At 40.8% G+C, this 72,089-nt stretch overlaps 2 protein-coding genes across 2 annotated transcripts; both read left to right on the forward strand.

Annotated features, from left to right (window-relative positions):
• Positions 1-2,480: 2,480 nt before the first annotated feature.
• Papst2 (adenosine 3'-phospho 5'-phosphosulfate transporter 2) lies at positions 2,481-9,873 on the forward strand (the record flags this gene model as incomplete). The annotated part of the gene is given in 2 exon segments (XM_076182183.1): positions 2,481-2,662; positions 8,007-9,873. Coding segments are annotated over 2 exon segments (369 nt in total), but the record flags the coding sequence as incomplete, so codon positions are not given.
• A 1,737-nt stretch (positions 9,874-11,610) lies between these two features.
• Positions 11,611-44,206, forward strand: LOC143023599 (uncharacterized). The gene is made up of 9 exons (XM_076182186.1): positions 11,611-12,034; positions 21,430-22,242; positions 22,439-22,584; positions 23,186-23,285; positions 31,936-32,077; positions 37,733-37,971; positions 42,146-42,300; positions 42,881-43,010; positions 43,805-44,206. The coding sequence occupies exons 1-9, from the start codon at positions 11,780-11,782 to the stop codon at positions 43,991-43,993; spliced, it is 2,169 nt and encodes a 722-aa protein (XP_076038301.1). The 5' UTR covers positions 11,611-11,779; the 3' UTR covers positions 43,994-44,206.
• The last annotated feature ends 27,883 nt before the right edge of the window (positions 44,207-72,089 follow it).

Raw genomic sequence — 72,089 nt, forward strand, 5'->3', positions numbered from 1 at the left:
CATTTCTAATCCTAACAGAAGCTCTACTACTCTCATAAAAAGTCTTGACTGCTCTTAACAGTTTTCCTCCTATCACATATATTTGCAATACTTACCACAGTGCCTTTCTGTCAACCCTGTCATAAGCCTTTTCCAAATCCATAGAAAAAAAAAAAAACATCCTTACCTTTTCCTATAGCTTTCTCACATATCTGTCTTACCACAAAAATCTGATCTACACAACCCCTACCTGTCCTAAAACCACACTGTTACACACCAATTACTCCCTCTGTTCCTCTCCTAATCCTTTCAGTGAAGACCCTCCCATAAGCCTTCCCAACTACACTCAACAAGCTGATCCCTCTGAAACTACTACACTCACACTTGTCCCCCTTTCCCTTGTAAAGTGGAACTATACAGGCACTCCTCCAGTCCTCCAGCACTCTACCCTCTCTTAAACAAACATTAAATAAATTAACCAGCCAGTCCACCGTAACTGTACCTCCTTTTTTCAGACATTCTTCATGGCATCCATCCAACCCAGCTGCCTTACCTGCTCTCATCATCTTAACAACTGTTTTCATTTCATCTTTCCTTATTTCTCCTCTATTTTCCTAACTCATCACCCTCATTTTCTTAGTGCTTCCCACTGCAACTACCTTTCCCTCCCTATCCTCCTTCACATTTAGCAACTTCCTAAGATACTCTGCCCACCTTCCCCTCACTGCCCTCTCTTTCATTATCATCTTTTCATCTGCACCTTTTACCTTTTCTTCTCTACTTGATTCGCCTCCTCTTCATCTTTTAATTTCTTTCCAAATCATCTTTTTATTACTTTCAAAATTTTCTGTCATACTCTTACCCCATTTCACATCTGCTCTCTTCTTTGCCTCCTTTATCTTATACTGTATTTCTCTTCTCTTTACTCTGTACTTCTCATACGATTCCCTCATCCTAATTTGTAACCAATCTATGAAAGCCTTCTTCTTCTCTTCTACACCCTTCTTGCTTCCTCATCCCACCACTCACTACCCTTCCTTCTATTTTCTCCCGTCCTCCTTGTTCCACACACCATCTTTGCACACCTTATGACTCCCTCCTTGAACCATCCCCATTCCTCCTCCACTCCTAGTTCTACTCTATCCTTTACTCTCTCCCACTCTCTTAACTTCTTCTTATACTCATTCTCGTTTTTTTCCTCATTTAAGCAGTTCACTCTAAGAACCTCCATACCTTCTGCCCTTTTCCTCTTTTTCCACCTATTGTCCACTCTCAATTTACCTTCCACCAGGAAATGATCTGATATTCCCCCACTCTCTCCCCTTAGAACATGTACATCCTTAACTCTTCCTACCATACTCCTGGTCACCACTACATAGTCCATTAACGCTGTCTGCCACCCTTCCATCCACCACCCTCTCCCATGTGTACTTATGCTTGAATTTCTTCCTAAACACTGTATTTGCTATCATCAACTCTTTTTCGAGACACATCTCCACCATCAACTCTCCACTATGATTCTTTCCTGGAACTCCATACTTCCCAGTCACTCCATCTTTTGGTTTATTTCCTACCCTAGCATTAAGGTCTCCCAATACAACTACATTGACATTTCTTCCTAATCCCTCTATGCACTCATTTAAATCTATCCAAAAAGCCTCCCTTTCCTCTATGCTCTTCTCACTACCAGGCCCATACGCACTTACAAAGACCCACATCTCCCTTCCCAGCTTCACCTTCATCCACATCAACCTTGAAGAAACCCCCTTCCACTCCACTACATGCTTTCCTATCTCTTCACTTACTAGTATAGCCATCCCTTCTCTCCCTTGTCCCTTCCTCACTCCTGAAAACCTCCCAACTACACTCCCAAACTCATACTCACCCCTCCCTTTCAACTTAGTTTCACTCAATGCCAACACATCCATCTTTCTTCTCACAAACATACTGCCTATCTCTTCCCTTTTACTCTCATCTGTACCACATCCACGCACATTAAAAGACCCAAACCTTAAGGTACTGGTTGGAAAACTCCTAGATCCTCTTATGCCTTTACTTTTTTTAGGAATGTCCCCTTTGGGGCTATAGGTAAAAGGATTCCTAGTCCTATCCCCTGTCCCATTTTTTGTCGCCTCTTACAACTCAAGTGGAAAGACTTGGTGGTAGCATTCTTTTCCCCCACCACAGGGTAGGCAAAAAAAAGGAAATGAATATTCAAAGAAATGGTACAGGACAGTAACAAGGGGTTGGGGGACAGCATAATGGAGGGACAGTTGCAGTATAATAAAAGTGTCATCATTTCTCTATGAACAGAGTCTTCCTCTATCACAGACAAAATGATGTGTGGCTCTGGTCCATAGGGGTGTCCCATATAGACCCTAAAGTATCAACTGCATGTTACTTTGCCACAATAACATGCAGCCAGTACACAGACGGGACCAATACCCTAGATGGGCATATATATGTATAATTGTGACAAAATACCTCCTTATTCCTGACAGCATCCATGGGAAGTGTATGGAAGAGCATCCCTTTTCTCTTTAGCTGGTTTCTGTGGAGTTCAAGTGGTGCTACAATTGGTCTCACAGTTTGGAGCTTTGGTTGCAGTGACAGTCACTACATGCCGGAAGGCAGTGACTATCTGCCTGTCCTTCTTTCTGTTTGCCAAACCATTTACACTGCAGTAAGTATTTTATTTTATATCATAGTTCATCAAATGAACAAACATATACCAAAAGACCTACAGTATTGCCTCAGACCCAAACAGTGTGACAAGGAACAAGGACCTTTCATCTTCAGGATGCTAAGATGGAAGTGACAGTGAATTTTTGGATGGGTGTATAGTGGGTGAATAATTTGTGTCAGCCATCTCTGTTATAGGGGGAGGGAAAGGCCTTTTGGTATTTGGAAGTTCATCATGAAATTATGTAAACCTTTACATGTGATGTTTGAATTTTATTGCTTTATTTATATATATTTGTATATATTGCAGATAGGACTGATGAAAGGCTATTGGGATGGTTTGGACACATGGAAAGAATGAGTGAAAAAAATTAAAAGATTAGTAAAAAGTGTGGAAGGCAGAGGTTGATGGAGTGAACTTGAGGGGACAACTGAGGATGAGATGGATGGATGGGGTGAGAGGGGCTGTTAGCAAGAGAGGAAAGTCTGTTGAGCAAGGAAGGGAGAAGGCAGGAGATAGGAGTGAGTGGAGAATGGCTGTATATATATGATACTGTGATGCAAAGAAGGGAGGGGATGAGGGGTGTGGTAGTGAGTGGTTATGTGTGAATGCTATTTTGATGCAACCCAAAGAGATATCTCCCTGTCTTTTCTATTTTCTGCATGAGGGACTAAGAGGGGGGGGGGTTCACCAATAGTGTGAAGTGCCCTTGCTGTGGGTGTGCAGTCTTGCTGGATTGCTTCTGACCCAGGGCAATGGGCAGGAGACAGGGATGACCCTTCATCCAGGAGGAGCTGAGATGAGAGGGAGGAAAGGGTGGTGGATGGGAGTGGTTACGTGACTGTTGACTTCGCTACCTCCTTTGTAAGGGGGAAAAGTCCTTGGTATATAGATAGATTTATATGTAAAAAATGAATTAGAGGGGCCAGGAATGAAAACAAGAAGACCAAGGAAAAAGTTTGTAAATAAATTGATAAGAGCTTATGGTGAGAATGTCAAGCAAGCAAAAATGTGCACACCATATAGAGTGATTTGGAGACAAATCAGTCAGTCAGCCCAATGCCTTAGATGTCTCTTCCAGGAGATTTTAAAAAAGAATGTAGAATGTATCAACTAAAGTGACAACCTGTTCATGAGAGGGGTACAGTAGGAATGAACTGGGCACATTACTTGGAAAATTTTCAGAGGGTATATGTAGGAAGGAACAAAGGGACATGTGTAGTGGGAAAGAAAGTGTTTGAAAATGCTTAGCTACCTTGCTTAACCCCTTCCATACGGTGCCGCACATGTAGGCGTCATGGACTTAGATCTCGGTGGCAGCAGCCAATGCCAGCCGTACGACGTGTCGTAATAATACTCGCATCATAAAATATAGTCACCGCTTATATCGATCGTTCTCTCTTCACCCGTGAATTTTGATAACCATAGAAAATGCGACTACAAAAGAATTAGAAAGAATGTCATTATGGAGGGGCGACTACAATAAATATAATCAAGACGCCGATATGGCAGCCTCGTGAATACACTCGCTCCCCATGACGCCTACGTGTGCGGCACCGTATGGAAGGGGTTAATAGGTAACAATATAAGTAGAAAAAATTATATATACATGCATGCATATATCAATGGGTTTTCCCGCTTACAAGGAAAGTAGCCAAAGTCAAAGGCATAAATCCACTCCACTCCCATTCAGCAACCCTCCCTTCCTCTTTCCTTGGCTCCTCATGGATGACAAGTCATCCCTGCATCTTGCCCATTGCCCTGGGTTAGAAGCAATATAACATGACACAGCAAGGTCACTTCATTTAATAAGTATATATATATTTTTTAACAATTTACATACATATACCAAGGCTTTTTCCCCCTTACAAGGGAGGTAGCCAAAAAGGAAAAGGCATAAAATCATTCCCACCCATTCCATCCCTGAATACACTCCACACCCCTCCACCCTCCCTCTTATCTTAGCACCTCCTGGATGACGGGTCATCCCTGCACCTTGTCCACTGCCCTGGGTCAGAAACAGTGTCGCAAGACGCAGCACATCCACAGCAAGGCCGCTTCATTAAATCGGCGACCCCCCCTCTCCATCCCCTCGTGCATAAAAGAAGAAGACAGGGAGAAATCCCTCCGGGCTGCGTCAAATTTTGCTCACACATACTACCTTACCCCCCATCCCCCCGTCCATTCCACCTGATGCATCACAACATCATCCATATACAACCATTCTCCATTCACCCCAGTCTTCTGTCCTCTCCCGTCCTTCCTCAACAGACATTCCCCTCTTCCCCAAAGCCCCCTTCACCCCATCCATCCACCTCATCCTAGGACGTCCCCTCATGTTCACTCCTTCCACATCTGCCTTCCATACCTCTTTTACTAGTCTTTCTTCACTCATTCTTTCCATGTGTCCAAACCATCCTAATACTCTTTCATCAACCCTATCTCCCAACTCCCTTTCCACCCCCGTTCTTCTCCTCACCTCCTCATTTCTCACTCTATCTAGCCTAGTAACCCCCATCATACTTCTCAGACACCTCATCTCAAACACATTCAAACTCCTCTCTTATGTAACATGTTTCTGCCCCATACAGTGCTGTTGGCACAATCACTCCTTCATACAGTCTCCTCTTAGCATCCATTCCCAAATGTCTATTCCTCATTATACTCTTCAATCCACCAAGGCATTTACTCGCTTCTCTCAATCTACATTCTACCTCCACCTTCACTCCACCTTTTCCTGCCACATTTGCACCCAAGTATCTAAAGCTATCCACTTCCTCCAGTCGCTCTCCCTTAATGCTCACTTCCAGTCTACTGCCACTTTCACCCCTTGTACATCTCATCACCTTATTTTTACCCACATTTATCTTTAGCTTTCTTCTATCACACACTCTCCCAAACTGTCACCAACTTCCTCGGTCCCTCCTCTGATCCTGCCACAAGCTTAGTGTCGTCAGCAAACAACAGCTGGCTCACCTCCCACTTTTCTCCATTTTCTTTAACCATCTCCAATCCCTGACTCACTACCCTTGCATTTACCTCTCGCACTACCCCATCCATGTATAAGTTGAACAGCCAGGGCAACATAACGCATCCTTGATGAAGTCCCACCTTTACCTCGAACCACTCACTCTCTCCATTTCTAATCCTGACACAAGCTCTACTACTCTCATAAAAACTCTTGACAGCTCCTAGAAGCTTTCCTCCTATCCCATATATCTGCATAACCTCCCACAGTGCCTTTCTGTCTACCCTATCATAAGCCTTATCCAGATCCATAAAAGCCCAAAAAACATCCTTCCCCTTTCCTATAGCTTTCTCACATATTTGTCTTACCACAAAGATCTGATCTACACAACCTCTACCCATCCTAAATCCACACTGTTCCTCACCAATTACTTCCTCTGTTCCTCTCGTAATCCTCTCAATCAAGATCCTCCCATAAGCCTTCCACACTACACTTAACAAGCTAATCCCTCTACTACATTCACACTTGTCCCCTTTTCCCTTGTAAAGTGGAACTATACAGGCACTCCTCCAGTCCTCCGGCACTCTACCCTCTCTCCAGCAAACATTAAATAACCTTACCAGCCAGTCCACCATCACTGTACCTCCTTTTTTTAGACATTCTGCATGGCATCCATCCAGACCAGGTGCCTTACCTGCTTTCATCATCTTAACAACTGCCTTCACTTTATCCTTCCTTATTTCTCCTCCATTTTCCTCACTCATCACTCTCATTTTCTTAGCATTTCCCACTGCAACTATCTTTCCCTCCCTATCCTCCTTCACATTTAGCAACTCCCTAAAATATTCTGACCATCCTCCCCTTACTGCCTTCTCTTCCATTATCATCTCTCCATCTGCATCTTTTACCTTTTCTTCTCTACTTGATTTGCCTCCTCTTCCTCTCTTAATTTCTTTCCAAAACATCTTTTTATAACTTTCAAAATTTTCTGCCATACTCATACCCCACTTCACATCTGCTCTCCTCTTTGCCTCCTTTACCTTTTACTTTACTTCTCTTTTCTTTTCTTTGTACCTCTCATATGACTCCCTCGTCCTATTTTGTAACCAATCTGTGAAAGCTCGCTTCTTCTCTTCTACAACCTTCTTTGTTTCCTTATCCCACCATTCACTACCCTTCCTTCTATTTCCTCCTGTCCTTCTTGTTCCACACACCATCTTTGCATACTTTGTGACTCCCTCCTTGAACCATCCCCATTCCTCCTCCACAGCTAGCTCTACTCGATCCTTCACTCCCTCCCACTCCTCCTTTAGCTTCTTCTTATACTCCTCCTTTTTATTTAAAGAGTTCACTCTAAGCACCTCCTTATCTTTTGTCCCTTTCCTCTTTCTCCATCTATCCTCCACTCTCAACTTACCTTCCACCAAAAAATGATCTGATATTCCCCCACCCTCTCCCCTTAGCACTTGTACATCCTTAACTCTTCCTATCATAGTCCTATTTACCACTACATAATCCATCAACGCTCTACCACCCTTCTATCAACCACCCTCTCCCATGTGTACTTATGCTTGACTTTCTTCCAAAACACTGTATTTGCTATCATCAACTCTCTTTCTAGACACATTTCCACCATCAACTCTCCACTACGATTCTTTCCTGGAACTCCACATTTCCCAACCACTCCATCAATTGAGCCATTTCCTACCCTAGCATTAAGGTCTCCCAGTTCTATTACATTGACATTTCTCCCTAAATCCTCTATGCACTCATTTAAATCTATCCAAAAGGCCTCCCTTTCATCTACACTCTTATCACTGCCAGGCCCATATGCACCTACAAAGACCCACATCGCCTTTCCCAGTTTCACCTTCATCCACATTATCCTTGAGGAAACCTCCTTCCACTCCACTACATGTTTACCTATCTCTTCACTTACTAGAATAGCCACCCCTTCCCTCCCTCGCCCTCTCTTCACTCCTGATAACCTCCCACTTACACTCACCCTTCCCTTTCAACTTAGTTTCACTCAAAGCCAACACATCCATCTTTCTTCTCACAAACATACTACCTATCTCTTCCCTTTTACTCTCATCTGTACCACATCCACGCACATTAAAAAACCCAAACCTTAGGGTGCTGGTCGGAAAACTCCCAGACCCTCTTATGCCTTTACTTTTTCTTTTAGGAATGTCCCCTGTGGGGCTACAAGGAGAAGGATGCCTAGTCCCACTCCCCGTCCCTTTCTTCTCGCCTCTTACGATCCAAGTGGAAATACTTGATGGCAGTATTCTTTTCCCCTACCACAGGGAAAACAATTTACAGTCTTTATTTATATACAAGATCTCAAATTAATTGTTATTTTTTCATTTCCAGGTACTTGTGGGGAGGTTTGCTTGTAGTCATAGGAATATACATAAGTATTTATGCTAAGAACTTCAAGGATAGACCTTTATCCTTTATAATTACTCTGCAGAAATTGTTCATATTTATACAAAGATACTTTAGTCCTAGAATAAGTCATTATGGCAAGAAAGACAGTATAGGTATTCTTCAGGTTTAATGGTTACATTTCATAATTCATAGTATTTATTTATTCACAACAATGCATTAATGTCATTATTCCATATACACATATTGTGTAATGAAACTTTCAAAGATATTAGTAGTGAGTTTTAATGCTTGAGATTAATGTATGAAATTAATAAAATACATGAAATTATAGAGAAACCAGTTATGATTAGTTCTTATATTTCATTTGATTAAGGAATTGTGCCTGAAAAGTTAGATTAATTTTTTTTTTTTTTTTTTTTTATAATTTTCATAATTTATGAAGATATCACTGTTATTCCATTTACTGAGTATTAGGTAAATTCTTTCCCAGTGCATTCCCTGTGTGGATAACAGTTGTTTTCTATGATATGGAAATGATTGCTGATGCTGTTTTGATAAGGTATTATGTAACAACAGTATTCAGTCCATGCTCACTTTTATGTAAACAAATAATTTCACATGTACAGTAAACTCTCAGAACGAACTCCACATTCCTTTTGAACCACCCACTGATATAGTGAACCGAGTGTGATATTAAAAATGGAAGTTTACAAACAATGATGCCGTCTGGCTTTAAGTAGGCCCCATGTGTGTTTATGTGCATTTGTCAATCAATTCAGTTAGTTGTTGCCTATTGTAACTACAGTTTTAACGCCTGGTATGGTTAGTAAAGAGCAGTACTTTAGAAATACCCTCTAGTGTATTATACTTTATTTTCATTATTGTATTTACAACTACAGCAACATATGCATCAGTTATGTTGGAATGCAAGTGACAACAAGATGAAAGTAGTGTCAGACCAAATGATTTATTATATTGTGAGTTTATATATCTTTTTATAATTGTGATGTTGTAACAGCAAGACTTTTTATATCTTGTATATGGTGTTGATGTGTAGAATGGATGTATGCTTTGACTATCACCTCCCTTTATAAGAGGGAAAAGACTTGTATGGGTGAATGTATGTATGTAGCTGCCTCCCTTATAAAGGGAAAAAAGGCTTTTGGTATAAAGAGAGATGTATGTATATATGTTGTTACAGTACCACTTAATTTTATTTTGGTTAATTCTGTTGAAGCACAAATGTATCAGTCGCTCAATCTGTTCCCCCAGGTCTCTCTTGCAGGAAACTGAGGCTTCCACTACAAATATATCTTGCACACAGTGGTCGTGTACGATGGACAATGGAGAGAATTATTTCTTTCAAATGGTATCAACACCCTCATTCTTGGAGCCAACACTTGGTCTCCAAACTAGGCCCAAGATCTTTTTTTTTTTTTTTCCAATTTCAGTTGTCTTTTCTTAACCGTTTTCACGTGCAGAAAATGTAGAGGAAAAGCTAATAACTGGTAACTGCTCTCCTTCTCTTAGATTGTCACATAGAAAGAGATCTTATTAATATAGATAACCTAAGGCAACAGTCCAAGGTTTCTTCTCGGAGAAACCTAAGGGTCCTTAATTGCTCTCTGCTATAGTGCAACAGGTCTCCAGTCAGTGAAATTCAAAGCAATAATTATTATAAGCACAAGTATTTTGGATGAATTGCTGTGCTTGTATTAAGTTTTAAACCATTTATGTGAAAAATTTGGTACTGAAAAATATCACATGTAATTAATGAGGAATTCTTTGGAAAGAGTCCAAAGAGTGATTAGAAATGGACCATTGTGCCAGATATTAAACAATATATACACGAGTTGTTTTTCTCTTCCTCTAAAATCCAGTCTTGTGTAACTACAACACTGTAGGATAAGAAAATACCCTTTCTATTTTCCTCCGTTTACTAAGAGCATATTGGACTTGAACAAAGGAAGAATAAGGAGAAATTCAAACAAGATGACATGCTAAAGTCCTATGTGCAGCATTGTGTTGGAACCTATTATGGATAGGATTTGGGAAAAGAGTGGAGCAGGCTTGGTAAAGGTGATTTCGTCACATGAGAGTAGATATTCTTAAATAATATATTGATTTGGTGCTGGGATTGACAGATGGGTATAGATCAAGGAAGAGATAAAAACTGAAACAAAACTACTCACAGAAGAAGGCCATGAAATTAGCACACAGACTGCTAAATGCCTGGGGCAACTGGGAGAAGACTGCACCTTTCACCACCACATAGCCGAAACTGTGAGAAGAGCAAGAGGGATGGCAGGCTGGGTACTCAAAACCTTCTATACCAGAGAACCCAAAATAATGTTGACCCTTTGGAACACCATGATACAGCCTCTCTTAGACTACTGTAGCCAACTGTGGTGCCCCCACAAAAGAGGTGAAATCCAGCAGTTAGAGGCTGTCCAATGCTCTTACACCAGGTAAATCAGAGGAATGAGGGATTTAAGCTACTGGGAGCATGTCAAAAAGTTGGGGCTCTACTCTCAACAACAAAGAAGAGAATGGTATCGTGCAATCTACAAATGGAAAATAATTGAAGGAAAAGTACCTAACCCAGCACCCCATTCCCTGCAGCCTTACAGTACTGAATGATCAGGGAGGAAAATAACAAGAAAAAAATACTAACTAGAGCTCCTGAAAGGATCAAGACCCTGCTAGTGAATAGACTGAGCCATAAGGATCCAAAGATCTTTAATGCCCTCCCGAGGGATACAAGAGATGTCACCGGCTGTACAGTGGACAGACTCAAGGCTGGACTGGATAAATTCCTATCATCAGTACCAGACGAACCACCTGTACTAGGCTACACTGCTGGATGCCGGTCAACAAACACCTTACCAGACCAGATGGCCTTAAAGAAATTGGACACCAGGAATGGTAACAGTGGCAGATCACCGTGGCTGTGAAGAGGCCTTCTAGACATATCCAAGTAAGTAAAGGTGGATGGGTGAAGTATATTAAGCTGTAAAGGTACATTTAGGAAATCAAGCAAAAATAAAATCGTGCAATTGACAGTGTAGATTAACCATTAAGGGGACAGCCTGTTCCATCAAAAGGTCATATTTGGAATGCACTTGTAGTATTGCCTGGGAAGTATTGTGTTGCAATTTTCTTATGGGTAACTCAGGGAGGACAAAAAATTTTTTTTTAGAGCGAGATGGAAACGAAAGGTAAGGATTTTTATCGCTCATGTCGAGCTTTGCAAAATTGTGTAAATGATAAAAAGGCAAGAATTTAGAAACTAGTTATTAGAAAATATAATCCAAAATATGCTCCATATGACTGTTTTGGAAAAAAAATTAAACAGTATACAGGAGTGGAAAGAAGATTTTTTTTTATAAAATTCTTAGTTTAAAGTCATACCCTAATCCTTTCAGAGAAAATATAGTTTTACCATCAAAGAGAATGATCTTAAATAATGCATACATCTTCATTCTAAATAAATGTAATATATAAACAAAAAATCCTTGTGTTAAAAAACATAAATTCTAAATAAAAATTTCAATTATTCTGTTCAATAACTGGAAATTCAAGTAAAATGAGAGAAATCATATATTTCTGTTTGGAAAAATTATTGGAACCTGAACAGTTTTCGATAGTGTTGTGTTTACATCTGAATCAGATGGTAAGGTAACTGAGAAAAGGCAGAAATACAGCCCTAGCGCTCTTATTCTGATGGAAATAACGGGCATTTCCTGTAAAATATAATGGACACAAGTCTACAAGACACCGAAACGGACACAAAATCCGCCCTGGAGGGCGTCACAGAGTTCCATGCCGTCGGATTAACTCGGCAACACTCGGGCACGATCGTCAACATCGTCGACCAAGCCGAGGAGCACCCGCTTGATGACGTCATAAGTCCGACATCTGACGTCACTATTGCAGCTGGTGACGTAGAAATACATGAAGATGTCAACATCCATTCAAATCCCCATACTGGGGATATCATTAGTATAACAGTAAGACCAAATTTATGCAAATTTTAAGCTTATGATATTCTTAATTCATATAAGCATATTTCTAGATGTGTTACAAGAGGTAATTTTTCAATATACGAGACGATAATATACCACATGGAGTGTTAAAACACGACTGGAAAGTCACATTTTATTCATAAGAATTTAATTCTATTTGTTTAGAATATATTACACATCATAAGTGTAAGTCCCCTTGTTATTATCTTGCCCATAAACTTGTTCAGCCATGAATTTTTACTAAACGCAATAATAATTAATTACACCAGGTGAACTATTCACTAATAAAATAGGAAGGCGAGAGTTGAATATGGATATTAGATATGATGTAGGCCCTAGTTGATTTTGTTTATTCACATTGATCGCAGATATATTGCGGGTATTTAATGTATCTCATTCTTCATGACTAGACACTACAGAAATTTGTTTTTCGTCAGCGATTATAAATGAATGAAATTCGAGTGCCTTGGCAGGCATTGTATGATTGTACGTAGAACCTCTCCATGTAGTGATGTGTTTAGTGGCCATTCTTTTAAATATCTCTTAACTGTCAAAATGAGTAAACTGCAGGTCCCATGCCTGGCAGTCTTATTCCAGACTTATCCTTATCCTTTTTATCACATGCCATTTTCCTCACATCTCCCTACTTTTCCTCCTCCTTTTCCTCTGCCTACCCCCTCCCTCTCCCCCTCCTCATACTCCTTTTCCATCTCAACCTCCTTCTTCCATACTCCTGTGGCACCTCTTACTTTCTTCCTTTTCCTCTTCCTCCTCTTTCTACAACACCCTAGTAATACAAAGAACAGCAGCCAACTTGATTCCTATCATTATGTTAAAAAAACAACCAACTTTGGGGTCAAAAGATTGTACAATGGAGTCCCCAAGGAGCAAGATTCTCACCTGCACTATTCAGCCTCTTTATATTTGAACTTCTGACACTAAATACAAATCATAACATCAAAGCACATACATGATGATGACCTAACAATGCTATCTCAGCAGAGGAATGAGAGACTAGCTGCTGAAAATAATAATAATTATAATAATAATAATAATAAAAAAGTTGGCAAAGACAAAATGGCATGAAACCCTCCCTTAAGAAATAATCATTGACTTTGCTCACCCAAGGCAATAATGAATCAAAGAAACATCCAACAGTAAAACTGAATGGCTAACTTCTATTGGACAAGACCCTTAAAATCATGGGCTTCTGCTTTGATACTCGGTGTCCTTCAGTGTACAAATCAATGACCTAACAATGAAAATCAGTGAGAAGATAAACATACCAAGATCAGTAGTAGCAAGCACAGGATTTGGTCAGCAGTAAGGAACTAATCACAGTCTGCAAACAGTTCTGAAGAACTGAAACATCTTACAAACTGCACTAAACAAAGCACTAAGAATAGTAACAGGGTACACTAAACCCATCTTAATAGAATATCCACACATTGAAACCAAAATCCATACATTCCATACATCCATCCCATTAACACAAGTTTAACCAGCTTACTTAAAGAATGTAGGAAGCAACTAGTGGACAAGATCCATAGTCTTATAACATGTTCATTGAAAGAAGGCATTGTGTCACTTGATTGGAAAAGGGCAAACATGGTTCCAACTCACAAAGGTAGAGACAGGGAAACTGCTACTTGATTATAGGCCAGTATCGCTAACCAGCACAACAGTGAAATTATGCAAAAGAATTATAAAAGATCTTGAAAAGATAAACACTGACAGTCAGTTTGGCTTCAGGTATGGAAGGTCATGTGAGTCGAACCATTTAAGCTTTTACTCAAGAATGATTGATAAGCTGCAAGAGAATGGACTGCATGTACCTGGACCTAGAGATAAAGTACCTCACGGTTGACATATATGGAAATTGGAGCATGTTGGAGGACTGAGAAGCAAACTATTAGAATGGAATAAAGACATTCTGAAGAAAAGATACAAGAGGACAGTAGTAAAGGACAAAATATCAAGCAGGAGAGCTGTAATGAGTGGAGTTCCACAAGGTTCAGTGTTTGCATCAATAATGTTTCTTGTCTATGTTAATGACGACATGATGAAAGGAACAGCAAGATATGCCAACAGATGCGGATGATGCAGAAATCATGAGGAGGACAGTAGAATATTGCAAAAAGACCTAGATATTTTTGCATGGCACCAAGAATGCGACATTGAGTTCAGTACCAAAAAATGCAAAGTACTGGAAATGGACAATAGCAGCAAAAGGCCATCTTTATAATATTCCTTGGGAAGCAAACACATTACAAAAGCAAAAGAGGAGAAAGACATGGGAGTGTTGATAAAAGACAACTTGTCACCTAACAAACATAACAGCAGGATTGTGGGAGAGACATATGCAAAAGATTAAAGTGATATCCCATTATATGGATGAAGGGATGATGAAGAAACTCACCAAAACCCTGATATGTCCAAGACTGGAATATGCATTAATAGTATGAAGGATATAAGCAAGATTGAGAGAATACAAAGGGCAGCAATCAAATTGGTCCCCAGCCTGGCAGGTAAATCATATGAGGAAAGACTAAAAGTATTGGATCTACCAACTTTGAAAAATTGAAGAGAAAGATGTGACTTGATTACAGTGTTCAGGTCACTAAAGGGGATTGCATTGATAGAAGAGATCTCCTGATTAAAGATGGGAGGTCTTTAAGAGGTCATGGAAATAAATTAAAAAACTCCAAAAGGATGTGTAGAAATACAGCTTTCCATATACATACATATACCAAAGGCTTTTTCCACCTTACAAGGGAGGTAGCCAAAAAACAAACGCATGAAAACCACTCCCACCCCCCCATTCCATCCCCACATGCTCCACCCCCATCCTTCCCTCATCTCACCCACTGCCCTGTGTCAGAAGCAGTGTCACAAGACACACAACATCCACAGCAAGGTCCCTTCATTAGATTGGCACCCCCCCCCCCCCACCTCCATCTCCTCATGCTGAAATGGAGAAGACAGGGAGAAATCCTTTTGAGCTGCATCAGTTTATTTTTCATGCATACTCACCCTCCACCAACTCCCTTTCATGCATCACAGAATCATCCATACACAACCATTTTCCATTCATCCCTATCTTCTGTCTTCTCCTGTCCTTCCTCAACAGACATTCCCCTCTTTCCCAATGCCCCTTTTACCCCATCCATCCATCTCATTCTTGGTCGCCCCCTCATGTTCACTGCTTCCACCTCTGCCTTCCACACCTTTTTTTTTTAATAATCTTTCTTCACTCATTCTTTTCATGTGTCCATACCATCCCAATACTCTTTCATCAACCCTATCTCCCAACTCCCTTTCCACCCCCACTTTTCTCCTCACCTCCTCATTTCTCACTCTATCCAGCCTCATAATCCCTATCATACTTCTCAGGCATCTCATTTCAAGCACATTCAAACTCCTCTCTTATGTTCCATGTTTCTGCCCCATACAGTGCTGTTGGTACAATCACACCTTCATACAATCTCCTCTTAGCATCCAATCTCAAATGTCTATGTCTCATTAGACTTTTTATTCCCCCAAGGCATTTACTTTCTTCTCTTAGTCTACATTCTACCTCCACCTCCACTCCTCTCTTTCCTTCCACATTCGTACCCAAGTATCTAAAACTATCCACTTCCTCCAGTCTACTGCCACTTTCTCCTCTTGTACATCTCATCACCTTACTTTTACCCACATTTATCTTCAACTTCCTTCTTTTACACACCTTCCCATTTTTTAATCCATTTCCAGATCTGGTCCAAGTCTTGTTGTAATGAGTTGCAATCCTCCTCAGTTTTTACTTTCTTTAGTATTTTTGCGTCGTCTGCAAAGAAATTCATATAACACTACTTCTTCATCCATGTCATTTATGTATATGGCAAACATAATCGGGGCCAGTACTGATCCCTGCGGGACACCACTTTTCATTTATTTCCAATTTGAGAATTTGTCTCTAATTACTACTCTCATTTTCCTCCCAGTCGGGAAGTTTTTCATCCATTCCAATGATTTTCCTCTGATGCCACTTATTAATTCTATCTTCCTTATTAGTTTATTGTGTGGTACCTTAAATGCCTTTTGTAGGTCCAGAAAGGCACAGTCTGCCCAACCATCTCTCTCTTGTATTACAGTAAAAGCTCTCTTATCCGGCATAACTGGGACCAAAGGCATGCCGGATACTTGAAGGGGTTGCTAAAGTAAGTGAAGGGGTACAGAAATATGTCTACAATCACCCCCTTTACTCACTATTAATGTCAGATTTCGATTCACCAGCAATGTCCAACTTCCTTATTCCATGCTGAGTCTTGAATCGGTGTAGCGAACCATCTGAGAACTGGCATGTTTCTGCTTCACCCATCTTCTTTGCTAGGTCACATCCTTTTTCTTGCAGCATGGGGCCTGTTATTAATACTCCTTTGGATCTTTTCAGGCAAAACCACTCATACAACACTTTTTCAATCATGTCCCCACGCTGATATTGTAAAGTGTGACGGTTTTCAGCAGCTTTTGGGGTATCTGTCCCCTTCATAATCTCACGTAACTTCTTCGATTAGGCCTTAATTCCGTAGATGGTTGATGAGCCTATGCTAAATTCGTCCATGAGTATTTTTCTGTTTTCCCCTTTCACTAAACGTTTGCAAATGTCCACCTTCTGCCTAAGTTTAAGCACAACACATTTCCATTTATCAACTTTGGGCATGATGAAAGTTTACAGGGGAACACTTGAGGAAGAATGTAGCTGAAGTGAGTGGAGACAAACACAAACGTGGCACATATGAGACTGAACAGCATGGGCTGTGGTGGGTGGCGCGAAACTGACCCAGACAGTGGTGCACTCTGGTGATGGTGGGAACAGTTAAAGCCTCGTGCAGGAAATTTTATCGATTTGTATTGATTTCATATAGATTTTAATGCTCAGAAAAAATATGCCGGATACATGAAGTTGCCGGGTACCTGAATGCTGGATAAGAGGGCTTTTACTATATGTCTATTAATCTTGAGTAGAAGCAGATCAAGTTTGTTGTACATGATCTTCCTTGTCTGAATCCAAATTGATTTGGATTCAGTATAGTTTTTTCTTCCAAATGTTTAACCCATCTATTTTTGACGACCTTTTTGCAAATTTTTGCTACTGTGCTTGTCAGGGAGACCGGTCTGTAATTTGATGGGTCTTCCTTGTTTCCTCCCTTATAAATTGGTACAATGTTTGCATTCTTCCAGTCCTGTGGCACTTTTCCTTCTTTAAGTGAGAATTTAATTATATTGTATATTTTGTCTGTTAATTCCTCCATGCATTCTTTCAGTATCCAATTTGCAATTCCGTCTGGACCATGTGATTTTCTGATATCAAGGGTTTTGATTTGGTTGTTGATTTCCTTCTGTGTTACAATTATTTCTTTCATTGGGAGGAATATCTCTCTATTTCCTCTTAGTTAGGTGAGTTTTCTATTGTGAATACTGATTTGAAGCGGTTCATGATTTCAGCAATTTCCAGTTCTGTAAATTTATATTTACCTTGGTGCAGCTTTTCTATTTCTTGTTTGTTCTTCAGTTTGCCAATTACATACCTGTAAAGTAGTTTGGGTTCTTCTTTGCATTTTTCTATTATTATTTTTTTCATAGTTTCTCTTTTCATCCCTATGTATTTTCACATAATCATTTCTTAGTTTGATGTACATCAGCCATTTGTTTGTTTTCTTGTATCTTTTCCATTTCTTCCAAGCTTTGTCTCTTTTATCCTTAGCCTCACTACACCTTTTGTTGTACCAGCTTTTTATCTTTTTATGTATGTTCTTTCCATTTTTTGTTGTGGTACATATTTACTCACTCCCTCATTATATATTTCTTTTTGTATATTCCATTTCTCTTCCATCCCTCTTTCTTCATGTAGGAATTTTTCCCAGTTCGCATTGCAAAAGAATTTTTTGAGTTTCTCAGAATTTTTGTTGTTGTACATTAGTCTTCCTATTCTATGTTTATCATTTCTGCTTTGATCCATTTGCTCTTTCAACTCAAATTCTATTAGTACATAGTCACTCTTTCATATCAGAGTTTTGTAATCAATTTTATTGACAATTTCAGGCTCTGTCATAAGTATTAAATCCAGCCTTGATGGTTCTTCACTACCTCTGTATCTGGTATTTTCCTTTATCCACTGAGTCATTGTGTATTTGATGGTCATGCCAAGCAGGATGTTGCCCCAGAGTTCCTCTCCGCCCTTCACTGTCATTTTCCTCCCAACATATTTCTTTTGAATTAAAGTCACCCATAATTACTGTATTTCCTCTGTCCTTCAGTATATTAGTTAATTCATATTTTGTATCTTCTAATATTTGGAATGATCACTTTCTGTCCAGGACTTTGTTTTGTGGGGCACATACACCACTACAAATTTTCTACTCTTCATATGTTTGCTGTCAACTTGTATTGTAATTGATTCTACATTATTTTTTCCTTCAGTTATTTTTGTTACATTTAAATCTTTATTAGTCAAAATTAATACTTCGCCATCCTGTTTATCCTCTTATTTTTTGTCCAGCAATTGTATAAACCTTGTCCCACAGTGTTGGGTGGTGGAGTACACTTTAATTTAGTTTCCACTATTCCCATTATGTCTGGTTTTTCTAAGGTCAGATAATCATTTAATTTATTCATTCCTGAAGTTATTCCATCTATATTGATATAAACTATTTTTAATTTCCTTTCTCCTCGTCTTTTTCTGTCTTCATTGTGTCCTTTTTCCTTATATACCATTTTCTCAGCCTCAGCTCCACCACTCTCCAATTAATTTTTTTTTTTTTTTCAGTTTCATTCTTTTTCATTTTTTTTTCATTCGCTTTGTTTCTAAGTTCTTTTTCTTTTTCTTCTTCACTCATTTCTTTTTTTATCCATACATTCTTGTAATGTTCACTATTTGCTAATTTCATTGTTCTGGATTGCACTTCCTTGGCAATTGTTTGAGATCTAAGCTTTACTTTCAGTGGCCTGTATTGTTTTTCTTTAGAGTATCTGTCCATCCTAGGTCTCTTCGATTTCCCTATCCAAACCTTTTTCTTCTGCTTGTAATTCTTTCAGAATTTCCTTAGTGATCTCTTTCTCCTCTTTTTCCCTCTGATATCTAGGTACATTTTCCTTCTCTTGAATACCATAGATTACAATGCATCTTTTTTTATCCACTGTGTCCCTAACTAAGTTGCTTTTCTCTTTAAGTACTTGGATCACCATTTCCTTGGTATTTTCCTTGACCTGTCGCTCCATATTTAATGTGTGTCTGAGGGAGGATAGAGTGCCAAAGGACTGGAGGAGTCCCTGTATACTCCAACTTTACAAAGGAAAAGGGGACAAATGTGATTGTAATAGTTTTAAAGGGATCAGTTTGTTAAGTGTAGTTGGAAAGGTTTATGGCATGATTTTATTTGAGAGGATTAGGAGAGGAACAGAGGGAGTGATTGCTGAGGAGCAGTGTGGGGTTTAGGAAAGGTAGAGGTTGCATGAATAAGATTTTTGTGATAAGACAGATGGCCTTAACAAAATGTAAGGATTTTTTTTCGGGCCTTTTATGGATTTGGAAAAGGCTTATAATAGATTAGACAGGAAAGCACTATGGGAGGTTTTGCAGGTATATGGGGTTGGGGGAAAGCTGTTAAGGACATTCAAGAGTTTTTATGAGAGTAATAGAGCCTGTGAAGTGGAAGTGGAGAGAGCAAGTGGTTTGAAGTAAAGGTGGAGTTGTATCAGGGCTGTGTCATGTCATGATTGTTCAGTGTGTACATGGATGGGGTGGTGCAAGAGGTAAATGCAAGGGTAATGGGCAAGGGATTGGAGATGGTTAAAGAAAATGGAGAGAAGTGGGAGGTGAGCCAGTTGTTGTTTGCTGATGACACTGCACTTGTGGCAGGGTCAGAAGGGGGGGGGATAAGGCAGTTAGTGACAGACTTTGAGAAGGTTTGCAATAGGAGAAAGTTGAAGGTAAATGTATGTAAAAGTAAAGTGATGAGACATACAAGGGGAGAGGATAGCAGTGGGTTGGAAGAAGCCTTAAATTTAGAGAGGCTGAAAGAAGTGGATAGTTTTAGGTACTTGGGGTTGCATGTGGCAGGAAAGGGAGGAGCGGAGGTAAATTGTAGATTAAGAGAAGCAAGTAAATACCTTGGGGAATTAGAAAGTGTAATGAGAAATAGGTATCTGGGAATGGATGCAAAGAGAAGATTGTATGAAGGGGTGATTGTGGTAATGATACTGTACGGGGTAATTTAAGAGAGGCAGAGAGATGTTTAAATGTGTTTGAGATGAAATTTCTGAGAAGTATGATAGGGGTTACAAGACTGGATAGATTGAGACAAGGTGAGGAGGAGACTGGGGGTGAAAAAGGAGATTGGTAGGTAAGGCTGATGAAAGAATATTGGGATGGTTTGGACACATGGAAAAAATGAGTGAGGAAAGATTAGGAAAAGAGGTGTGGAAAGCAGAGATGGATAGATTGAAGTTAAGGAGATGATTAAGGATGAGATGGATGGATGGGGTGAAAGGGGCTTTGAGCAAAAGAATAATGTCTGTTGAGCAAGGGAGGGAGAAAGCAGGAGGTAGGGGTGAGTAGAGATTGGCTGTATATAGATGATATTTTGATGCAAGGAAGTGAGGGGGTGGGGGATGAGTAGGAAGTGGTGTGTGAATGTTATTTTGACACAGCCCAAAGAGATTTCTCCCCATCTTCTTTATTTTCTGCATGAGGAGACAGAGGAGGGATCACCAATTAAGTGAAGCAGCCTTGCTGTGGATGTACCATATCTTGCTGCATTGCTTCTGACCCAGGACAGTTGGGGGGGAGATAGAAACAACTCTTCAGCCATGAGGAGCTAAGATGAGAAGAAGGAAAGGGTGGTGGATGGGAGTAGAATGGGTGGGAGTGGGTGCATCCCTTTTGAATTGGCTACCTCCATTATAAGGGGGAAAAAGTCCTTGGTATATAGATGGAGTATTATTATTATCATTGTTATTATTATTGAAAAGTACATTACTTATTGTGGTGCAAAGATATAGTATTTAGTTGATATGATACTAATTACACTTGAATATTTTTCACACTAAACTATCTTCAAAAACCTTTGTTGTATCAACATGCATTATTTTACTTGTATTGGTATTAGATTTTACTGACCATGTTTTAGATCATGGTGCCAGCTTAAGATGTTCATGACTATATAGTACAGTACTTTATTTCAGTGATTATTTGCTATTATCCATATTTTTCTATCATAATAGTTTTTAGTTTTCAAGATGTTAACAATCATCGTAGGGAAAATAGGTAAGAAAGGTTTGAGCATGGGAAGCAGTGTAGGTAGTTCCCTATACTGTATGACATATTCTTCCTCGTTCAGGGCCGAGCTTCATCTTCACAAGTGGCAAGGAATGCACTTGCTACAATCAGCAGCACTTCAAGCCCAAACCATCAGGTCAGCACCTCCCACCACCCCCATCCACATAACCCTATCAAAACAACCATCATTGCTCGAGCCCTTGCTCGGGACACCAAGAATGGTATCATCACCATCAACTCTGGAAGTACCATGGCCAATATTAATACCAACAGTGTCATTGCAAACATTAATGCCAATAGTACTGTTGCTACAATCAATACCAATAATCCCAGCTCAACCATCAAGCCTTCAATTGTTGCATCAACCTTGGTTACCAGTAACATGATCAGCAGTAGTGATAGTAGTAATAATAATAATAATAATGGTAATGATAGTAGCAGGAATAGTAGAAATAGCAGATGTACTATCAGTTGTGTGGCAGCTTCCTCTACAACAGCACCTTCAGGTGCAGAAAATTTAGAGGATCTGGGAAACAGCACTCCCCATGCAGCTCGCCTGGTGGTCTGGGATGGTATCTGCAGGAGAGGGTCTGGTGAAGGTGAGGTAGATGACTCTGAAGTGGGTGGAGATGATGATGGTGTCAACCATGATAATGGAAGTTGTGGCAACAGCAGCAGAATAGTGGGGTTTGGTGCTGGAGGAAGAGGACGTGGAGGGGGAGCAGTGGTAATTGGGTCATCCTCATTTGAGGATGGCTGTAAGCCAAGCATCACATCAACAGGGAGTAACAACAGTGGAAGTAACAGCAGTAGTACACAAGACCCAGGATGGAGGGAAGCAGCAAGACAGCCAATCCTAATGGTGCGATGCAAGGTTAGTATGGAAAAATTCCTTTGAAAATATACCATTTGTAATAGACCACTTTTCATGGGGATTAGTCCATACAACAAATGATCTTAGCAAGCAACTAATGCAAAGAATAATTGCTTGAACCCACTGCTTATATTTGTCTTTATAAAGATAAGATGTATGCAACTCACTGATAGATGATTACATGAAATCCTCCCAGAACATTACTGCAGAACTACATAAGAACAATTTTGGATCTGGGTCAAGGGGAAAGTGCATCCGTCTGGGCAAGCTTTGGTTCACTCCCACTGAATTTGAAGCGCACTGTGGCAGGTCAGCCAGCAAGGATTGGAAGAGGAGTATAAGGTAGGGATAACAGAATAGTGTATTTTTATTAATTTACTATATGTAGATTGCAGCACAAATCTCTCTTGCTGGAACAGTTGGGATGGTATCATACACAGCTTACTGTTTTACACCACCCTACTATTGCACAAGTTTGGTCAATGGAGACAGACAGGTCATAGGTCTTTGCCTGTACATTACAATTAGGTGATGGGTAAACCAGCTCCAGATGTTGGGCCCTGCTGTGGAAGGGCAGTCTCTGCATTACCTCTAACCCAAGTGGTGTGGCAGGAGCAGGGATGATCTTTCATTCAAGAAGTGCTCAGATGTGAGGGGATTGAATGAGTGTATGCTTTGATTTAGCCACCCCCATACAAAGGAAAAAAGGCCTTTTGGTATGCATGCAAAAACAGGTATGCACACACTCAAAACAACTCCATAAAATCTCTTCATTGAATGACCGATAGGCAAACCTGGTGGCTGTGGTGGGGTTCTTCAAAGTCACAGGCCACCAGCAAGAGAGATTCAGGGCAAGGGATTAATTGAGCACAAAAGGGCAACATTCATATTTTAAATGCATACTTTTAACAGTTATATCTTACATAAGTATTCTGTTTCCCAGGTTTCGTGGACAGTCTCTCCTAACACTTGTGGATGAAGGTTTCTTGCAAGTTCATGCCACATCCTGTTCCTGTGCTGCATGTCTCGATGATCAAGCTGCTGTTAGTATCCAATCAAATTCATGTATAGAATATGTACACTTAGATATATTAAGGAATTAAGTTGTGGGGTTTGTTGGATATGGAAAATTTTATTTAATACATGTAAACAATAAACTTAAGATTATTTCAAACATATATGTGAGTCATGATTCACATTCTCTATGACTGTATTGTATGGAGAGCTATTATGTTTCAAAATGAGTCTTGTACAATGAGGTCATAAGTAGTCATGTGCTGTGGCACTTGCAAAGCTCATCACATTCCTCATTTCCATCCAAAGTGTAGCTCCAAGAAACCTCATCCTCAGCCTTCAGACTAAGTCCAAGATTTCTCACTCTATCACCTTTCATTATTTTTTACCATGTTTTCACATTAGGAGGGCTGACAATAGCCACATTTCCTCTACCACTACTGTAGTAGGGGAGAGAGAGTACTGCCACCAAGTGTTCCCACTTGAATTGTAAAAGGCAACTAAAACTGGACAGAGGGTAGGAATATGCATCCTAAAGGGTAAATTCCTAAAAGAAGTCAAGGCATAAGAGGGTCTGGGAGGAATTTTCCAACCAAAACCCTAAGGTATGGGTCTTTTAATGTGAATGGATATGGTAAAGATGAGAGTAAAAAGGGATTGGTAGTTTGTGAAAAGAAAGATGGATATGATGGCATTGAGTGAAACTAAGTTGAAAGGGAGGGGTGAGTTTGAGTTTGGAAGTGTAGTGGGGAGGATGTTGGGAATGATGAGAGGATGAAGGAGGGAAGGGTGTAGGTGAAATTGGAAAGGGAGATGTAAGTGCATATGGGCATGATAGTGAGAAGAGTGTAGAGGAAAGGGAGGCTTTTTGAATATATTTAAATGGGTACATAGAGGGATTAGGGAGAAATGTCAATGTAGTGATATTGGAAGATCTCACTGCTAGAGTAGGAAATGAATCAATAGAGTGGTTCACAAGTGTGGAGTGCTAGGAAAAATTTGTAGTGGAGAGTTGATGGTGATGTGTTTAGAGTTGATGATAGCTAACACAGTGTTTAGGAAGAGAGTCAAGCATAAGTACACATGGAAGAGGGTGGTGGATGGAAGGATTGTTGATAGAGCTTTAATGGACTATATATTGGTATCCAGGAGTAGAGTGGGAATAGTTTTTGAATGTATATGTTTTTAGGGGAAAGAGTGGGAGAATATCATATCATTTTTAGGTGGAAAGTAAGTTGAGAGTGGAGGGTAGATGGAGAAAAAGGAAAAGGGCAGAAGGTGGAGAGGTACTTAGAGTAAACTACTTAAATGAGAAGGGAAAGGAGGACTACAAGAAGTTGAGAGAACAGTGGGAGGAGGTGAAGGATAGAGTAGAGGTAGGAGTGGAGGAGGAATGGTAGTGTTTTAAGTAGGGAGTAAGAAAATGTGTAGAGATGGTGTGTGGAACAAGGAGGATGGGAGGGAATAGAAGGAAGGGTAGTGAGTGGTGGGATAATAAAGCAAAGGAGCATTCACAGAAGGGTTGCAAAAGAGGACAAAAGAAACATATGAGATGTTCAAAGAAAAAAGCGAAGCAAAACATAAAGGAAAGATGTAAAATGGGGGAAGAGTATGACAGAAAATTTTAAAAGTATTAAAATGATGTTTTGGAAGGAAATTAAGAGAGGAAAGGGGTGAATCGAGTAGAGAAGAAAGGGTAAAAGGTGCAGATGGAGAGGTGATAACATAAGTGGCAGTGATAAAAGGAAAATAGGCAGTGTTTTAGGGAGTTACTAAATGTAGAGGAGGATAGGGAGGGAATGGTGGTTGCAATGGGAGGCAGTAAGAAAATGACAGTGATGGATGAGGAATATGGAGGAATAAGAAAAGACGAGATGAGAGCAATTATTAAGATAATGACAGCAGGTAAGGCACCTGGGTTAGATGGGTATCATGCAGAGTTTCTGGAAAAGGGAGGTACAGTGATGGTGGACGGGCTGGTGAGGTTGTTTAATGTTTACTAAAGGAGGGTAGAGTGCCAGAGAACTGGAGGAGTGCCTGTATAGTTCCACTTTACAAGGAAAAAGGGGACAAATGTGGGTGTAGTTATTTCAGAGGGATCAGTTTATTGGGTGCAGTTGGGAAGGTATGGTAGGGTTTTGATTGAAAGGATTAGGAGAGAAATAGAGGGAGTAATTAGTGAGGAGCAGAGTGGGTTTAGGAAAGGTTGGGGATGCATGGATCAGATTTTTGTAGTAAGATAGATATGTGAGAAAGATTTAGGAAATGTAAGGATTTTTTTTTTTTTTTTTTTTTTTTTTTTTTTTTTTTTTTTTTTCCTGTATGGATCTGGAAAAAGCTTATGACTGGGTAAACAGGAAGGCACTGTGGGAGGTTTTGCAGATACAGTCAAACCTTGGTTCTTGAATTCTCTGAACTCGAACAAATCAGTTTTCAAACAAATTTTTTTAGCTGGAAATACCTCTGTATTCAAACAGAATTTTGGTTCTCGAACGACGCTGACATGTGGCCACTGATGAAATGTAAACACTTCTCTGTTGACCGCTGAGCTGAATAGTTGCGCTGTGCTTTCATTATCAATTTTATTGCATTCAGCATTTATTTTTCCTACACTAGCCCTCAGTCATGGCTCCAAAGAAAGCAAAAAGTGATACTGGTCAAGGAAAAAGAAAAGTTGTGAGAAAAACAATCGAAGTGAAGAAAGAAATTATTGCAAAACACGAAAATGGTGTTCGTGTATCTGATCTTGCTGTGCAGTACGGTATGGCAAAGTCTACAATTTGCACTATTCTCAAGAATAAAGAAGTGATAAAGTTGGCTGATGTTGCAAAAGGAGTGACCGTCATTAGTAAACAAAGACTGCAAATACTTGAGGAAGTGGAAAAGTTGTTGCTTGTTTATATAAATGAGAAACAGTTAGCAGGTGTTAGTATCTCTGAAGCATTTATATGTGAGAAAGTGTTAGCAATTTACAATGATCTAGTAAAGAAAGGCCCTGGTACAAGTGCTGATGATTTTGTATTTAAAGCAAGTCAAGGATGGTTTGAAAAATTTAAGAACAGAAATGAAATTCACAGTGTAGTTAGGCATGGTGAGGTGGCGAGTTCAAACAAGGAAATGCAGAAAGTTTTGTTGTTGAGTTTGGTGACTTTATAAAGAAAGGTTTTCTCGCCCAACAGGTATTTAATGCTCATGAAACCAGATTATTCTGGAAAAAATTGCCAAAAAGAACCTATATCACTAAGGAGGAAAAATTGCTGCCTGTGCACAAGCCAATGAAAGACAGACTCACTCTTCTGCTGTGCAGTAACACAAGTGCTGATTTCAAGCTCAAATCATTGCTAGTGTATCATTCTGATAATCCAAAAGTTTTCAAAAGAAATAATGTTATGAAAAGTAAATTGCCTGTAATGTGGCAAGCTAATACAAAGGGTTGGGTGACAAGACAATTTTTTTTACAGAATGGATTCATGAGGTTTTTACCCCAAGTGTTAGAAAATACTTACAAGAAAAAAAATTGCCATTAAAATGCCTTCCCGTGTTGGATAATGCTCCTGCTCATCCTCGAAGCTTGGAGGATGACTTAGTTGGTGAGTCTGATTTTATTAAGGTCAAATTCCTGCCACCTAACACAACACCTCTAATCCAACCTATGGATCAATAGATCATAGCTAACTTTAAGAAACATTATGATAAAGCCATGTTTTGTGTTTCAAAGTTACTAATGATTCAACTTTGAGAGAATTTTGGAAAGACCATTTCAATATCCTGAGTTGTGTTAATCTTATTGATAATGCATAAAACCAAATGAGTACTAGAACCATGAATTCAGCATGGCTGAACCTTTGGCCAGGCTATGTATCAGAGAGACTTTGAAGGGTTTGAAACTGCTGGATCTGCTGCTGCTGCTGCTGTTGAGGACAATGCTATTGTTGAAAATATTCTTTCTATGGGAAAAGCATGGGCTTGGAGGTCAACAGTGAAGATATTGAAGAGCTGGTGGAAGACCACAATATGGAGCTTACCACTGAAGAGTTTGTACACCTTCAAAATGAACAGCAAAAGAAATTGGCTGAGGAACAGTCTTCTGAGTAGGAGGAAAGAATTGAAGATATGATGAGTTCTTTATCAAAGAAATTTGTGCTAAATGGGGTGATGTTCAAAATTTTGTAGAAAAATACCACCCAGACACCATGGTAGCACATAGATCAGTAAATCTTTTCAATGCCAATGTCATGTCGCATTTCAGAAAAATTTTGCAGTGCAGGCAAACAAACAAACAAACAACAAACATTAGAAAGGTTTTTAGTGAAAGAGAAAAGGAAAGAAACCCAAGAGAAAGATTTACCTGAGCCAAAGAGAAGAGAGGAAACACCCAAACAGGAATCACCAGAAGTTTTTATGGAAAGGGATTCCCCTTCTAAGCAATAACTCGCCCCTTTCCCTCCCTCATCTCCATCCACCTATGCCATCACATCACAGCCAAAAGGGTACAGTACATATATTACATAATAACTGTACAGTGTTGCTTTTTCACTAAATTTACTTCTGTTATATTTTTCCATGGCCTTGCTGTGGATGTGCTATGTCTTGCGACACTGCTTCTGACCCAGGGCAGTGGACATGATGCAGGGATGACCCGTCATCCAGGAAGTGCCAAGATAAGAAGGTGGAAGGGAGTGGAGTGTGATAGGGATGGAATTGGTGGGAGTGGTTTTTATGCCTTCCTCCGCGCTCGCATGACCATGGCGAGGGGTATACTTACCCGCGAGCCGGAGCGAGCGGCGGAGAATTGGGGGGGATCCGCGCATGAGGACGGCAGGTCCTTCGACGAGGGATGGGACGCGACGGGGCGGCGTCTCCGGAGGCCGGTGGTCGCTCCCGTAGATGGCGGGGCGGCAATGCGCTGGTTGGACAGCACCAATCCTCGTCGGCTGAGAGGGAGTTTCGGAGCTTCCAATACGGAGGGATGGAGTTGGGCTGGGTGCGGTGGTCGAACGGGAGCCCGGAGGTCACGCAGGTAAGCGGGTGACCGTAGGCGGGGCTTATCCGTGCCGCAGCCCGTAGTCTCCAGAGCGTCCCGTCGGCGGCAGGTGACGGATCGTCACCGCGAAGCGCCGGTATTGCCGTTGACGGCACAGCTGACGTGAGGAGGGGGACGAGCGGACGATGGGCCGTCATCCACGAGAAGTGGGGCCATCTAAGCGGGCATGGGTTACATTTGGATGCGGCCCAGGTGGCAGCATTTCCAGCGGTAGTGGCGTGTCGGGTTTCAGGGTCCATCGGAAACCGTGGGCCACACTGGTCTAGGCGAAATTGCCCGGTATTTCAGTCCTGCATGCACACCGCGTCGGGGGCGGAATCGAAGGTGGTCCGCGCACGAGGACAGCAGGTCCTCCGCCGAGCGGAGAGGGCTTCCCGGTGCTGTAGAGGCGCGACGCATCCGTCTGCAGTACCAATGGCAGGGCGAGATCGTAGGGCGCCAGCACGGACGGCGGCGACAGAGCTCGCCTTACGACAGGCGTGACCTTGCTGCATCATTGAGTCAAGGTCTTCCTTTGCTTGAACATGAAATCCGAACGGTATCGGCCTGGGCGTGTGGGCGGCGAGGGGCGTCGCGTCGCCTTGCAGGTGGGTTCACACGGAGGGGGCGGTGGAGAACCATTGTTTTTCCTTGGGGGACGATGCAGGGGCCATTCTTGGAGACCAGCACGTCACTAAAGTCCCGTAGGAAGTAGTCGCGAGTGGCGGCCGGTGAGCTGTCAATGGACAATGTTAGCTCGACGCACCTGTTTGCGTATGTCATAGCCAGGACAGGCTCCGATAAGTCGAGTGGGACTATGACCAAGCCGAAGGAGAGGAGGGGTGTTCGGACCTTCCCGTGAATCCGTATGGCGGCGCTGCGGTCCCTGTCTCTGACATCGAAGTAGTCCGGAAGCGTTCCATTACAGGGGGTAGATGAGAATGTCGGCCGCGTCGTCGGCACCAAGAGTGGCGTCTGTAGGCTGGCTCCGGATATCTCCAACGTGCCTCGGTGCCGAGTGCCTATCCATGTGATGTCTGCATCTGTGGCAGCACGGCGCGGGCGCTGACAGGTGGCGGAGGGCGGTCGGTCGGAAGCGTCCCGTTCCAGAGGGCATGTGAGATATGTCGGCCGCGTCGTTTGCGCCGAGAGCGGCAGCTGTAGGGCTCTTGATATCTCCGACATGCTTAGGTGCTGAGGGCCTATCACCGTGATGTCCACACCTGTGCAAGGCAGCATTGCGCGGGAGCTGACAGGTGGCGGAGGGCGATGGGCCGGAAGGCACCAGAACGGCAGGTGCCAGCCTTCCCGGGAGAAGCCGCGGGGGCGAGGGGGGGGGGGTGCGTGCGTCTGGCGGGGAACACTTTGCATGGCGACACGGCGCATGCGCGCGGGTCCTACTGGGCGTCCGAGACGATCACCATCAATGCCTCCTGTGGGCGTCAGTGGCGTCGCTACCTGCGGTGACATAATTGCAACGAGGGAGCAGATGCGGTGATACAGGCCTATGCGAGTCAGTTGGGGTCTGCGCGGGTGGGACTTGCGGCGAGCGGGGCGAAGTAGGATGAAGGTCTCCTTGTTCGCGCGGCCTGCGTTCGCGGCTGGTAGGGCGAAGCAATGGGATGAAGGCCTCTTTGTTCGCACCAATACGTGCATGAAGGCGCATCACTATCACTATCACACGATTTTTCATGGTCCCATGCATGCACACTGTGATTGGCACTGCTATCATGGGCCAGCATGTTCACTGTCGCCTGTTGATCTAGTTCCATCAGTGCTTCGTTCACGTACGCACCACCGATTCACGTATTGTTCCATGTTTCATTGTTGCATGTTGCAAACAATTGCAAGCACTATCCTATTCACTGCACCATGTTTGTCATATGTGTGCAACTGAAACATGGGGGGATGATGTTTGAGTCTTTATTGTGACGTAAACGTACAGGAGAGTGTTGGATGGTGTCTGTATCGGAGACAGGTATAGACTGACATAGGGGCAATGTCATTCTCCTTACGCTACGCATAAGGGAGACGATCCCACGCCAAGGCGTGGGATCGTCTCATGTATGAATGAAGGTCTTGTGGCCGTGACAAAGAGTCTTTGTATTGGGAAGTGTCTGGTGGTAGGGGCACGCTACAGCACTATGGTGTAACCCTGCGGTGCCCTGCAGGTGTCGAATGCCAGGGCACCTTATAGCACTATGCCACAGGGGGGAAGAGGACAGTGCATACTAATCTGCCAAGAGCAAGTCCAGAGTAGAAATGACCCGTTAGGCTTGGGTACACTGCCCCATCAAAGGCCCTTGAAAACCCCTGCCATCTCTTGATCAAAATGCATGACTCTAACTTCTCCTTCATGTGTACACTCCATGTCCAGTTTTTGACAATGACAGATTAGCCTGAATATACATAGGGGGTGGAGAACCCACGATATAAGGTTTTGGAACATAATGAAAATGTGAAATTCTTTTAATTTAAAAAAAGAAAATAATAATAATAATAATAATAAATTAAGTCACAGTGAGAGGGTTCAGATGAAGTTTTTGTTACAAAATGATAGTTGGGGGGATGGTTAAGTGTCAGGCACTGAAGAGAAGAGGGGAAAGAAAGGGAGTTGTTATATGCAGTGAAGGGGGATGGAGATGAAACATGCTTATGTACATGATGGTATCCTTAAGTGTCCATACACTTGTTATTATTCACTGACATCCCAGATTTTTTTTTAACATAAAGAGCACAAAAATTATGACATTACACTACTACCAATTGATATAGAGCATAAAAGAGCATTCCTTCTGGTAGTGTCATTTTTTCATCCATGTACAACCACTACCCCTTTATTCTCATCCTTTGCACTCTCTTTTCTTTGCTCAGTAAGCTTTTCTTGTTGTATCAAGTGCTCCTCCAACCCTGTTTATCCACCTCATTCTTGGTCTTCCAAGTTCACTCCATCCACTTCTACTTTCCACATTCCTTTTTACTAGTCAATCCTCACTCCCTTTTCATATGCCTAAACCATCTAAGCATCATTTCAGCTGAGATGGGCATAAGGTGGTGTATGCATTGACTCAGGCACCCCTCTTATAAGGGTAATAAGGCCTTTAATCCCTTGAATACGATGATGCCTAAATAGGCGTTGTGAGGCATGAATGAGTATATGAGGATGCCAGTATCAGCTTCCTTATTATATTAATTTTGTAGTTTTAGCTGAGTGACCCTCTTATGTGAACAGGATCACTTTTTCAGTGGTTACAAACATTCTGGGTGAAAGAGAATGAGTATAAAAGCTGTGACTTTAGTTTTTATAATGTGTGTATTGTGATGCACCATCATACATCAGGCAACTAATGTGTGCACAAATATTTGACATATTGAAGAGGTTAAGAATGTATATACATGTTTGTAATTATTTTTCTCTATATTATGCATATTATAGATACTACTTTCCTTTTGTTACTTAAGAAACAATTTAAACATTGTGGTGTGGAAGTGTCTTTCTAATTGTCTCATTAGTCAATTTCTATTCAAAGGTTTCTTAAACTGGCTCTCTGTAACAATGCATAGATCATCTATAACTAGTTCTCATAACTGAGTTAACTTATTTTCTGTGTCTTGGATATCCAACCAATCCTTATTTTGCATCTCTCCTTCTATAGGCAGGCCCAGTACGCCTTTGTCAACCTTTCAAAAGGAAGAGACGTACACTTACACACATTAGCATAGATTCTGCTGTCAAGGGTCTTAAAAGGAATGTGTCTACTGATCAAACAACTCCGTCCACACCCAATACGCCCACAGGTGAGAAACAGGCTAAAAGAGGTAGAATTCATATTTTCTTATTATAATGAATTGTGGCCTCCAGTTCATTGAATGTAATTGGTAAGGTGTATGGGTATTTGTTGATAGAGTATTAGGAGTAAGACATATAGTGATTGCGGAAGAGCAGTGTTGGTTTAGGAAGGGAAAGGGGTGCATAGATCAAGTGTTTATGATAAGATAGATGTACAGTGCTTGACAAAAGTACTGTCTACCCAGGATGAGGCTGACGGTATTTTTGTTGAATCTGGAAAGACCTACAAATTACCTGGTTTCACACCAAAAATTCTTTCCAACTACAGCAAGGAGGGAAGGGGCAGAGCTTATCAGTGAGCCAAGAATCATTCACATCAGTCACTATCTGTGTTACCAAAATGACCAAAACTAAGGATCCGAGTGCAGAAACCATAGTCCAGATAGTTGCCCTCAGGAAATCTGGCTGGCAAATGAAGGAAATTGTCTGCTTAAGGGTTAGAAGAAGCTTCTTCACCTGATGGCAGCTCATGTACCCCAAATTAGTAATACGGCAGTTGATGTTTCTCACTGAACACTCTCCGAACTGTTCTAGGTTCTTTCCCTTCACTTGTCTGGCTGTTACATGTGGATTGGACGCTAGTTCACATTTCACAATAGTTTTATCCTGATCCCCAGTCTTTTTAGATCTCCCAGACCTCTTGGTGATGGTACGAGTCTGGATGCCTTCTTCACGGGTAAATCTGGCAACCTAGCAGCAAACAGTATGAGTAAACATGCCAACCTGTTCAGCAATACCCTACATTTACTGGCCAAATTTCTTGAGTGCAACTATCCGGGCTATGGTTTCTGCTCTCAGATCCTTAGTATTGCTCATATTGGTAACACAGGGTGGCTCAGAAAATGTCATGGTTGGGTCTGAGAGGGGGCCCTGGACAAAGTGTTCATTGCTCACAACTGCCCTCCTCACCAGCAAGACAATGACTGATATTATTAATTCTTGGCTCGCTGAAAAGCTCTGTCCCCTCTGTCAGATGTGGGAAATATTTCAAAATACACTCACTAAGATGATTCAAACTTACATTCCTTTTAAGGACAGACGTCCCCCAAATCAGGCTCGCCCAAAGTGGCTCGACAAAGAAACTGAAAAAAGTATTGCTAAAAAGAGACAGGCTTATAAGAAATATAAGTGCTCAGGTGCATCTAATGACTATGAAAGTTATGTATCAATACAGATAGATTTAAAAAAGACAATAAGAAAAAGAAAACGACAATACGAAATGAACATCGCTGATAAATCCAAAGAGAATCCCAAAGAATTCTATAGTTACATTAGAGATAAAAAGGTTATTAGGAATCACATTGGTCCACTATTATCTGCTGACGGTCAACTTGAATATTCAAATGAAGGAATGTGTAATATCTTAAACAATTATTTTAGCTCGGTATTCGTAAATGAAACACCTCAAAGTGAATTCCAAACTGAAACCTGTGAAAAGTCTGAGGTAAACTTACTCACTACGGTAAATATAACAAAAGAATAAATTAAAAGGTGTATAGACAAACTCAAAGTTAATAAAACACCAGGGCCTGATGGTTGGCATCCAAGAATCTTAAAGGAAATGAAAAATGAGATTGTTGTTCCATTAGAAATTATTTTCAAGAAATCCATCATATCCGGAGATGTCCCAAGAGAATGGAAGTTAGCTAATGTTCCTCCCATATTCAAAAAAAGTGACAAAAAGAAACCAAATAACTACAGGCCTATAAGTTTGACATTGTAGGAAAAATAATGGAAACTATCATCAGAGATGCTATCGAACATCATTTAGAAAGTAACCATTTGATAAATGATAGCCAGCATGGTTTCAGATGGAAACGTTCTTGCGTGACTAACTTACTTGAATTCTACAACACAGTTATCTCGAATTATGACAAAAGAAACAATATAGATTTAATATATCTAGACTTTGCAAAAGCTTTTGATACCGTCCCATACGAAAGACTACTTACTAAATTAGCTTTGCATGGAATAAGTGGTAGCCTATTAGGTTGGACTAGTAATTGGTTGAATGGTCGAAAACAGAGAGTTGTTTTAAATGGAAAAACTTCTGGATGGAAAAGTGTTGCAAGTGGAGTTCCTCAGGGTTCCGTTCTTGGGCCACTTCTATTCATAGTATATATAAATGATATAGACCGTGGACTAAAATCTACTGTTTCCAAATTTGCTGATGATACAAAACTGTGCGGAGTGGCAAATGATCACTCAAACCAATTAGATATTCAAGAAGATTTAGATAAATTAATTACAGCAATGGTCTGAAAAGTGGCTAATGAAATTTAACACAAGTAAATGCAAGGTAATGCACATAGGTAAAAATAACAGTAAGTACGATTACAAGTTATTTGGAGATTCATTAACAAAAGTGGATAGTGAAAAAGATCTCGGCATAATTATCAGTAAAGACCTCAAATCATCCAAGCAGTGTATTTCAGCCTCTGAAAAAGCAAATAAGATTCTGGGACTAATTGTGCGATCTTTTGATTTCAAAAGTCCATCACTCATTAACAAGCTATATAAATCGTTAGTTCGTCCACATTTAGAATATGCTGTTTCCGTATGGTCACCGAATCTCATTAAAGACATTGACAGACTGGAAAAAGTACAACGGCGAGCCACAAAACTGATTCCAAATATCAAAAATAAATCATACGAAAATTGACTAAAACACATGAATCTGTTTTCCCTAAAAAAGCGTAGACTCAGAGGTGACTTGATACAGGTCTTTAAGATTTTAAAGGGAATTGACATCAAAAGTGACAAAATTTTCACATTGAATGAGAATCAGACAAGAAACAATGGTCTCAAACTGTCCAGAAATAGATTCAATTTGGAAGTGGGTAGAAACAAATTTGCCAACCGTGTAGTTAATGAATGGAATAAACTTCCTGCACAGGTAGTGCAATGTAGATCAGTTCGAAGCTTTAAGAATCATTTAGATAAATACCTAAGTAAGATGCTGTAATGATTATAATTTATCTTATATTATTTGTTTTTGTTTTGTTATCATTTGTCTGTCTGATTTTCATTTATTATTAGTTATATGTCAATTTACTATTATTTACTATTTGCCTGTTTGTTTATTATCTAACTATACCTATGCATTTATTTATGTATTTTATTTGTTATTTACATTGTTATAGTTTTTATTTATTATTTTATTATTAATATGATTTCTTTTTTGCATCCGACCTAGATATGGATCAAAATGTCTCCTGTCGGCATGCTCCGCCTTTGTGATCCTTTGTAACAGAATTCTTGGTGCAAAACCATGCTTCTTGTATGGGTTGTTCTAGATTCGACAAAAGTGCTGTCTACCTTACCTCAGGCAGAGAGTACTTTTGTCAAGCACTGTATGAGAGGCATTTAGCAAACAGTTTGGATGCCACAAATGCAACCACCATGCAGAAAACACAGAGTACCACATCCTACACTGCCCCATTCATGCCATATCCAGACAGCAGCATAAAATCTCTTCTTTGAGTGACTTGTGGGCTAATTCAGTGGTCATTGCTCAAATTGATGTGGTTTTCTTGCTGATGAGACCTGATTGACATCCAGAACTCTACCATTCATCCTTTTGGGCACCACTACATTGTCCATCAGTGCCCTTTTGACTACCCTCCCACACACCATCCTGGCCTACATATATTTATCCTTTTTAAACACTGTTAGCTATCATCATAACTTCAGTACACATCTCCAATATCTCCCAGCTATAATTCCTTCATGCCACCCCATACCTCCCTGCAATTCCATCTATTAGTCCATCTACTGTAGCATTAAGATCTCCCAACACCATTATATTTACATTTCTCCCAAAATTCTGCTCACTGAGGTCACTGATTCATGTTTTGAAAACAGTCCTGACCTTGTCAAATTTCGAGATTCCAATGTATACACCCATTTCAATAAATCCAAAATGCTTCCCTCTCCCCACTTATTTATCTCACTACCAGTACCATATGCACTTACAAATACCTGTATCTTCCATCCCAATTTCACCTTTACCTACATTATCCTTGATGATAGTTCTCTTCATTTCACCATGCACTTACCAGCAGTGCAATTTCTTTCCTCTCTTGCCCACTCACCACTCCTGCCACCTTACCCACCATGCTCCTAAACTCAAACTCCCCTTCCTCTTCAGTTTTGTTTCACTCAGTGTTAACACATCTTTCTTCTCACAAACATTCTATCAATTTCTTTCCTTTTGTTCTCGTCCATACCACATCCACACATATTCAATGACCCAATCAGTAGGGTTCTGGGTGGAGTCCTCTTCCCAGACCTTCTTATGCTTTGACTTTTTGTATGTGAAAAATACAGAGTAGGGTATCCCTAGTCAAAAGATTACAAAGGAGAAGCATACTGATTGGAGAACTTTTGGTCCATAGCTAGGTTACATGCAGCTAAGAAATGAATAAACAAGTAAACCAAACAATTGGCAGGCATATAGCATATTGCTTAGGTATTTATCTGGGAATGGATACAAAGAGGTTGTATGAAGGGGTGATTGGGCCGACTACACTATATGAGGCAGAGATTTGGAATTTCAGAGAGGCAGAGAGAAGGTTAAATGTGTTTGAGAGGAAATGTCTGAAAATGTAGTAGGGGTTACAAAGTTGGATAGAGTGAGAAACAAAGAGGTGAGGAAGAGAGTGGGGATGGAAAAGGAGATGGCAGTATTTGGATGGTTTTGACACATGGAAAGAATGAGGGAAGAAGGGTTATTAAAATATGTGTGGAAGGTGGATGGAGTGAACTTGAGGGGATGACCAATGATGAGATTGATGGATGGGGTGAAAGGAAATTTGAGCAAGAGGGGAATATCTATTGAGCAAGGAAGGGAGAAGGCAAGAGATAGGAGCAAATGGAGAATGGCTGTGTATAGAAGCTACTGTGATGCAAGTAGTGAGTGGTTATGTGTGAATGATATTTTGACACAGCCCAAAGGGATTTCTTCCTGTCGTCTCTTCTTCTGCATGAGGGGATGGAGATGGAGGGCCACTGATTAAGTGAAACAGCCTTGCTATGGACGTACTGTGTCTTGCTGCATAGCTTCTGACCCAGGGCAGTGAGTGGGATGCAGGGATGATCCTTCCTCCACAAGGACCTAAGATAAGAGAGAGGAAAGGGTGGTGGATGGGAGTGGAGAGGGTGGGAGTGGGTAAGTGCTTATTGACTTGGCTATCTTGAAGGAAAAACCCCTTGGTATATAGATAATTTATTTCAAATAAATCTTAAGCTTTCAAATCATACTAACTTGCACTGCTTCTGCAAGAAGTTTATTCCATGCATTGATTACACAGTTTGTGAAGTTGTTTCTACCCACTTCAAAATTAAATGTATGTCCTGACAACATGAAACTGTTGTTTCTCATCTGATTCATATTTAGTGTGAACCTTTCATCACTTTTGATATTATCAGTTGCCTTTAAAATTTTGAAGACCTGTATCAAATCTCATTCCATCCCTCTTAGTTACCTTCTATGGCATACATAAGGACACATTGATTGCATTCTTCTGCCCTCCCCACCATCATAGCAAAAGAAAGAAAAAAAATTATGTATTAAATTCTTTTTATTGTAATCTGCCTTACAGTTACACTCCCAATGTCAACCTTGGGGCAGTTAAGTCTAACAGTGCCAGGTCTTGTCCTTGGAGCCAACAGTACAACATCAACAAATCCTGCAGAGCATCAGGTTCAGCAGGCTGCACAGCAGAGTCAGCAGACAGCACAGCATCTAACCTCAGCAGGTGTGAGTGGAGGCTTGGCTTTAGAAACTCCCTCTACACTGCAGCATCTCTCCCTTGAAAAGGCTTGGGAGAAAATGGCTGAGGTATGTTCTGTAACTTTACTTGCTGTGGATGTGCTGTATCTTGCAACACTGCTTCTGACCCAGGGCAGTGGACAAGATGCAGGGATGACCTGTCATCCAGGAGGTGCCAAGATAAGAGGGAGGGTAGAGGGTGGAGGGGAGTGCAGTGTATTAGGGATGGAATGGGAAGGAATGTTTTTTATGCCTTTGTTTTTTGGCTACCTCCCATGTAAGGGGGAAAAAGCCTTTGGTATATGTATGTATGTTCTGTAACACAAAACATGTAGAGCACACAAAGCAGAAAAAAAAAATGTCACAAGAAAAGGTGGATGAAAGGAGAGTTAAGAATGAATGTAGGCAAAGGTGAAGTGATGTATGAGGAGTGATGATGGTGGCTGGTTGGATGCAAGATTGAAAGGTGAGAGGCTGGAGGAAATGGAGATTGTTGTATTTGGATGTGGAGATGAATTATAGAGTAAAGGAGGCAAGTAAATTTTGTGTGAAATAAAAAGTGTTATGAGAAATGGGTATTTTAGGAGAGTTGTAAAGAGAAGGTTGTATGGAGTGATTGTACTTACTACAGTGTTTGGAGTAAATTTAGAATATAGTGGAGACAGGAAAACATCTGAATGATTTCAGGATGAAGTGTTTGTAGAAATATAGTTGATATAAGAATTGAAAGAGTATGAAATATGGAATTAATTTACTCTTTAAATGAAAAGGAAAAGGAGAGGGAGTACAAGAGGAAGCTGAAAGAGGAGTGGGAGGGTGTGAAGGATAGAGTAGAGCTAGGTGTGGAGGAGGAATGGGGATGGTTCAAGGAGGGAGTCACAAAGTGTGCAAAGATGGTGTGTGGAACAAGAAGGACAGGAGGAAATAGAAGAAAGGGTAGTGAATGGTGGGATGAGGAAACAAAGAAGGTTGTAGAAGAGAAGAAGCAAGCTTTCACAGAATGGTTACAAAATAGGACGAGGGAGTCATATGAGAGGTACAAAGAAAAAAAAAAGAAAATTAAAGCAAAAGGTAAAGGAGGAAAAGAGGAGAGCAGATGTTAAATGGGGTAAAAGTATGACAGAAAAAATTGAAGGTAATAAAAAAAATGTTTTGGAAAGAAGTTAAGAAAGGAAGAGGAGGTGAATCAAGTAGAGAAGAAAAGGTAAAAGGTACAGATGGAGAGATGATAATGGAAGAGAAGGCAGTGAGAGGAAGATGGGCAGAGTATTTTAGGGAGTTGGTAAATGTGAAAGAGGATAGGGAGGGAAAGATAGCTGCAGGGGGAAATGCTAAGAAAATGACCATGATGAGTGAGGAAAATGGAGGAGAAATAAGGAAAGATGAAGTGAAGGCAGTTGTTAAGATGATGAAAGCAGGTAAGGCACCTGGTCTGGATGGATGCCATGAAGAATGTCTGAAGAAAGGACGTACAGTGATGGTGGACTGGCTGGTGAGGTTATTTAATGTTTGCTGGAGAGAGGGTAGAGTGTCGGAGGACTGAAGGAGTGCCTGTATAGTTCCATTTTACAAGGGAAAGGGGGACAAGTGTGAATGTAGTAGTTTCAGAGGGATTAGCTTGTTAAGTGTAGTTGGGAAGGCTTATGGGAGGATCTTGATTGAGAGGATTAGAAGAGGAACAGAGGGAGTAATTGGTGAGGAACAGTGTGGATTTAAGACGGGTAGAGGTTGTGTGGATCAGATTTTTGTGGTAAGACAGATATGTGAGAAAGCTATAGGAAAGGAGAAGGATGTTTTTTGGGCCTTTATGGACCTGGAAAAGGCTTACGACAGGGTAGACAGAAAGGCACTGTGGGAGGTATTGTGGATATACGGGATAGGAGGAAAGCTTCTGGGAGCTGTCAAGAGTTTTTATGAGAGTAGTAGAGCTTGTGTCAGGATTAGAAATGGAGAGAGTGAGTGGTTCGAGGTAAAGGTGGGACTTCATCAAGGATGCGTTATGTCGCCCTGGCTGTTCAACTTATACATGGATGAGGTGGTGCGAGAGGTAAATGCAAGGGTAGTGGGTCAGGGATTGGAGATGTTTAAAGAAAATGGAGAAAAGTGGGAGGTGAGCCAGCTGTTGTTTGCGGACGACACTGCGCTTGTGGCAGGATCGGAGGAGGGATTGAGGAAGTTGGTGACAGTTTGGGAGAGTGTGTGATAGAAGAAAGCTGAAGATAAATGTGGGTAAAAGTAAGGTGATGAGTTGTACAAGGGGTGAAAGTGGCAGTAGACTGGAAGTGAGCATTAAGGGAGAGCGACTGGAGGAAGTGGATAGTTTTAGATACTTGGGTGGAAATGTGGCAGGAAAAGGTGGAGTGAAGGTGGAGGTAGAATGTAGATTGAGAGAAGCGAGTAAATGCCTTGGTGGATTAAAAAGTGTAATGAGGAATAGACACTTGGGAATGGATGCTAAGAGGATACTATATGAAGGAGTGATTGTGCCAACAGCACTGTATGGGGCAGAAACATGGAACATAAGAGAGGAAGAGAGTAGGAGTTTGAATGTGTTTGAGATGAGGTGTCTGAGAAGTATGATGGGGGTTATTAGGCTGAATAGTGAGAAATGAGGAGGTGAGGAGGAGAACAGGGGTGGAAAAGGGGTTGGGAGATAGGGTTGATGAAAGAGTATTAGGATGGTTTGGACACATGGAAAGAATGAGTGAAGAAAGACTAGTAAAAGAGGTATGGAAGGCAGATGTGGAGGGAGTGAACATGAAGGGGTGTCCTAGGATGAGGTGGATGGATGGGGTGAAGGGGGCTTTGGGGAAGAGGGGAATGTCTGTTGAGGAAGGACAGGAAAGGATAGAAGACAGGGGTGAATGGAGAATGGTTGTATGTGGAGGATGTTGTGATGCATGAGGTGGAATGGGCGGGGGAGGGGGGGGAGGTAGTATGTGTGAGCAAATTTTGACGCAGCCCGAAGGTATTTCTCCCCGTTTTCTCCTTTATATGGGGGGGGGGGGGTCGCCGATTTAATGAAGCGGCCTTGGTGTGGATGTGCTGTGTCTTGTGACACTGCTTCTGACCCAGGGCAGTGGACAAGGTGCAGGGATGACCCGTCATCCAGGAGGTGCTAAGATGAGAGGGAGGGTGGAGGGGTGTGGAGTGTATTCAGGGATGGAATGGGTGGGAATGATTTTATGCCTTTTCCTTTTTGGCTACCTCCCTTGTAAGGGGGAAAAAGCCTTGGTATATGTATGTATGAAATATGGATATAAAGCTGAAAACAAGTGGAAAAAGAGGTGTCAGATAGGGCTCAAAGAATGCTGATGTGGTTTGGGGATATAGGTTGAATGGATGAGGAAAGACTAGCAAAAAGAGTGTGGAAAGCAGAAGTGGATGGTTTGAACTTAATAGGAACAACAAGAATGAAGTGGGACAAAGGGTTGAGATGGAATGAAGGGGACCTTTGGTGCACAAGGAATGTGTAGCAAGCAGGGAATAGGGAGTGCAAAAATTAACAGATGAAGATTATGAATGGATAAAAGGATGATTCAGCCTGAAGGGATGTTCTCATTTACTCCATATAGTCTTTTGAGTGGATAAGGAGGGGGAACACTATGTAATGACTTTGACCCAAACAAGTTGGCAGGGAAAAGGATGACTCTTCATTAATGAGGTTCTGGTATTTAATGCATATCAAGTGAGTGTGTGCTTTAACTTGGCCACTCCTCTTAGAAGGGGGAGAGGGCAATCAACCAGTCAATATCAATCCACTGTTGCCTTGAGTTTCATTAAATGGGAAACCTGTACCCCCACAGTGGCTGGCAGTGGGACTCAAAACTTCCTACAGATCTCTCTGGGAAGAAACTTTGGACTGTTGTCTGTGTTGTATCAGTGTGGGACTGTCTATGTCAACAGCTGAAAATTGTAGGATGGGGAGAATAGTCACTGGTCAGCTCCCCATATGTGAAAAAGTTTAGAAAATACAGTTGAAATTAATAGAGAGAGACCTCGTGTCTGCCTCTCAGGGATGCACCTCCTGATGGAGGTGACAGGGTTGGTGGGTTTTGAAAATGGGCAGCTTTGTTATCCATCTTACAGGACCACCACATGCAGGTACCAGTCATTATTGTATAAATCCTCATTTGTTTATCTAGATTTAGAATGATTTTCAAGTACATTGTTTATAACCTTTGGTAGTGTAACTTCTGATACTGTGTCATATGTTTTTACTAATAAACTCATTTTTTGCCAGGTTTTAACAGGGTTAGAACAGGGTTTAGCAGGAGCCAGGACATTGCTAGAAGAACTTCGGGAAAGAACACATAGAGAGACACTCCAGTTACAAAGAAATTTACTTCAAGAGAAAGAGGAGGCTGTCAACCAAGCAAAACTTGAGGCACAACTGAAGTATGAACACATGACAACAATTGTTCCCTTTAGTTTCACTTACTGGAAACCCAGAACCTCTCCTAGGGAAGACTCTTTAGACTATTGTCCTCATTGTACTGTATTAGTGTGGGACAGTTTCAGTGACTGGCTTAGAGTAGTAGGAGGGGAGTAGTCACTGGTTGTCAGTGCCCTTTGTGTGAAAAGATGGATGAAATACAGTGGAAGTTCATATATAGAGAGAGAGAGGTTTTGGACCTAATCTAGAGATCAAGTGTCAGCCCCTCAGGGCTGCACCTCCAAGAGGAGGTGAGGGTTTTAACAGGTTATTGAAGATGGTCAGCAGGGAGAATAATTTCATGTCCATCTTGTTGGACCATCACTTGCGGGTAACCATCATTGGTCCTTATTAAAATATGCTTGAATCTATAAAAATATTAGGTAATTTCTTGACTTCCCCTGCAATTCTGATTATTATTATTGTATACTAGAATAATAATGGAATGATAACACTAAAAGAAATATTTTATCATATATATTTTTTTATACATCCAAAATCTAAGCCTAGTAATGTTGTTGAAATGTTCCTGTTTACCCATAGGTTGAGTGAGAGCTTAGTCTTGCAAGTACGAGGTGATGACCAGTCTGTGCAGCCCATCCTTCTAGATTCCCTTATCTCAAGTGTTCCTCAACTGCGTAATGTCACAAACCTCAGCCACGCTAAGAAAAAGGTAAGAATTAATTGGTCTAAATAGCTGAACTAATTCCATTGATAACTGCATGACACTAATTATGTTGTTAATTCAATCAGTCAGTTGTTGCCTCAAGTTTCTCTAAGTGGAAAATACCCTTTCAGTGGCTGGCAACAGTCCTTCAAACCTCCCACAGATCATTCTGGTAGAAACTTTGGAGTGCTGTCTGTGTTGTGACAATGTCGGACTATTTCTATGTCACTGGCTGAAAGTGGTAGGAAGAGGAGAGCAGTTGTTAGCTCTCCATATGTGAAAAAGTGTAAGAAATAGAATAGAAGTCAACAGATATCATGGGACCAGTCCAGAGACTAAGTGTCAGCCCCACAGGGCTGCACATCCTGAAGGAAGTTGATAGGTTTTGAAAATGGGCAGCTTTGCTGTCCTTCTTGCAAGTTGTGTTTATGAATTAACCACAGGAGAGTAGAAAAAATTACCAGCCACTACTGTACAGGTTAGAGCAGGAAAAATTAGGTTGATATTGATATTTTTATTCTATTAATTTAGAGAATGGATCTTGGTCTTTGGACTAGGCCCAAGATCTCTCCCTGTCAGCTTCCTCCATATCTCGTCCATCTTTTCATGCAAAGAGAACTACAAACCAGTGATTGTTCTCCTTCTACTTTCAGCCAGTGACATTAGTCCCACACTAATACAACACAGACAACAGTCCAAAGTGGGCCCTGAAGAACTTTGCCTGCCACAGTGGGGGTTGCTGGTTGTCTGTGAAACTCTAGACAGCAATTATTAATTATTATCATAATTTTATCTTTCAGTGTGTCAACTGCAACCGTGAGAGTGATCTTGAGTGTGCAGGGTGTAGAGGGAGAACCTACTGTGGTGATTTCTGCCAAAGAAAGGATTGGGCCAACCACCAAGCAGAGTGTGGTAGAACAAGTCCAGATGATGAAACACTTAGTTCTGTAGCACCAGGACCTGGATATATGTTCATATTATCAGACTGATCAATTTAATGTACAAAGTAACATAGTTTTGTTAAACTACTGTAGTTGAGTTAAAGGTTACAAAGTTAAAACTGTTATTCAGTGCCAAATGCAAAAATATCATAACAGAACTCTTGACCCTCCTCACTGCATGACCTCAACTACGTTCCTTTAGACAGTTAAGTTTTAAGTTAGATTTTACTGGTTATATGTACACACGTCATAAAGTCAATATACACCTTGTTTTCTTAATCAAACACTCACTAACTGCCACTTGTATCAACGTTTGGGCCCAGGATATAAACCCACTTTGGGAATTGGTGGTGTTTTATGTTCTCCTGGGGGCTAATTCCCAAAGTGGGCTTATGTCCTGGGCCCAAATGTCCTTTACTTTTTTTTTTTTTTTTCTTAATGATGATGAAAACAGGTAAGGTACCTGGGTTGGATGGATGCCATGCAGAATGTCTGAAGAAAGGACGTACAGTTATGGTGGACTGGCTGGTGAGGTTATTTAAAGTTTGTTTAAGAGAGGGTAGAGTGCCGGAGGACTGCCTGTATAGTTCCACTTTACAAGGGAAAGGGGGACATGTGTGAGTGTAGTAGTTTCAGAGGGATCAGCTTGTTGAGTGTAGTTGGGAAGGCTTATGGGAGGGTCTTGATTGAGAGGATTAGGAGAGGAACAGAGGGAGTAATTGGTGAGGAACAGTGTGGGTTTAGGACAGGTGGGGGTTGTGTAAATCAGATTTTTGTGGTAAGACAGATATGTGAGAAAGCTATAGGAAAAGGTAAGGATGTTTTTTGGGCTTTTATGGATCTGGAAAAGGCTTACGACAGGGTAGACAGGAAGGCACTGTGGGAGGTACTGCAGATATATGGGATAGGAGAAAAGCTGTTAAGAGCAGTCAAGCATTTTTACGAGAGTAGTAGAGCTTGTGTTAGGATTAGAAATGGAAAGAGTGAATGGTTTGAGGTAAAGGTGGGACTTCATCAGGGATGTGTTATGTCGCCCTGGCTGTTCAATCTTTACATGGATGGGGTGGTGCGAGAGGTGAATGCAAGGGTAGTGGGTCAGGGATTGGAGATGATTAAAGAAAATGGAGAAAAGTGGGAGGTGAGCCAGTTGTTGTTTGCTGACGACACTGCGCTTATAGCAGGATCAGAGGAGGGATTGAGGAAGTTAGTGACAGAGTTTGAGAAGGTGTGTGAAAGAAGGAAGCTGAAGATAAATGTGGGCAAAAGTAAGGTGATGAGATGTACAAAGGGAGAGAGTGACAGCAGGCTGGAAGTGAGCATTAAGGGTGAAAGACTGGAGGAAGTGGATAGTTTTAGATACTTGGGTGTGAATGTGGCAGGAAAGGGAGGAGTGGGGGTAGAATGTAGATTGAGAGAAGCATGTAAATGCCTTGGTGGATTAAAAAGTGTAATGAGAAATAGACATCTGGGAATGGATGCCAAGAGGAGGTTATATGAAAGTGTGATTGTGCCAACAGCACTGTACAGGGCATAAACATGGAACATGAGAGAGGAAGAGAGAAGGAGTTTGAATGTGTTTGAGATGAAATGTCTAAGAAGTATGATATGGGTTACTAGGCTAGATAGAGTGAGAAATGAGGAGGTGAGGAGGATAACAGGGGTGGGAAGGGAGTTGGGAGATAGGGTTGATGAAAGAGTATTAGGATGGTTTGGACACATGGAAAGAATGAGTGAAGAAAGATTAGTAAAAGAAGTATGGAAGGCAGAGGTGGAAGGAGTGAATATGAGGGGGCGTCCTAGGATGAGATGGATGGATGGGGTGAAAGGGGCATTACAAAAGAGAGGAATGTCTGTGGAGGAAGGATGGGAGATGACAGAAGATAGGGGTGAATGGAGAGGGGTTGTGTATGGATGATGGTGTGATGCATAAGGGGGAGTGGGTGGGTCATGGGGGGTGAGGAAGTATGTATGAGAAAAAATTTGAAGCATCCCGAAGGGATTTCTCCCCATCTTCTCCTTTTCTTCATGAGGGGACGGAGAGGGGGATCGCCTAATTTATGAAGCGGCCTTGCTGTGGATGTGCTGTGTCTTGCGACACTGCTTCTGACCCAGAGCAGTGGACAGGATGCAGGGATGACCCATCATCCAGGAGGTGCCAAGATAAGAGGGAGGGAGGAGGGTGGAGGGGAGTGGAATATATAGGAAATGGAATGGGTGGGAGTGGTTTCTATGCCTTTTTCTTTTTGGCTACCCCCTGTGTAGGGGAAAAAAGCCTTTGGTATATGTATGTATATATCAAATGTCCACACAAATGGCGGTTGGTGAGTGGTGGATTAAGAGACATGGGTGTATGTACCAAAAAACATTCAAACTTATTTGGTATAGTTATATAATGGTAGCACATGCAACAAAAGTTTTATTTTTTGTTATTTGTAAGTAGAATTTATCCCCTTTACAGATTTTATATGGATTAATGTCAGGTGATTTTATTTTGCTGAGAGGGCAGCACCTTAAGAAACCACAGCACCCTGGAGATGAATACAAAGAGAAGGTTGTAGGAAAGAGTGATTATATCCAAGACACTGTAGAGAATGGAGATTATAATGGGGAGCAGAGAGGAAGAATGAATGTTTTTGAGACCAAATGATCTAATAATGAGTCTATTGCCCCAGGTCTCTTACAAGAGATCCATAGCTCCCAGATGAAGTGACAGAGAGATTGGAGAAATGTTACATGAATGGATAGTGAAGAATATGGAGGTTAGGTGGAGAACTGGAGCAGAAAAATTATATCAGATATGGTATATCAAAAAATGCTAAGGTAGTTCGAACATATGGAGGGAATGTAAGAGGAAAACTACCAAAGAGAGTTTGGGGAGCAGATGATCAAGAATGAGGTGGATGGATCAGGCAAAGAAGGTTTTGGATGCATGAGAAATGTCTGTTGAGCAAGAAAGAAAGATTTCAAAAGATAGGAATAAATGGAGGGAGAATATACATGGATGAAAAGATGACAAGACATGAAGGGTTGGTCTCATCTGTTTCATAAAGTATTGCAAGTGGATAAGGAAGAGAGTCACCTTGTGATCAAGCACTGGGGGTAAACCAGCTCTGGTTGTCAGGCTGTGGAAGAGTTGTGCCTCAGTTTAGTGGTATGATAGGGGATGGGGTTGACCCTCTATCTATAAAGTGCTGAGGAGAGAGGAGTGTTAAATGTTTTAATTGTGTATGAGGTGGATGTGTGGATTGACCCAGCTTCCCCCATAAAAAGGGGAAAGGGTCTTTGATAGATCAGATCAGCTGCAAGCAGGGCAAACATGCCTTTGCATGTCTTAACCAAGGTAAAGGTGGGTGTTGGGGTTTTGTGTTCACAATGCCTGTATGCAGTTGCTGTTTAAAAAAAAGGGGGTGTCATAAGTATTAGATGTTTATATTATCGCAGTTACTTAATGTTTTATGCTCAAGAAGTAACGAGTAGCTATGAATACGTAAGTACATTATTTCCTGTCAATATGGGTCATATTGTGCTAGGCATCAAATATCTTTTTACCAAATATGGTACTTGGAGATTTGCATAGCAGGATCATTTATCTACAACAGAAGTGCCATCTCTCTGTAGTGGTTAGATTAAAATTGTAACAATGAGTTAGGAGTGAACAGTTGAGAGTTTCTCAGGGATACATGCATTTACCTGAAGGTATGTTCGAGGAAGGTCACATGATTACATGATGTTTGACAGTGATCTTAAGTTTAGATGAGGGTTAGGTATCTACATAGATAGTGTTCTTACCCAGTGGGGCCTGGATCTTGGGTCACAAATATGACAGGCAAAGCTTTATGCAGGAACTCAGATACTTGAGTTAAAAATGACCTACTGGATCTAGTAAGCCTTATAACAAAGTTGAATATTAATACATTACATATATGCATACTTGTATTGACATGATCTCAGTATAACACAGAAGAGACAGGAGGAAGAAAATAATGGAGAGGAGGAGGATAAATAAGGAAAAAGAGAGAAGATGGGGGGATTGTGAAGCATCTGTGAAAGAAATTAACCATAGAGGTAGGTAAGGACAGGAGAAAATGGACAGCAGTATAGGTCACTGGAAAGGAAGAAGGGAAAGGGTTCCAGCAAATGTATCAGATAAAGAAATATAGGAAGGTAAGACTGAGTGGTAACAGAGATAGGATGAAGGCTGAGAGTGGAATGGGATGTGGATATGGGGACATCTGACAATGGTACACAAGATGAACAGGCTTGTATTGCTACACAGGGAAACCTAGAGTTGTAGAGACAGCATTGCACTCAGATATCTATATACCAAGGGCTTTTTTCCCCCTTATAAGGGAGAAGGGAGCCAAGTCAAAAGGCATTTACCCACTCCCTATTCCACTCCCATCCACCATCCTTTCCTCCTTCTCATCTTAGCTCCTTGTGGATGAAGGATCATCCCTGTCTCCTGCCCACTGCCATGGGTCAAAAGCAATGCAGCATGACCTAGTACATCCACAGCAAGGCTGCTTCTTTTAAAAGAAATTTTGCTCAATAATATCCGAAAAGAAAACATGAGAGGAAGAACCAGGGAAAGAGAAAAGGTTAACTAAAAGAAAGAGGAAGACAGGGAAGTAGAAAAGGGAGAAAACAAGGCAGGTTTAGGAAGTACAGTTGGATTCAGGAACTGCTGGTACCCCAGGTCAGGTATGTGTATCTTTTCTACAATTGGTGATGATGATGATTTGGTTTTACATTATGAACCCCCACTCCTCATCAGGAGGCTAGGAAAGTGCCACTTAGAGAGGACTTTATAGTGTGGAATTAAATTAACCATGCCCTTATTGAACTGCCATCACCTCGACTTCTATCGCAAGTAGCAACACCCTAACCTGCTCAGCCAGTGAGCATCCTACAATTGGATTCATGGCAAAGACAAAGACAGAATTAATATAGAATAAGGTTACACATAGCAACCAGAAATGCCAGTCATTCACCTCTGTTGATTCCATCTGGAGAAAGAAATATATTTACCTGGGTATGCCAACAAATCCTATATCCAACTGTATATAACCAGAAGGCATCATCTGTAAACTATTCCTGGTCCCAAAAAGGGGATGGAGGGACCATATTTGTACAAGCAAAGATACTCATTGAATCTAACATAAATAGAGTAGTCTATGTAATAGAGTGTTAAATATTGCAGGAAGACTGGAAATTGTACATGCCAAAGTCTCTTTTTCACCCAGGTTGACCTACTGGAAAGTAATGAATTGTAAGAAATTAAACTTTCACCAAGTTAATGAAAATATTGACCTAATTAATTGCATGGGATCAATGGTGATAACCTGGCCAATTACTAAGTATTTCAGCGGCTTTGACCCATCGTTTTTCGCTCATATTTCCGAAATAACCATTCACATCAGTATGATATATTAGCACAGCCTAATTCACACCCGGCCATAATTTTTTATGTTAGAGTGCATTTACAAGTGTATTTAATTACGGCGTTTACTCTTGATATTAAGTGTGTCGTAGCCGACACCCGTGAAGTAAATCGAACAGGTGAAGTCGTGACGTCATCACAAACTACCTCGTGTATCCCAACTTCACTTGTTCGATTTACTTCACGGGTGTCGGCTACGACACACACAATATCAAGAGTAAACACCGTAATTAAATACACTTGTGAATACACTATAACGTCAAAAATTATGGCCGGGTGTGAATTAGGCTGTGCTAATATACCATGCTGATGTGAATGATTATTTCGGAAATATGAGCGAAAAACGATGGGTCAAAGCCGCTGAAATACTTAGTAGATTATTATTTTTTTACCAAGACAGCAACACAAAAATTATGAAAAGAGGCATTTCTTGTTACATTTTTTCTACAATTGTTGTGTGCACACCCCTGAGAATCCACAGTTTCTTCTTCATCTTCTTCAAATGTAGATAATAATAATAATTGTAGCCTCTAGTTTCACTGAGTAGATGACCCATAGTACTGCAGAGGCTGGCAACAGTCCTCAGACCCTCCTAAAGATCTCTAGGAAGAAACTTTGGACTGTCATCTATGTTGTATTGGTGTGGGACTGATTCTGTATCCACAGTTGAAAAAAGCAGGAGAAGAGCAGTTGTTGGATGTCAGCTCTCCATCCATGAAATGGAATAAGTAATACAATTGAAATTGATAAGTATTGTGAGCCCAGTCCATAGTTGGAGTGCCAACCCCTCAGGGCTGCACCTCCTAAAGGAGATAAAGGGGTTGAATGGTTTTGAAAATGGGCAGCTCTGTTGTCCATCTTGGAGGACCATCATCACAAGCAGGTACCTGCCATTGGACCCCCAAATATAAAGATTTAAGTGAGTTTAAGACCATACAAATATCAAGAGAATCTATCTTTGCCCTATAAACAAGAAAGAAAGAAAAACATACAAGTGAGCACATTATCATGGTGTATCACTGAAGGAAGTGGACAAAACTGGTAGAGAAAATCTCACTGTTTGGAATCTGAGGGCATTATGATGTCATGGAAACAAATTGGAAAAGATCACATGTCTGGAGGATATCAAGAATCACAGTTCTCCATACAGTTGCATCAACTGCAGTAGCCTAGATGATGATTAAGTCCAAGCTAAAACCATAAATGAGTTTAAAGTTAATTATGACAGGTGGAGAAAATGAAATGGGACTCCACAATTATAGCTCCTTTACAGTATACTATAATTAGGTTAACACATATGGGACATTCTTTGTGAGATCGACAAAAAATTCAAATTAACACCCTCATCATCTCCAATTTTGCTGAAATTTGGTTTCTAGGTAGTTTTAGGGCCCTAAAGACATTTCTGAAGATTAAAGGTCAATCCAAACAACCATTCAGGAGATGTAACTTCAGATATTTTGAGGTCATATGAGAGGTCACTAACATTTGGCGACCATATAACTAGAGTAATCAAAGTCCTAGTTATATAAATGTATATATATTTAGAATCAGAAAGAAGACTAGGAATCCAAATATCAGTTTTAGAACTCAGGATTAAAAAATGTAAAAATCCTACTTTAGCAAAAATTTGAGGTCCAGATTTGACCCCTAGGGTATCAAAATTTAACAAATTTATGATGATGATGATATGGTGCCCCTCACAGAGGACTCTGTAGCATGGAATTTAATGAACCATGCCTTTGGTTCATCTTTGCTGGTTTTCTAGATGAGAAAAATTATGGCATAAGCTTTGCCTATTAGAATCAGTATATGCTAGTATTTTTCATGTAATCAACACATAAGTAAGAACCATATTTATACATCCATCAACTGTACATATTTTTCACACTTATGTGTTGATTATATGAAAAATACTAGCATAAACAAACTTTTTTTTTTACTGATTCTAATAACCAAAGCTTATGCTTTCATTTTTCTTAATCTTTTACTAAAGTGAGTGTGATTTTTTATTCTTCAACCTAGAGTTCTAAAACTCTGATATTTGGATTTCTTGTCCTTTTCTGGTTCTAAATATATATACAGTACCCTAGTTATTGGTCGCCAAATGTTAATGACCTCTCATCTGACCTCAAAATATCAGAAGACATATCTCCTGAATGGTTGTTCAGATTGACCATAAAACTTCAGAAATGTGTTTAAGAGCCCTAAAACTACCTATAAATAAAATTTCAGAAAAATTGGAGAGATGAGGGTGTTGTTGGTCTGACAGAGAATGCCCCATAGTACAAGAGCAAAGGTGATATGACTATCCCAGTTAACCAATTTAACCTGGTGATATCTACTGCTCTCATGCCCTACTGTGGAGATGCTTTGTCTTGTTGCATTGCATCTTACCCAAGTAGTGGATGGGGAGACAGGAAGGACCCTTCATTCACAAGGAAAAATAAAAAGGACAAGATATTGGTGTAGGATGCGTGATGTTGGGGTGTATGCCTTGGATGGACTATCTCCATTATAGGCAGGGAAAAGGTCCTTTTTTTATATGTATATATGAATGGATAATTTTAGAGCTGAGGGTATGTAAACATAACAAACCCCTTATTTCCTAATGGTGCTAATCCATCAAGAATATCAAAATGACAGTGTCTTTAATATAGTTGAGACATCAAAGACTACAATTAATTTGCAAATGAGAATCAATCAATTGGCTGTTGCCTCAAGTTTTACTAAGTGGAAAACCTGCAGCCCCTCAGTGGCTGGCAGCAGTCCACAGAACCTCCCTCAGGTCTTTTTATAAAGAATGGACTGTTGTTGGTGTTGCATCAGTTTGGGGCTGTTTCTACGTCACCACCTCAAAGTAGTAGAGAAAGAGAACAGTTGCCAGCTCCCCATATTTGAAAAGGTGTAAAAAATGTTTTAAACAACTATTTTAGCTCAGTATTTGTAAACGAAACACCTCAAAGTGAACTCCAAACTGAAACCTATGAAAAGTCTAGGGTGAACTTACTATGGTAAATATAACAAAAGAAAAAATTAAAAGGTTTATAGAGAAACTCAAAGTTAATAAAACACCAAGGCCTGATGGTTGGCATCCAAAAATCTTAAAGGAAATGAAAAATGAGATTATTGTTCCATTAGAAATTATTTTCAAGAAATCCATCATATCCAGAGATGTCCCAAGAGAATGGAAGCTAGCTAACGTTCCTCCCATATTCAAAAAAGGTGACAAAAATAAAGAAACCAAATAACTATAGGCCTGTAAGCTTGACTTCAATCGTAGGAAAAATGATGGAAACTATCATCAGAGATGCTATCGAACATCATTTAGAAAGTAACTGTGATAAATGAGCCAGCATGGATTCAGATGGAAATGTTCTTGCATGACCAACTTACTCAAACTCTACTACACAGTTATCTCAAATTATGATAAAAGAAACAATATAGATTTAATATATCTAGACTTTGCAAAAGCTTTTGATACCATCCCCCACAAAAGACTACTTACTAAATTAGCTTCACACAGAGTAAGTGGTAGCCCATTAAGTTGGACTAGTAAATGCAAGGTTATGCACAGAGGTAAAAATAACAGTAAATATGATTACAAGTTATTTGGAAATTCGTTAACAAAAGTGATTGTGAAAAGGATCTCGACATAATTATCAGTAACGATCGCAAGTCATCTAAGCAGCGTATTTCAGCCTCTGAGAAAGCAAATAAAATTGTAGGACTTCAAAAAGTCCATTTCTCATTAACAAGATATATAAATCATTAGTTTGTCCACATTTGGAATATGCTGTTTCCATATGATCACAGAATCTCATTAAAGACATTGACAGTGAAAAGAGTACAATGGCAAGCCACAAAAATTATTCCAAATATAAAAAATAAATCATACAAAAATTGACTAAAAGATATGAATCTGTTTTCCCTAAAAAGGCGTAGACTCAGAGGTGACTTGATTGAGGTCTTTAAGATTCTGAAGGGAATTGACAATATCAAAAGTAACAAAATTTTCTCACTGAATGAGAATCTGACAAGAAATAAAGGTCTGAAAGTGTCAGGAAATAGATTTAATTTGGAAGTGGGCAGAAACAACTTTGCCAACCATGTAGTTAATGAATGGAAGAAACTTCCTGCAGAGGCAGTGCAATGTAGTTCAGTTCAAAACTTTAAAGAATTATTTAGATAAACACCTAAGCAAGATGCTGTAATGACTGCCATTTATTTTATATTTGTTTGTTATTGTCTGTTTATTATTATTTGCTTTTCATTTATTATTGGTTATCTGCCTATTGTTATTTACTATTCACCTGTTTGTTTATTATTTAACTATACCTATGCATTTATTTATTTTCATTATTATTTATATTATTATAATCTTTATTTATTTTTATCATTATTATATTTTTTTACATCTGACCTAGTTATGGACCAAAGGGTCTCCTGCCAGCATGCTCAACCTTTGTAATCCTTTGTAAAATACAATTGAAGTTAAGGAAGGGAGATCTTGGATGCATTTTGGTAAACAAGTGCCAGCCCCTCATGGCCTCCTGGGTTAGAAGGTTGAAAAGTTTTAAAGAATGGGCAGCCTTGCTGTCATTCTTCCAGGATCGCCACTTCTAAGTACCCATTGCCTATAGCAAATGAGATTAGTGAACAAGTTAATGTGGTAATTCAGATGACAAAGTTGCTTCCTTGAACCGGTGTGATTTTATACATGTGTAGGATGGATAGGTTCGCTGTGATAGGTCTCCGACAAAGATGTTTTGATGTACACATTTTCAGTGGAAATGAGAATTGTCCCATTTTTAATGCTAGTGACAGTGGCATAGGGATTTTTTTTTTTTTTTTCTATTTTTAAGTACTTTCAGAATCAGTAGCAAAAAGCTCAATGAACACATGTGATGCTTGATGATGAATGACTGGAACAGTAACTGTACATGAAACTTATTCTTAAGAAGTTCCTTGGTATATCTTAGTTCTTTAAGCTATTGATACCTGTTTAAGTTTGAAGTTGATGATATAAATTGTGGAGATTTGATATACATGAGTATATTTAGATTATCTTTTGCCTGATTGTCCATAAGATTAGTCATATAAGATAAAAGTTATGCTCCATGATTTGTGATATTCAGAACTCGAAAAACTTATATTAAGCATCTGTGCTTATGTTGAAAAGTTAGCTTCATAAGTAATAATTTATGAAAAAGAATATATATCATTATATATTTATCAACAGTTATGCATTACCATTACCTAAAACCCGAAGAAAGGGTACTGAATAAAGAATTTCCTTATACCATGTGTTTTTATGGAAATACTAAATTAAGATTTCAATGTGTGGAGGAGCATCTTGCTCCATGCCTAAATACCTCACCTGACCTCACCAGAGTTAATTTTGGACGTCATCGTGATGATTAGCTATGTTAATTGCGATTTTGATCGAAACTTACGTCTGACAAAAAAAAAAAAAATCATTAATCGTTTTTGTAGGCATGTCTGTGGCGCCAAATTCAAACATGGAGTCACCTGACAGTGGTCTGCATACATAAAAAAATTATATATAAAAAATGAAACATCTCGGTTTAATTAACAATAACATTTTATTCGAAGGTGTCCATATCACAATAAAAACAACATGCCTACTTATTTTCATTACATAGTTCATTGTAAGGAACCAATATGAAATGGTATAATCTTGTTGAGGTATACTGTTTCTAATTGTCGATGTTTTCCACCATGCGCAGATTGCAACGAATCTAGACCACAGAATCCCCATCGGCTTCGTGGCGTCGTCACAAGATGTTTGGTCCGCTTCCTTTTCCTTTGCCTTTTTTTTTTTTTTTCACTAGACGGAGTGTGGGGAACTCAAAGATCTCCATTGATCGATTGTATAATATTACTACGAGGAGGTGGGCGTGCAGGGCCGTAGCCACGGGGGGCTTAGCCCCCCCCAAATCTAATTAGCCCCCGAATTTATTTTTACTCAAAAGTATTATAAATACACTACACCGGAAAACTTTCACAATAAACTAAGTTTATGGTGAATTTGTGATGCATTATGTATATACATAAAATATAAAATTGTAGCTATCATTACAGACATATCAAATATCATCAATGATTATTTATATGTGTGTGTGTCGGCACAGTACAGCGGCAGTCCCCCATAAAGCATGATTAGCCCCCCCCCTCCCCCAAATAAAAATTGTAATTCCTGGCTACAACCCTGTGGTCATGAAGCCATGAAACACATCGCTTGGCGCTCGCTGAGTCCGGACCTACCCTTGGAGCTTTGAAAAGGTTGTTATTGCGTGCTCGGCGCTAACCGAGTACGGACCTACACTTGAAACTTTGAAAAGGTTGTCGCGATTCACTGCTTAGGCCATTAACGAACTGTGAACCCAAGGTAACCTCTCGGACATTAACGCTGCACACTTGCCCACAAGCGGGATGTGTGCGGCGGCTATGGAATACCTCTGGCTGAGCGGAACAATAAATAAGAATGACATGGCGACGTCACGTATGGACTTAGCGTTGACAGCAAGTGAAGAAGATGACCTACATAGTAATCCATCCAGCGGCAGAATAAAAGAAACGAAAAAGGAGACATTGAAGAACAACAAGATGCTGGTATTGGACGTAGTGCTGAAGAGTTGGAAACGGAAGGCACGTATGGTGAAAGAAAAACACTATTTCCTCAACAATCTTGAAATGAACTTCAACAAGGAACTGCATCAAGAATTTCAAGTCCTGTTCAAAGAAGGTAAGCACAGACCGTGCATAACTGAAGAACGATGAAGTAGTCAATATACTAAGTACCAGGGGATTTGAGAAAGTGATTAAGGAAGTTCCTAAGGACAATGAAAAATACACAAAAGTGATAGTATTCCAATATCCAGTGTGCATGGATCTGGAGGACTTGTTAGCTGATGAAACTGTTGTTTGGGTGAGAAGTAAGTACGCGGAAACAAAGCCCCAAGTAATCGCACTAATGAAAGATGATATACCTGAAAAAATATTTGTGCCATGCTTTGGATATAAGAAAGTAGCTATATATTATGAATCTCCAATCTCCAGAAATATGTTATAAGTGTAGTAAATGGGGACACTTGGCCTATAAATGTCAGAACAACTATCGATGTAGGGACTGTGGTAAAAATCACGACTTGAGAGAATGTAGTGAAAATATTAAGAACAAAGAGAAGGTCGTTCCAAAATGTTGCAGTTGTGGACAAGAATATAATGCAAATTCAAGATTGTGTAGCAAAAGGCCCTCTGTTCAACAACCAAGTGGTACAGGTAAACTGGTAGCAAATCAGCACGAAAACAAGCGACCTGTTGGCAATAACGGGCCGTTTGAAAAAGTATGGGAACGAAGGGAAAAGGAAAAGCAAAAAAAAAAAAAAAAGAATGTTGGCTTGCCAAGCACACAAATCAATATTGTAGAAACACTTATAAGTGAACTAAGGGAATTAAAAAAACATGTTCATGAAAATGGGATCCGGTTGAATCATATGTGCAAACGGGAAAGAAACGTGAATGAAGAGGCAAGGAAAAATGGACATAGCAAGGAACCTGATTCTTACAAACAAGTAGAGACAAACTGTTCAAAAGAAAATGAGGAATGTAACAAAACCAATGAGAGAGTGCAGGCAGATTATGGTATATTTGGTAACAATGTAACCCTTTTGGTCAGTGCTGTAAGGCAATATTTTGTAAGCTCAAATGACGAACTTAAAGCAAAGGTAATTGAAAAGACTAAGAAAATTGGTGAGGATCTTCAAAGAAATAGAGGAAAACGAGTTAAAATGTATCACATGGAATGTTAACAGTATATATCAAAGAGCTACTGATATCTACCCGTATGTTTTAACTAGTATGTAGGATGTATTATCGTTCCAAGAAGTAGGTACTGGGTGTAGACTTCAAATTGGTTGGATATCAAAAGTCCGAACTATAAGTTAATGAAACAAATAATACAAGAGGTTTAACTACTTTTGTCAAGAATAGTATACCAACTAATTTATGTATGGCTACAAGAATTAATGGAACTGAATTACTTTGTGCTGAATTACATTTCAAAGATTGGGTAATTTGTTGTAAATGTTTATGTACATACATATACCAAAGGCTTCCCCCTTACAAGGGAGGTAGCCAAAAAGAAAAAGGCATAAAAACCATTCCCACCCACTCCATCCCTAAATACACTCCACACCCCTCCACCCTACCTCTTATCTTGGCACCTCCTAGATGACGGGTCATCCCTGCATCATGCCCACTGCCCTGTGTCAGAGGCAGTGTCGCAAGACACAGCACATCCACAGCGAGCCCACTTCATTAAATCGGCGACCCCTCCTCTCCGTCCCCTCATGCAGAAAAGGAGAAGACGAGGAGAAATCCCTTCGGGCTGCATCAAATTTTTCTCATACTACCTACCCATTCCACCTTATGCATCACAACATCATCCATAAACAACCATTCTCTATTCATCCCTGTCTTCCGTCCTCTCCCTTCCTTCCTCAACAGGCATACCCCTCTTCCCCAAAACCCCTTTCACCCCATCCATCCATCTCATCCTAGGTCGCCCCCTCATATTCACTTCCTCCACATCTGTCTTCCATACCTCTTTTACTAGTCTTTCTTCACTCATTCTTTCCATGTGTCCAAACCATCCTAATACTCTTTCATCCACCCTATCTCACAACTGTTCTCCTCACCTCATTCCTCACTCTATCCAGCCTAGTAACCCCTATCATACTTCTCAGACACCTCATCTCAAACACATTCAAACTCCTCTCTTCTTCTCTCATGTTCCAAGTTTCTGTCCCATACAGTGCTGTTGGCACAATAACTCCTTCATACAATCTCTTAGCATTCGTTCCCAAATGTCTATTCCTCATTACACTTTTTAAACCACTAAGGCATTTACTCTCTTCTCAATCTACATTCTACCTCCACCACTCCACCCTTTCCTGCCACATTTGCGCCCAAGTATCTAAAACTATCCACTTCCTCCAGTCTTTCACCCTTAATGCTCACTTCCAGTCTGCTGCCACTTTCACCCCTTGTACATCTCATCACCCACACTTATCTTCAACTTTCTTCTTTCACACTCCCAAAATCTGTCACCAACTTCCTCAATCCCTTCCCTGATCCTGCTACAAGTGCAGTGTCGTCTGCAAAAGCAACAGCTGGCTCACCTCCCACTTTTCTCCATTTTCTTTAAACATCTCCAATCCCTGACCCACTACCCTTGCATTTACCTCTCGCACCACCCCATCCATGTATAAGTTGATCAGCCAGGGCGACATAACGCATCCCTAACGAAGTCCCACCTTTACCTCGAACCCCTCACTCTCTCCATTTCTAATCCTGACACATGCTCTACTACTCTCGTAAAAACTCTTGACACCTACTAGAAGCTTTCCTCCTATCCCGTATATCTGCAAAACCTCCCACAGTGCCTTTCTGTCTACCCTGTCATAAGCCTTTTCCAGATCCATAAAAGCCCCAAAAAACATCCTTACCTTTTCCTGTAGCTTTCTCACATATCTGTCTTTCCACAAAAATCTGATCTACGCAACCTCTACCTGTTATAAATCCACACTGCTCCTCGCCAATCACTCCCTCTGTTCCTCTCCTAATCCTCTCAATCAAGATCCTCCCATAAGCCTTCCCAACTACACTTAACAAGCTAATCCCTCTGAAACTACAAAACTCACACTTGTTCCATTTTCCCTTGTTTATGTACATCCTGATAAATTGGATATTGATGATTTGCCACATTGTAAACATAATAAAAAAATGTTTGTTGATGGGAGACCTAAATGCACGACATAGCATGTTAGGAAGCAAGGGTGTGATATGGCTTATGGTTTAACGTCACAAACTTCCCCCTACCGGAAGGCTAGGACGGTGCCCCTCACAGAGGACTTTATAGCGTGGAATTTAATTAATCATGCCCTTAGTTCACCAGATGGCAGGTTTCGGACCGCCATCCCCTCGGCCTTCGCCACAAATAACAACGCCCTAATCCGCTCACCCAGCGAGCGGGAAGCAAAGATGATAAGAATAAAAATGGTAAAATATTGAAAAATATACTGGAATCTATGAACAATATAATGGTGCTGGGGAATGGAGAACCTACGTGTAAGAGGGGACAGAATTGATTATGCCATGTTAATCGATCTTGAGTATAGAGCAGATGCTAAGATTGTTAGCGACTTGTTAAGCGACTACTTCGTAATCGAAGTCACGATGAGTATAGAAAAGATGATCACAAACAAGAAAAGGAACAGATACAATCTAAAAGAGAAAATTAAATTAAGATTTATAGAAAGAATTAGAAAATGGTATGGAACGTACAAAAAGACAAACTCTTATAGTGATGTGAATAAACTTTATATAGATCTACTTGATGAAAAAGAAAAAATCTTGGTTCAGCGAAGAACACAGATAATAGAGAACGCAATAGGACTAAAAAAAAATATATACAGATGACGGAATGGTTAAAGGTTGGAATAGACTACTAGGGAAAGCACAATCCTAACACACAAAATAATCCGTGGTACAATTGGATAGCCACACATCAGAAATGAAGAAATCAACCAGGGAAAAATGCTGGAATAAATTATCTGCTTCCAGATAAAAAAAAATGTGGCACAAAATTAACAAAGTTCGAGGAATTAAAAAGAAGGTAGTTGCTCATCCAGACCCAAAAACTAAAGCTAATGAACTGGTAAAGAAATGGTATGATGGGATTAGGAGTCCTACTACCTGTAGCCCCGAAAGGGGACATTCCTAAAAACAAAAGAAAAGACATAAGAGGGTCTGGGAGTTTTCCAACCAGTACCCTAAGGTTTGGGTCTTTTAATGTGCGTGGATGTGGTACAGATGAGAGTAAGAGGGAAGAGATTGGCAGTATGTTTGTGAGAAGAAAGATGGATGTGCTGGCTTTGAGTGAAACTAAAATGAAAGGAAAGGGCAACTGTGAGTTTGGGAGTGTAGCTGGGAGGTACTCAGGAGCGAAGAGGGGACGAGGGAGAGAAGGGGAGGCTATACTAGTAAGTAAAGAGATAAGTAAGCGGGTAGTGGAGTGGAAGGAGGTTTCATCAAGGTTGATGTGGGTGAATGTGAAACTGGGAAAGGAGATGTGGGTTTTTGTAAGTGCGTATGGACCTGGTAGTGAGAAGAGCGTAGAGGAACGGGAGGATTTTTGGGTAGATATAAATGAGTTTATAGAGGGATTAGGAAGAAATGTCAATGTAGTTGTATTGGGAGACCTTAATGCTAGGGTAGGAAATGAACCAATAGACGGAGTGATTGGGAAGTATGGAGTTCCCGGTAAAAATCGTAGTGGAGAAATGATGGAGATGTGTCTTGAAAGAGAGTTGATGATAGCTATTACAGTATTTAAAAAGAAAGTCAAGCATAAGTACACATGGGAGAGAGTGGTGGATGGAAGGTGGCAGATAGAGCGTTAATGGACTATATAGTGGTGACCAGGAGTATGGTAAGAAGAGTTGAGGATGTACATGTTCTAAGGGGTGAGAGCGGGGGAATATCAGATAATTTTCTGGTGGAAGGTAAAATGAGAGTGGAGAATAGGTGGAGAAAGAGGAAAAGGACAGAAGGTAGGGATGTACTGAGAGTGAACTGCTTAAATGAGGAAAAAAAGGAGAGTGAGTTTAAGAAGAAACTGAAAGAGGAGTGGGAGGGAGTAAAGGATAGAGTAGAACTAGGAGTGGAGGAGGAATGGGGATGGTTCAAGGAGGGAGTCATAAGGTGTACAAAGATAGTGTGTGGAACAAGGAGGGCGGGAGGAAAAAGAAGGAAGGGTAGTGAGTGGTGGGATGAGGAAGCAAAGAAATGTGTAGAAGAAAAGAAGCAGGCATTCATAGATTGGCTGCAAATTAGGACGAGGGAATCGTATGAGAGGTACAAAGTAAAGAGAAAGGAAGCTAAGCATAAGATAAAGGAAGCAAAGAGGAGAGCAGATGTGAAATGGGATAAGAGTATGACAGAAAATTTTGAAAGCAATAAAAATATGTTTTGGAAGGAAATTAAAAAAAAAAAAAGAGGCGAATCAAGTAGAGAGGAAAATGTAAAATGTGCAGATGGAGAGATGATAATGGAAGAGAAGGCAGTGAGAGGAAGGTGGGCAGAGTATTTTAGGGAGTTGCTAAATGTGAAGGAGGATAGGGAGGGAAAGGTAGTTGCAGTGGGAAGCGCTAAGAAAATGAGAGTGACGAGTGAGGAAAATGGAGGAGAAATAGGGAAGGATGAAGTGAAAGCACCTGTTAAGATGATGAGAGCAGGTAAGGCACCTGGTCTGGATGGATGCCATGCAGAATGTCTGAAGAAATGAGGTACAGTGATGGTGGACTGGCTGGTGAGGTTATATAATGTTTGTTTGAGAGAGGGTAGAGTGCCGGAGGACTGGAGGAGTGCCTGTATAGTTCCGCTTTACAAGGGAAAGGGGAACAAGTGTGAGTGTAGTAGTTTCAGAGGGATCAGCTTGTTGAGTGTAGTTGGGAAGGCGTATGGGAGGGTCTTGATTGAGAGGATTAGGAGAGGAACAGAGTGAGTAATTGGTGAGGAACAGTGCGGGTTTAGGACAGGTAGGGGTTGTGTAGAGCAGATCTTTGTGGTAAGACAGATATGTGAGAAAGCTATAGGAAAAGGTAAGGATGTTTTTTGGGCTTTTTTGGATCTGAAAAAAGGCTTATGACAAGGTAGACAGGAAGGCACTGTGGGAGGTACTGCAGATATATGGGATAGGAGGAAAGCTGTTGAGAGCAGTCAAGAGTTTTTACGAGAGTAGTAGAGTTTGTGTAAGGATTAGAAATGGAGAGAGTGAATGGTTTGAGGTAAAGGTGGGGCATCGTCAGGGATGTGTTATGTTGCCCTGGCTGTTCAAACTTTACGTGGATGGGGGTGGTGCGAGAGGTGAATGCAAGGGTAGTGGGTCAGGGATTGGAGATGGTTAAAGAAAATGGAGAAAAGTGGGAGGTGAGCCAGTTGTTGTTTGCTGACGACACTGCACTTGTAGCAGGATCAGAGGAGGGATTGAGGAAGTTAGTGACAGAGTTTGAGAAGGTGTGTGAAAGAAGGAAGCTGAAGATAAATGTGGGTAAAAGTAAGGTGATGAGATATACAAGGGGAGAGAGTGACAGCAGGCTGGCGGTGAGCATTAAGGGTGAAAGACTGGAAGAAGTGGATAGTTTTAGATATTTGGGTGCGAATGTGGCAGGGAAGGGAGGAGTGAGGGTGGAGGTAGATTGAAGGAGCGAGTAAATGCTTTGGTGGATTGAAAAGTGTAATGAGAAATAGACATCTGGGAATGGATGCTAAGAGGAGGTTATATGAAGGAGTGATTGTACCATCAGCATTGTACGGAGCAGAAACATGGAACATGAGAGAGGAAGAGAGAAGGAGTTTGAATGTGTTTGAGATGAGGTGTCTGAGAAGTATGATAGGGGGTTACTAGGCTAGATAGAGTAAGAAATAAGGAGGTGAGGAGGAGAACAGGGGTGGAAAGGGAATTGGGAGATAGGGTTGATGAAAGGGTATTAGGATGGCTTGGACACATGGAAAGAATGAGTGAAGAAAGATTAGTAAAAGAAGTATGGAAGACAGAGGTGGAAGGAGTGAATATGAGGGGGCGTCCTAGGATGAGATGGATGGATGGGGTGAAAGGGGCATTACAAAAGAGAGGGATGTCTGTTGAGGAAGGACGGGAGAGGACAGAAGATAGGGGTGAATGGAGAGGGGTTGTGTATAGATGATGCTATGATGCATGAGGGGGAGTGGGTGGAGGGTGGGGGGGTGGGGAGGTATGTGTGAGAAGAAAATTGACGCAGCCCGAAGGGATTTCTCCCCGTCTTCTCCTTTTCTGCATGAGGGGACGGAGAGGGCGGGGGTCGCCGAATTTATGAAGCGGCCTTGCTGTGGATGCGCTGTGTCTTGCGACGCTTCTTCTGACCCAGGGCAGTGGACAGGATGCAGGGATGACCCGTCATCCAGGAGGTGCCAAGATAAAAGGGAGGGCGGAGGGTGGAGGGGAGTGGAATATATAGGTAATGGAATGGGTGGGAAAAAGCCTTTGGTATATGTATGTGTGTACTTCTAGTATTGCAGGCCTCCCAAATCAAGTACAAAATTGTTTAAATGATAAACATATAAGGCAGGAACAGGTAACAAATCAAATGACACTAAACTACGAAACCTGTGTTCCAGTAACGAAAGATGAACTCTTGTATGCTATTAAAAAAGGTAAATCCACAGCACCAGGAGAAGATGGAATAACTTATGATATAATAAATTGTCTGATAGTGATGGAAAATAGTCCAACCTGTCATATGAAAATGGTAAATTACCTGAAAGCTGGGGAATGTAGACCAATATAATTAAAATCATGTCTATGTAAGTGTATGGAAGTATGGAAAGAGTAATACTAAATAGGTTATTGTATGTGATAACACGTAATGGGGCGAGCTCCAACAGACATTGCACAAAGAAATGCACATTTATACATTAAGAAATACAATACATTTTAGAACATACATTATACGTCATATTCACCCAAGGCGTGCCTTATAATTATAAATAGGAGACTTTATTCACACAAAAGCGTGATACAACACAGGATTCTATGCACGTAGTACGTGACAGTAACGTATGCTCGGTGTTTCTTTAGCAGTGGGATAACATGATCGCAGTCGTATTCTTTTTTAATTCCTCACGTTTTCTTTGATTTCGGAAATGTTTACCCCAAATATAATCGAGTCAACTGCGTTTAACACTCCATCACTGCCGAAAACCTGTTGCACAATTTGCTTTGCATGAAAGTGGCAGTTGCCGACAGGTCTGTCGAAATAAACGCAATGTGAGGATGGGGCCTTTATTAGTACAACATTTCACCTCTTATAGCTTGAAAAAAAATGTAACAATTAAGGGGTACGTCGTACTAATAAAGGCTTTGTCCTCACATAGTGTATATTTCGATAGACAATTTTCTTTTGGGCTTTGATAACCTCTCTTTCTTCCGCATGTATTGTTCTTAGTTGTTTTGTAAATGTCTGGTGAAAAAACAATGCGTACCTCCGAGGATGTGCATAGCGTTTCGTGGTGCTCTTTTTTCGTCCGCGGCAATAGTATCTATTACTTGACACTAATTTACCTTTCAGGTGTGAAAATAAACGATAGTATCCCTGGAATGTCGTTGTACTATGCAGAAACATTGGCCCAAAAAATATGGAATGTTTGATCAGGGCCGGATCCTACATCCTAAGCACGCCATGGCTTAGGGCACCCAAGCACTGAGGATCCCACAAACCTGATAGATCTTAACCATAATCAGCACCAACCCTCATTATGATTTATGGGGATCCGGGAAACCTATATAAGTATATATATTGTATCATGAATGCATTTTGATGTGTCAAAATATCAAATTGTTCAGCTCTTGTATAATTCATTTAAGGGAAGGGGGCCCAAAAATGTGGTTGGAGTTTGGCCCAATGTAAGCTTAATCCGGCCATGTATTTTGAAGCATAACTGATCGATTTTGTACTTTGTTGAAGAAAACAAACGGATGAATGTTCCGAGCACGACGACCTTTCCTAGGCACCCTGTGAGATGACATGCCTGTGTATAAAATGTCCATGTCGTACTTAATTGTTAAGCTTTGTGATCAAGGCCCTAAGGATCGAAACGTTAAGGCAGGAAAATTCTTCCATTATTCCTCATATACTTCCTCCGCCTTCAGTTACATCTCCAAAGGCCAAAAGTCCCCGGACATAATCTCACGGCTAGCTGTGAACCGTTTGGTTAAGAATTTTCACCCTTCTGACCTCGCCCCCTAACTAATCTTGACCCCGCTTCCCTTCTGACCTCATACCTCCACCCACACATCCCCTCACCTCTGACTCCGCCCTGCGCGACGGATTGTCCTGTTTTTAGCTCTGCGTGTTCCCCTTCTACTCACATCTCAATTGTACTTATGTCTCTGCAAATTCTTGTAACCTGTACTTTCCTGAAGAGGGCTATAGCTATTAGCCGAAATATAGAAGTTATACTTTCTTCTAAGTTTCCTTTTATTCCGACTGTGGATTCTTCGTGATTATTATTTACAAATGTGCCACTACATTTTGTCCAAGTGATATATATATATATATATATATATATATATATATATATATATATATATATATATATATATATATATATATATATACACTGAATGGGTCCCAGTGAACAGATATACATTTTTATTAACCACAAAATACTTTAATTCTAAGCCATCAACATCGAGGGTGACTCGGCGAGGCCAACATGCAGAAATTGAAACGTGGTACGGCCAAGGACTTGAACCTGGGCTAGCATGTGACAAGTGTGTTAGTGACTTAGCCGACTGCGCCATCAAGCAATCGGCTAAGTCACTAACACACTTGTCACGTGTTAGCCCAGGTTCAAGTCCTTGGCCGTACCACGTTTCAATTTCTGCATGTTGGCTTCCTCGAGTCACCCTTGATGTTGATGGCTGAGGATTAAAGTGTATTGTAGTTGATATATACATACATACATATATATATATATATATATATATATATATATGTATATATATATATACATATATATATAATATATACACACATACATACATACAATTTAGTTATAAGAAATCAATTGTTTAATAGTATAAAGCTATCTTAAAACACAAAATAATATTTATGGAATTCATATTGTGGCAATAATAAAACAGTCATTTGAATGCTACTGTATGTAACCATTGGTAACTTTTCTTATGAGCGAAAACTCCTCTCACCATTTGCTTGAAATCTACATTTTTTGCCACGATGGAGTGGAATACTTAAGTTATCCATGCTCCAATAGAGAAGATGCGATAAAAGGTGCCTTCGGACATTTCAGTAGACATAAGGTGGGCCACACATATGAGAATCATCAGGGCTACAGCCAATAGGGCCCTGGAATTCCTGCGCAGGAACCTCAGTAGATGCAACGCAGACATCAAAATTCTTGCTTGTAAGTCACTCGCTCGGCCACACTTAAAGTACTGCGACACCGTCTGGTATCCACACACTTACAATGACATATACAAATTAGACTCACACAAAATAAAGCAGCAAGATGGATTAGACGTGATTACAGACACATCAGTCACTAGGTTAAAACAAGACATTCAACTTGAACACTTGAAACAAGAAGACGGATACACAGACAACAAATAATGTATGAAATCACATAAACAAACTTACACCCAAAAAATACACAAATAACTAGAGGCAGTCACAACCTAAAATACCACACATACCAAACACATATTCAAGTACTCACCCCACCCCCGCAACATCCAAGAATGGAATCATCTCCCATCTCACGTAGTTAATAGTCATACTCTTTATATTTTCGGAAATGGAATCACCCATCACTACCTACCTCTCCCCAATCCTAATCCCACTCCATACCCTAATTCTGATCCCACCCTTAACTCCTAGTTCAAATCCTGCACCCAAACCTTTAATTCCCCCGCTCAGCGCCCGAAAATCATGCTGCCCTCTGCGGGTTCCCGCAAAGAAAGGGAGGGGTGGACCTTCACCCACAAGGAGCGAAGACAAAAGGAAAAACGAATAGGTTTGGGATGGGTGAAGGGTAGATGCATACCTTGGCGGGCCACCTACCTTATAAGGAGAAAAGTGTTTTTGGTATATCTATTTGCCGAAGAAGTAGGTAATACAGTGGTACCTCGGCTTACAAATTTAATACGTTCGCGAAGACGGTTCGCAAGATGAAATGTTCGTATCTGGGAACTAATTTGCAATAAAGGAAACGTAGATAATTGGTTCCAGTTTTGACAAAATTCCTTATTTTTTGCTATGTAAGTAAAGGTTTGTAGCTTGTGTACATATTAAACACATCATAAAGATATATATCTAACAGAAGCATAATAATTAAGCGTAATGTATGATAAAAAAAAAATGCACCTTACTGTATCTTGGCGAGCAGGGGACGGTGAGGACGGAGGGGAGGGGATGGGTTAGTTTTTTTCTTTTCTTTTCTTTTCTTTAATTTGGGAGTGAAGTATCACTCCCACGGGTTAGCTATGTCGACACTATAGATGGCCTAACTATTCTCTCCTTGAACTTGTCGAACCACCCACGGCTAGCCTTGAATGGTTCGTCTTCAGGATTCGCACTAGCCTCTTCTTTCTATAACAATTCGGCGTGCAAATGCGTTGCCCTTTCACACATGACAGTCTCCGACACGCTATTATCCACTAATTGTTTTTCATTTATCTACACAAGCAACAGCTTCTCTACCTGTTCCCTCACTTTAAACCATTGTTTGCTCAGAACTTTCACCCCTTCGCCACATTAACAGCCATAAACACCCTTCTTCACAGTTGTCCCTATTGTTGACTTGTTCTTCCCGTACATACGGGCAAGAACAGCAATACGAACCACATTAGATTGCTTCTCGAAAATCTTCAACTTGATCGTGATTTCCTCCTTTTTTCCGCCACTACCACTCTTTTTCACTTCTTTTCTAGGCCCCGAACTTAACTTGTAAGAGTACACTATCAATTGCGAAAAAAAAAACCGCGAGATATCTCCACGTTCGTTATATTTGGTTCGTATCGAGTGCGCAACTGAGTAGACTAGCGCAAGATCTATATATACCAGGTCTAACCACTTCCGACCGAATTTCGAGGGAGTTGGCGCAGGTGTATATAGATCTTGGACTAGCGAGTCACTCGTTCAAATAAAACGACTCATTTCACTGAATCGGGTGTTTCGAATCATCGTTTCCGTTAATTCGTTCTCTTAGTATTTGTTTACGTTCTAGCGTTATACATATGTCAGTGGTTCGGAGTGGTGTGTATACTGGTCATATCACGTATAGTACTGCTTGGTACTCGTATGAACAGTAGTATGAATACACACCACTCACCACTCATACCACAGGACTATTGGTTGTTCATGAACCAGCAGTTCGTGGCAGGCCACGGGTTCCAGCCTCGAGTGAATCGAGTTACGGAATCGGAGTTGGAGTGACTTGCAGTGGAACTCAATTGACTCACACTGGGCCTCGTGAAGCGCTTCTTGAGGCAGTTGGTTGTGTTGAATGTAGCGCCGAGTGTCCACACTGTCTGTGACTATCCGGAATGCTGTAACGTGTCAGTCATCTCCAAACATATACAGTAGGTGCAAACATCTCCAAATATATAGGTGCAAAGCGGAGGGACTTAAGAAGTGCAAGTTTGGAAGTAAAGCAGAGATGTCTCGCAATATGAATTGTGAACTGGACAGTGAGGACACACATCTCCCTCTCTAGTCCCTCCGCTTGTGTTCGTTGCACTTCACGTTTCAAAGGCAAAGATGCTGCTGTAATAAATCTATAAATACGAGTGTTGCTCGTTGTCCACTCAGATAGAAGTGACATCCAGGAGAGCTTAGTACGCGACACACCTTCACCCACTACGTCAAGATAGGCACTGCCTCGCTGCACGAAGATGTGTACGAGCATGCACATACACACTGAGCCTCGTGCAGCGCCAACACGTTACCCAACGTATTGTTTTGTGGGCTTCTAAAATACGCAGCGCGGCTCACGACGGTTCAACTTTCATGTAGCGGGGCAGTCATTTTACGCGGAGGTGGAAGGTACGTCGCGAGCCAAGTCCACCATGGCACCAATATCCGAGTGGTCAAGAAGCAGCACTCTTCTATTTATCTTTATTCATTATCTGGTCCTGCTCTGACAGAGAGCTCTGTAGAACCAAAAATGTTTCTTGATACGTAATATATGCATGTTAACAAAGCTTATACAATAAATACACTCATCCAAAATTAAGTATTTACAGCTTTACTACAGCAGCATCCTTGCCTTTAGAACGTGAAGTGTAAATACAAGCGGAGGGACTTAAGAATATAAATAAATAAATATAGATAGATAAGAAATACAAGTTGCATTATGAACAGTGAACTAGACAATAAGGATACACATCCTTCCCTCGACAATGTTCAGAGGTGACTGACGCGCTGCAGCATTCCGGATAGTCACAGTATGGATATTCGGAGCTGCATAGAACACTGCCAACTGTCTCGTTCAGCGCTGCACGAGGGTCAGTGTGTACTGGGTAGAACGGTTGTGAGGCATGCGGCATGTTGAACGAGCCCAGCCGCAACACTACAATCAACACGTTGAGTAAAGCCTAGTACACACTGAGCCTCGTGCAGCACTGCATGAGGCAGTTGGCAGTGTTCAATACAGTACCGAATGTCCACACTGTCTATGACTACCCGGAATGCTGAAGCGTGTCAGTCATCTATAAACATTGTCGAGGGAAGGATGTATGTCCTCATTGTTCCGTTCACAGTTAAATAATGCGAGAAATTTCTGCTTTAATTACTTCCAAGTTTGCACTTCTTTTGTATATGTATTTATATACTTAAGTCCCTCCACTTGTACTCCTTGCACTTCATTCTCTAAAGGCAAGGGTGCAGCTGTAATCTACAAATTCTTAATTTGGCTGTGTGTATTTCTTCTATTAGCTTTATTAACATACATATATTTTGTACCAGGTAAGAAAATTTGTCGGTCCTACAGAGCGCTCTGGCGGAGTAGGACTAGATAAACAATAAATAAATATAAATGCGAGAGTGTTGCTTCTTGTCCACTCGGATATAGGTGCCATCCTGGAGAGCTCAGCCAGCGACATACCTTCTCCTTCTACGTCAAGATGGGCACTGCTCAATTAAACGAAATTAGAACCGCTATGAATCACGCGGCGTGTTGCAGAAGCTTGGCACACAAGTTGGGTAATGTGTGGGCGCAACACGAGGTTCAGTGTATATGGACCTCAGAAGCCTTGTACACACTGAGCCTCATGCAGCATTGCATGGGAAAGGCAGTGTTCACTGCAGCACCAAGTGTCCACACTCTGTGTGACTACATGGAGTGCTGCAACACATCAGTCACCTCTGAACATTGTCGAGGGAAGGATGTGTGTCCTAAATGTCCAGATCACAGTTCATTTTTTTTATTTAATCTATTACGCAATAGCGTCATGGAGTGGGGGGAGGTTTTCATAATGAACGTAGGAAGTCAACTGGGTATCAGTTCATAATGCGATATATTTCTGTTTGTTTTAATTATGTTCAAACTTGTACTCCTTATTCTATTTCTTTCTTTTTTATTTGTTTATCTTTATATTCTACCTGCTTCTAAGTTCCTCCTTTTGTACTCCTTGCACTTCATGTTCCAAAGGCAAGGATGCTGCTGTAGTAAATCAAAAGCACTTAATTTTGGCTGGGTATATTTCTTGTATTAGCTTTGATAACATGCATTTATCATGTATCAGGTAAGAAAAATGTTCTGGTGGAGTAGGACCACATAAACAACAAATAAATATGACTGCGTGAGTGCTGCTTCCTGTCAACACGGATATAGGTGCCATGGCGAGCTTAGCGCACAATGTACTTTCCACCTCTGCGTGAAGATGGACACTGCCCCACTAAATGAAATTAGAACCGTCGTGAATCGCGCGGTGTGTATGGTGCAACATGAGGCTCAGTGTGGACAGGCCTTCATGCTGCGCTGGGCAAATTCCGTGGGGTCCGGCTCACTCCGCACTGGTTGGAGGTTTGAATATAAAATACCAGGCCGTGGTATATGCATTAGTATGAGCATACACCATCTCTCATACCACAGGACGACTGGGCTTTAGGCTGCATATTCCAGCCTCAAGTTTGGGAATCGGGCAGTAGGGTTGAATGAGATGTTGTAGTGCTCGATGCAAGCGACGTGGGCAGAGTCAATGGTCTCCAGTCAAGGCCCGGTTCACCACTCACGAATTGGCTACTCGGGTGCAACTGAGTCAACAGAAACTTCTTGTCAGCAATTGCTTACTTTGAATATAACAGTCAACTGCAGGTTTCAAATCAGAATTATTAAATAAGAATGGATGCTAGGAGCAGATTGTATGAAGGAGTGATTGTGGCGACAGCACTGTACGGGGCAGAAACATGGAACATAAGAGAGGAAGAGAGAAAGAGTTTGAATGGGTTTGAGATGAAATGTCTGAGAACTATGATAGGGGTTACTAGACTAGATATAGTGAGATAAGAGGAGGTGAGGAGGAGAACAGGGGTGGAAAGGTAGTTGGGAGATAGGGTTGATGAAAGAGTATTGGGATGGTTTGGACACATGGAAAGAAAGAGTGAAGAAAGATTAGTAAAAGAGGTGTGGAAGGCAGAGGTGGAAGGAGTGAACATAAGGGGTTGACCTAGGATGAGATGGATGGATGGAGTAAAAGGGGCATTGGGAAAGAGGGGAATGTCTGTTGAGGAAGGACAGGAGAGGACAGAAGATAGGGGTGAATGGAGAATGGTTGTATATGGATGATGCTGTGATGCATGAGGGGGAGTGGGTGGGGGATGGGGGTGAGGGAGTATGTATGAGAAATAAATTGATGTAGCCCGAAGGGATTTCTCCCTGTCTTCTCCTTTTCTGCATGAGGGGATGGAGAAGGGGGGTTGCTGAATTAATGAAGCAGCTTTGCTGTGGATGTGCTGTATCTTGCGACACTGCTTCTGATCCAGGGCAGTGGACAAGATGCAGGGATGACCTGTCATCCAGGAGGTGGTAAGATAAGAGGGTTGAGGGGAATGGAGT

The sequence above is a fragment of the Oratosquilla oratoria genome, unplaced genomic scaffold (genome assembly GCF_046742065.1).
Source record: "Oratosquilla oratoria isolate Oo_2021 unplaced genomic scaffold, ASM4674206v1 SCAFFOLD51, whole genome shotgun sequence".
Classification (NCBI taxonomy): domain Eukaryota; kingdom Metazoa; phylum Arthropoda; class Malacostraca; order Stomatopoda; family Squillidae; genus Oratosquilla; species Oratosquilla oratoria.

Bases quoted from the DNA above. Each gene is read 5' to 3' on its own strand.
- LOC143023599 (XM_076182186.1), top strand. From the start codon at position 11,780: ATGGACACAAGTCTACAAGACACCGAAACGGACACAAAATCCGCCCTG. The intron at 23,286-31,935 runs GTTAGTATCCAA...CTCCTTCTATAG, and splicing joins GTCTCGATGATCAAGCTGCT to GCAGGCCCAGTACGCCTTTG. The intron at 42,301-42,880 runs GTATGAACACAT...GTTTACCCATAG, and splicing joins AAACTTGAGGCACAACTGAA to GTTGAGTGAGAGCTTAGTCT.